We start from the raw sequence: 72089 nt of genomic DNA, 5'->3' as shown, positions 1-72089 counted from the left end.
CTTATTTTGGAAACAGAGGTCTCTGACACATGTGAGGAAATACTGTATTTGTAACAGAGAACTTTCATAAATGCATTTATGTTGGAATTTCAATTCGTGCTGATGAATATATGTACAATTTGGTTACTCCTTGCTGGTAATTAGCGGCAGTGTCTGTAGTTTAGTGGTTATCACGTTGGCCTTACATGAAATTCTGTTTTCATTATTACCTTCTTTTGGAATCAAAAGATTCCATAGCGTAGTGGTTATCAAGTTCATGGGCAGCAAAATTTGCTTTTCGTGCTCGGGCGGAAACAGAGGTCTCTGACACATGTGAAATACTGTATTTGTAACAGAATTTTCCATACGGCCATTATGTTGGAATTTGGATTAGTCGATGAATATATGTACAATTTGGTTTACTCCACAGTAATAATTCTAGCAGTTTCTCTAGTTTAGTTTATTATCAAGTTTTTCTTTACTATCGAATGGTCCCCGGTTCGAGGCAGGGCGGAAACAGTTCTCATGACAAATCCAGTAAGTACTGTATTTGTAACAGAGAATAGTTATTCCTAATAAATGCCTTATTTTGGAAATTGAATACATGCAATGAATATCTGTAAAACTCGAGTTACTCCTTGCTGTTGATACTATCATGACAGTTTCCATATGTGAAGTGGTTATCACGTTCGCTTTACGTGAAAGGTCCTGGTTGAGAAACCCGGTGAACAGTCCTTTGACACATGCAGTAATGCATTGTGTTATAAAGAGATGAGTTGCTTTCATAAATACCTTATTTTGGAAATTCAAATCATGCACTGACTATAAAGGAAAATACTGTATTTGTAACAGGAATTTTCATAAATGCATTATGTTAAGCTGTTATCACGTGCATTAATAAATCAATTGGTTTGAACCTCTTGTGTAATTAATGCAGCAGTGTCTGATACATTTAAAGTGGTTATCGTTGAAACTGAAAATTCAATTTTTCATTAATGCCCTCTTTGGGAATCAAAGATTCCATAGCGTAGTGGTTATCAAGTTCACTTAAGACGCCAAAATGTATACTTTTCGATGCTGGCGGAAGCAGAGGTCTCTGACACATGTGAGAAGTACTGTATTTATAACAGAGAATTTTCATAAATGCATAAATGTTGGAATTTCCCGAAATTCGTGCGATGAATAAATGTAACATTTGGTTAACTCCACAGTGATAATTCTAACAAGGTTTCTCTAGTTTAGTAGTTATCAAGTTTGCTTTACACACAAATGGTCCCCGGTTCGAAGCTGGGCGGAAACAGTTCTCTATGACAGTAATCCAGTAAGTACTGTATTTGTAACAGAGAATAGTTGTTCTAATAAATGCCTTATTTTGGAAATTCGAATACGTGCAATGAATATCTGTAAAACTCGGAGTTGCTCCTTGCTGATAATACTAGCAGCAGTTTCGGTAGTGTGGTAGTTTATCCGTTCACTTGACACGTCTCCTTCTAATACTACACTAATCAAGTCGTTCGGTTGAGTGTGATAGTTACTACAGTCCCGGTAGCCGGTGAACGTATGCTAGCTGGCTAGCTGCTAGGCAGATAGGAGGGCGACGAAATACGATAATAACATAATTATCACTCTAAGACTCCACACTCTAAGCTACACAATTATCTTGGATACGAAGACAGCAAAGACAACTATGTAGCTAGCTATGTAGCTAGCTAACACTACACTAATCAAGTCGTTCAGTTGAGTGTGATAGTTACTACAGTGCTACGGTAGCCGGTGAACGTATGCTAGCTGGCTAGCTGCTAGGCAGATAGGAGGGCGACGAAATACGATAATAACGCAATTATCACTCTAAGACTCCACACTCTAAGCTACACAATTATCTTGGATACGAAGACAGCAAAGACAACTATGTAGCTAGCTATGTAGCTAGCTAACACTACACTAATCAAGACTAATTAACCCACACCCTTACCTAATCCTAACAATAACCCATACCTTAAGAGCTACAGCAAGCTCTTTAGCCTATATGTTTTCTATATTTTCAGCACGGGACAGCTCCTGTAATTATATAGTTCAGTTTAACTTTGTAATGAGTGCACTGCGTGGTGTTTTGGGAAACGGGTGTGACATCTTCGGCCGTTATTTTAAAGATGCATCATTAAAACACTCGTATGCCTAAGTTCCATCAATATCGGGAAACCGGGCCCAGGGCAGTTTAGTTTCAGACTTTATCTTAATAAATAAATAAATAATATATATATATTTATGATTGCAGAAAAAAAGTGTAAGATAGTTTGAACGTGATATTGTTCAGTTAAAATATACTAATCCACTATTACAGTGTGTGCAGTAGTCTACATGACTGCACAATAGCCAGCTCTCTCACCCCGTTTGATGTAGTAGTTATGACTGGATTGCCCGTTCACGGTCTCTTTGGAAAAACGGTAACATTTGTCATCTGGAAAGCTCTGACCAACTGCATGGGTCAGGGAGGAAAAGAACAACAATACATAAACTCACTATGTTAAAATGCTGTTTTGACAGTTGCAGTAAAAATTTGATTTTTTTTTAAAAACATCTAAGAAGAATGACATATACAAAGGGTGGTTATGGACATTATGGTTATGGACATATAAAGTAAATAATATCTGTGTTTCCCATATTAAATACAGGAGGCCCTTTACTTAGCCTACCCTGACTACAATAAATGGCCATCTGGGGGATTTTGGTGAATAGGGAGCTGAAGGCAGAACTCTTTCCTTATTGTTCGTCATATCTGAAAGATTAGTGGAATCTGTGTGGGTAGCTGGACAGGTAGGATGACTGACAGTGAAGGTGAACAGGTGGTCACGTGTCAGGTGACAGAGGAATGTATGAGACTGAGGCAGGAATTCCTTTAACCATAAAGTGGTATATTTACTGGGTAGTCTGTGCTGCATCACAAAGGAAACAAATAACATGTATACAATCAAATATCAAATCATATCAGTCATTATTAACATAAATTAGGGAATTCAACAGTCCAGTTCATTAAGAAGTCAATAGTAATCATCCGCGAGTCATTTAGGCTCACAACTATTTATCATAAATCATGAAAGAATACAAACGGGGAATGTGGTCATTGACAATTCACATTACATAATATGTTTGAAGCTGCGCTCCAAGCCGCGCTCGCAGTGATAACTATAAACAATAACTGAATGGCCCACTCTCCCGATCGCCACAGATAATTCAGAAAGGTAACATGAACGGTAACAGAGTCGGTGGACTTACGTGGATTCATGGACGCACAGAACTTCTGAATGAGATGGAGTTAAGGAAGAGAAAGCAGCGAGATCAGGCGATGGCAATTTCCTCCTTTTATGGAGTTGAGATCTGTCGGACATTTCCACCTGACCTAATTAAAGCGCCCTGGCCCAGCTGAGTAAATGGCAATGAATTAAAGGAGTATTCCACCAACTCCATGGGCCTTTTCTACAGCCACCCGGAAATTTGTTAAATTCCACACTCTTCAAAAAAGGCTCATTGCTCCCCGTCCTCTGTCATCTCAGGGAGAGGAATCAGTCGGGCAACTGGCCGGATATATGTCCGGTTCTTCACCTGGATCTCCACTGATCTAACACGACCATCGATCCCAGGCATGGTCTTAGTTATACGGCCCACCGGCCAGGAGGCTCGAGGCAGCTGAGGGTCCACCATCATTACTACTTGGCCAGTTTCCAGGCTGGCCATTTCTCTCCGCCATTTCCTCTGTGCTGCAGACTTGGTAGGTAATCCCGAATGAATCGGGCCCAAAAATGGTCAGCTAAGATTTGGCTGTGCCGCCACCGGCGTCTGCCTACGAGGTTGGTATCAGCATACATGGCTTGAGGAAGTGACGCATCTCGTCGTCCCATCAAGAGCATATTCGGTGTAACCGGATCGGGTCAGCGATGTCTGCAGAGAGATATCCCAAGGGTTTGGAGTTCAGAATTCCTTCCACCTCTATCAGGACGGTCCTCAAGACAGTTTCAGTGACAGTTTGGTCCCCTAGTACGACTCGTAAGGCCGTCTTTACAGATTTGATCTCTCGCTCCCATGTTCCTCCAAAATGAGGAGCGCCTGGAGGGTTAAATTTGAATGAGATTTGTTGGTCCATCAGCTGATCCTGGAGGCTGGGTTCCATGGCTTGAAGGCTTCCTCCAACCTGGCTTCTCCTGCCTTGAAGTTCGTACCTCTGTCAGCCAGAATCTCGCAGGGTTTCCCTCGTCGGGAGATAAACCGCCGTAGGGCCATGAGGAAGGCTTCAGTATCCAAACTTTCCAGTAGGTCCAGGTGGACACATCTGGTTGTCAAACACTTGAATAGAATGCCCCAGCGCTTTTCCACACGACGACCTAACTTGATCATCAAGGGGCCAAAGCAATCTACTCCTGTTGACCAGAAGGGTGGTTTAAGGAGGCGCAAGCGAGCAGGGGGTAAATCTGCCATTTTGGGCACCGTAGCTCCGGCCCGCCATCTCTGACATTCTACGCAGGCGTATTGGTGCTTACGAATGGCTCCTCGTCCTCCAATTATCCAGTACTTCCGCCTCATCTCCCCATAGACCCTCTCTGGCCCTGGGTGGAGAAGCTGCTCATCATAACTCTTGATGAGGAGCCTGGTAAGAGGGTGTCTGGAGTCAGGATAATTGGGTGGATAGCATCTGGGTCCAAAACCTCTGCTTGGCGCAGCCTCCTCCGACTCTGATCACTCCAAGGATTGGATCATATTCTGGGGCAAGAGAGAAGACTGCTGCCCTTAGCCACTTCCCTACCTGCTTTCAGAGCTTTCAACTCCTCAGGAAGCTAACCGCTTGTGCTTGCTGGAGGAGTAGTGTCTCTGCCGCGAGGAGGTAGGTATAGAAGCCACCCCATCTGAGGTCTGGTCTGTGGCTGTGATCAGATCCGGCAGTGTGTGGGATTGTGTTAGGTCAGGGAGAGCCGTTGTTGGTTCCGTAGAAATGCTGTAGCATTGGGCGGACTTCCTTAACTCATGAGCTTCAGTTGGTTGCGGAGGGCCGCACGCCTGGGGGCTGTCGGCCACTCTTTCTCTGGTTGGGACAAGAATGGTGGTCCCAAGCTCCAGCGATGGGGTTTAGCCAATTCCTTAAGGGTTTTACCTCTAGTAATGTCATCAGCAGGATTGTTTATGCTATCAACATACCTCCAGTCCTGGACTTCTGTTAGTTCTTGGATTTCCGCAATGCGAGTTCCGACAAACACCTTATACCTGCAGGACTCCGACTTGAGCCAGGTCAATACAGTGGTTGAATCACTCCAGTAGATGACCCGTTGGATTGGCAAGGTGAGCTCGGCTCGCAAGGTAGAGGCCAACTGGGCTCCGGAAAGGGCAGCACTGAGTTCCAGCCTAGGCATTGACAACTGCTTCTTGGGTGCGACCCTGGACCTGGCCATGACAAAGGAGACATGGGTGTGGCCTGCCTTATCCTCCACTCTAAGATAGGAAACCGCCCCATAGGCTCGCTCCGAAGCGTCACAGAACACATGCAGTTCCAGGCATGATCCCAGTTGGTCAGCACAGGATGGTACATAACATCTTGGCATTTGGACATCAGAGAGCTCCGTTAACTCAGTTTCCCAACAGATCCATCGTTCCACTAAGTCAGCCGGGTGGATTGGTTCATCCCAGTCCCTCTTGGTCTGCCACAGGTCCTGGACTAAGACTTTGGCCCGTGTTGTGTATGGCAGGATATACCCAAGGGGATCGTATTGACTGGCAAGGGTCCGATAGATGGTGCGCAGAGTGGGGGTTTCGGTACTCGGGGATGAGCGGTGCTTATACCCCAGGGTATCCGGTATGCAGCTCCACCTCAGTCCTAGAGTGGGCTCTTCTGGGTTTGCACCAGACTGCGTTAGCCATAGTTCACTGCTACTGGACCTAGCTTGTGGCGGGAGGTGCTGGATAACCTCTGCTCTGTTACTAGCCCACTGTCGGACCTCAAATCCCCCTTTGGACAGGAGATTCCGCACTTTATCTAGGAGTGATTTCGCTTCAGCCGTAGATGGGATGCTCTGTAAGCAGTTATCCACATAGAATGCATTTTCCACTGAATCCAATACTTCTGGGTCACTGTCTGGATGCTCCCGTGCGTGTCTCTGCAGAGCGTATATGGCACAGCAAGGACTGCAGGTGGTGCCAAATGGGAGTACCTGCCATTCATAGATTGTGGGCTCTGCATCTCGTTCCATATCTCGCCATATGAACCGGAGCAGTGTGGTGTCGGAAGGCAATAAACGAATCTGATGAAACATGGCTTTGATGTCTCCACTGATGGCTGTAGAGTGCTGCCGGAACCGGAGAAGGACACCGAGCAAGGAAGGACCTAAGGTTGGTCCGGGGAGTAGACAGTCATTCAGGCTTTGACCAGCTGCTTGGAATGAACAGTTGAAGACAAGTCTATACTTCCCACCATGTTGCTGGATAACATGGTGAGGGAGATACCAGGATTCACGGAGTGCGTTTCCTTCTTCATGAGCTGTCACTTCAGTGACATAGCCTGCCTTCACAAGGTTATGAATCTCTCGGTTATGAACTTCTGCAAGCTCAGGATTCTTCACCAGGCGTCGCTCCGTTCCACGCAGTAGTGGGAGTACAGCCCGTGTCGTGGTTGCCAGAGGAGGATGGTTGGGCACCCGTAGCAGTGGGGTTGCATACCTGCGAACGCCATCCATTTCAGTGGTGGTGGTGCTCTTCTCCAGGAGGTCTAATGCATAGGAGTCATTTTTCGAGCGAGTGACCTCCTGTAGCTTCCGGTTGGAGAAGGTGTCCATCTTCCAGAGCATCTCAACATTCCGAAGGAGGTCAGTGGCTGCATCTGGATTGCTTCTGGTGAAGAGGACTTGCTGTGACTGTACAGCTTGGGTGGAGAGAAGTAGATGGGATGGACCTTGCACAGCCCAACCCAAGGATGTATGGACAGCAATGGGTCCTCCTTCTGGTCCAGCTCGTATAGGCTCAGTCGGGGTGACGAGATGTGGGTGGTCTGACCCAATCAGGATAAGTGGTGCTACTCTGGCCAGGTTAGGAAGAGGCAATCCTCGTAGATGAGGATATTGTTTCTGTAGAACACTTACCGGGCAGGAGTGCTCTGCGAGATTCAAGCCATCTGCCGTGAAGGCATTGGTGATGTTATAGGCCACGTCCCTGTTTCCTGAAGGTGAAATGCTAAAGGTTACAGCAGAGCCTTTCATTTGGATAACATCATGTCGCACCGTTCTGAGATTAAGGGTCTCGGGGGGTCCCTTCCAGGTTAAGCTGACGGGTGGCCGCTGTGAGAATGATTGTTCTTTCTGACCCATCATCTAGAACGGCGAATGTATCAATGCTTCTCCCTTCACTTTGCAGAGTGACCTTGACCACCTTCAACATGACCCTTGGAGACCGGTTCTGCTGGTCGAGATACAGCTCCTTTGCAGCTCCTACCATGAGCATACTCTGCTCCTTCTTTGCTTGGGGAATTAGATCATGCAACACGGTGAGATGGATTTCTTTACAGCGGTTGCAGGGTTTCCTCAATGTGCAGGTCTCCACCTTATGGCTACGGGCACACTTGTAGCATCGCTCGCCTGAAGTGATCCAGGCCTTCAATTGAGTTTGAGTGAGCTTTTTTACTCTGGGGCATGAGCCAAGGAAGTGCCCCTTACTATTGCAATATGGGCAGTAAGGCTGGAATTTGATGTTCTTGCTCTTGAGAGGGGTCTTCCTCCCGGGTTCCTCCCCCGGCCTCACTATTTAAGTACATGGTAGTGGGATTTGGCCTTTTCTGTCCCTGCTGGCGTTCAAACTCCTTCCTTCCCCCTGTGGCTATGGCGGAGATTGTGGCCTGGTGAGCGATGCTCTTCGCCTTTGCCTTCACCTCCAACCATGCGGCCAGGTCTCTGAGAGCATAGGTGCTTCTCGAGCCCTCTTTCAGGATGCCCTTATTCAAACAATGTTCAATGAAACTGTCTCTGAGGTACACTGGAAGTTTGCTAAGAAGCCTGTCCACGTGGGAGCCACATTTAAGCTCGTTCCCGTCTTCTCCTTCAACGGATTGGAGCATCGAGGTCAGGGATTGGACAGCCAGGGAGAATTCTTGGAAGGCAGCATGGTCTCCCATTTTAATTGGAGACGTGTTCAGGATGTTGTTTAGTTCATTCTGGACCAGCTGGCGTGGCTCACCATATCTCGCCTTCAGGGCCTGGAGAGCTGCAGTGTATGGTGTTGCGGAGTGCATAAAGGATTGGGCCAGCCTGTATGCACTGGGAAACCGCAAATGATCCATTAGTACTTGGTATTTGTAGCGTTCTGACAGATGACTGTGAATACCCAGTAGGCTCTCCAATGCCATTTCCAAAAGGACAAATTCACTCTCCTTTCCCTTTTCAAAGTATGGCAGTTTGGGTCTGGGAATTCCATAGGCTGAGGCTACTAGAAGTTGCATAATGTTGGCTCCCTCTTCTGGTTGCGTGAAGGATAAACCCGGGACTTCTGATGAGCCCACTGTGGCCTCATTGGGCCGGTCCCCTACTGTCCCAGACCCTCCATTTGTGGCAGCCGGAATTGGGCGAGAGCCCTCTGACCTGTTGTTTGAGGACTGGCCTGGCCCTGGACGAAAGGAACGATTTGCCTTGGTTGGTAATTGGCGGAAAGGCGAAGGAGTGATGCTTTGTCCAGATGGAGGAATGCTAACTTGTGTCACTGGCGGAGCGGCCTGTCTCCGTGCTCCGTGTTGGCTGTTGACCCCGGAGCCTCCGAGGACTGTGTGCCATGCTGTACCAGAGGGCAGATTGGGAAAGAAAGGCAGACAGTTCAGGTCCATGTGGAGGGTGGTCAGGTCAACTCCCTGTTCGTTCCTCTCCAGGAAGGATGTGACCATCCGTGCCTCCTCCAATTCCCTTCTGGCTTGACGGTGCCGTCGCTGCTGTGCCAGGTCCTTGGCAATGAATTCCCTTTCCTGTAGAGCTCTACGGGCCTGCACATCCAATTGGTGACATCGTTCGTCAGCCTGTCGTTCCTCCTCAATCTGTCGCTCAATTTCTTCCAAAGCTAATAGTTTCATCCTCTCTTGTAGGACAGCGGTCTGTGAATCGCTGAGGGCTAGTGAATGGCGGCTGCCATGGCCACTTCCAAAGGGGTATCCACTGGTCGAACTCCCACTCCGTCTAGAGTGCTTCGACGATTTCCCATTAGTTAAGGGGTGACCGGAGCCTGCCTCTGGAAGCTGGTCGACCTGTGCAGTGGGAGTTACCTCCTCCATAGGTTCTTCACGTAGACCACTTTCCTGCCCCAAAGCAGTTTCCGGTCCTTGGCTCAGAGGGGATGGTTGATGGCTGAAATGTATAGTTGATCCATCAACACCTTGAGCTCTGGTGGGCTTGCCCTTTGATGTCGGAACCTCGACCACATAATCCTTAAGATAACCAGGGGCTTGCCTGGTTCTTCTGGTGCTGCTGGTAGTTGAGGATGAAGCCTTTGTTGCTTTAGGCTTAGCTCCTGGATATTTCCTTTGTTCCAAGACCTTTCCCTCAGCTCCTCTCTCCTCCTCTCTTCTTCCTTCCAGTGGAGACAATTCTTCCCTCTCCGCCTCCATTTCCTTTTCACCTGTCTTTGGTTCAGTCATCATCCCGCTCGAAGGACCATTGAAAGATTAGTGGAATCTGTGTGGGTAGCTGGACAGGTAGGATGACTGACAGTGAAGGTGAACAGGTGGTCACGTGTCAGGTGACAGAGGAATGTATGAGACTGAGGCAGGAATTCCTTTAACCATAAAGTGGTATATTTACTGGGTAGTCTGTGCTGCATCACAAAGGAAACAAATAACATGTATACAATCAAATATCAAATCATATCAGTCATTATTAACATAAATTAGGGAATTCAACAGTCCAGTTCATTAAGAAGTCAATAGTAATCATCCGCGAGTCATTTAGGCTCACAACTATTTATCATAAATCATGAAAGAATACAAACGGGGAATGTGGTCATTGACAATTCACATTACATAATATGTTTGAAGCTGCGCTCCAAGCCGCGCTCCGCGGTGATAACTATAAACAATAACTGAATGGCCCACTCTCCCGATCGCCACAGATAATTCAGAAAGGTAACATGAACGGTAACAGAGTCGGTGGACTTACGTGGATTCATGGACGCACAGAACTTCTGAATGAGATGGAGTTAAGGAAGAGAAAGCAGCGAGATCAGGCGATGGCAATTTCCTCCTTTTATGGAGTTGAGATCTGTCGGACATTTCCACCTGACCTAATTAAAGCGCCCCTGGCCCAGCTGAGTAAATGGCAATGAATTAAAGGAGTATTCCACCAACTCCATGGGCCTTTTCTACATATCAGTCCTCCCATTTTGTTTGCTTTTGATTGTGAAGAAAATAGTATCCCTCTCACTGGTTAAGGTAGTGTTCTGATCAGTGACATTGCTGAGGTCCAGTAGAAGTTGGTCCCTATGCTTAGTCACATTATCAAGTGTCATTCAGATCTTTCAACCTCCTTTTCTTCAGTCACCTTATAGGCATAAGACGAACTCTCTCGCTTCTCAGTTGGGTATGTTCTTCTATTTTCTCATCTTTGTCTTTACATAACTGAGGTTTTTCATTGCATCAAATTCTGTCTGAAGAGTGTATGTTTCCCTTACCAACTTCTCCTTTTCATTGGTTAAATGTTCAATGTGTTTTTGAAGCTGTTCCATCTCTTTGCTCAAAACAACACAACAGTCAATACCAGTGAACTGGTGAGGACTTTCTTGAGTTTGTTCGTCTCACTGCTTAGCTTCGTCTTATCTTAGTCTGGACTAAGTATTTTCCTTAATCAGTATAGTTTTTCTTCGGGAAGTGTGGGCCTTTTCTTTTTCAACTGAATGTGTTGATTGATCAGAGTGCTAATACTATTCCATAGCTTGGCTAATTGAGCATCGGTACACTTTGGTTCACCTATCGCTATAAGTAAAACCATTTAAAAAGTAACACATGACTTGACTAGAAACATGACCAGAAACATGACTAGAAACACATACAGTACCAGTCAAAATTTTGGACACCTACTCATTCAAGGTTTTTCTTTGTTTTTACTATTTTCTACCTTATAGAATAACAATGAATATATCAAAACTATGAAACAACACATGTAGTAACCAAAAAGATGTTAAATATATTTTAGATTCTTCAAAGTAGCCACCCGTTGCTTTGACAGCTTTTCACACTCTTGGCATTCTCTCAACCAGCTTCATGAGGAATCCTTTCCCAACAGTCTTGAAGCAGGTCCCACATATGCTGAGCACTTGTTGGCTGCTTTTCTGCAGTCCATTTCATCCCAAACCATCTCAAATTGGGTTGAGGTCAGGTGATTGTGGAGGCCAGGTCCTCATGAGAGCCAGTTTCATTATAGCGCTTAATGGTTTTTGCAATTGCACATGAAGAAACTTTCAAAAGGTCTTGACATTTTCCGTATTGACCTTCATGTCTTAAAGTAATGATGGACTGTCATTTCTCTTTGCTTATTTGACCTGTTCTTGCCATAATATGGACTTGGTATTTTACCAAATATGGCTCTCTCTGTAAACCCCCCCTACCTTGTCACAACACAACTGATTGGCTCAAACGCATTAAGGAAGGAAATTTCACAAATTCACTTTTAACAAGGCACACCTGTTAATTGAAATGCATTCCAGGTGACTACCTCATGAAGCTGGTTGAGAGAATGCCAAGAGTGTGCAAAGCTGTCATCAAGGCAAAGAGTAGCTACTTTGAAGAATCTAAAACATATTTTGATCTGTTTAACACTTTTTTGGTTACTACATGATTCCATGTGTTATTTCATAGTTTTGATATCTTCATTATCATTCTACAATGTAGAAAATAGTTTTTTTTTAAATAAAGAAAAACCCTTGAATGAGTATAGGTGTGTCCAAACTTTTGACTGATACTGTATGTGTAGGCCTATGTGTGAATGTAGTAAGTATGGGTATGGGTAAGTATGGGTACGTATGGGTTGCAATACTAAATAAGTACATACAGCTGGCACCAAAGACAGATAGGCCCAACAATAGGAGTCCACACTGCAAACCAAGAAAGAGCAATATGTTTAGAAGGATCTATATCTGAAAGAACCAAAAACATGTAAAAATAAATAAATAAATAAAACAATACAAGCAAGCAGTGGAGATTATGTTTGGCTCACATTGTTGATTAAAAAAAACATGAGCTGGCGCACACCCAGAATAATAGTTTATGTGGAGGTGCTGACTAGCGGGGAATAAACTATAAACTATCAAAATGAAGAAAGTCGCAAACTAATTTAATGGGTATTTACCAACATTTCGGCATCATTGTGCCTTCCTCAGGGTAATGTCATGAATACTTGAACCAGGTTATGCAGACACACAGTGCAATTAGTGTAACCAATGACAATAGTGAGGGGTGTGTCATAATGATTAAGTCAATTCAAATTAATTAGTGAAACTGGTAAAAGAATAGTATATGGCATATTAAATATATTACGCTATTGTTATCATATAGAAACATAATGGAATATTGTACATCATATTAGCATCAACATACATTATTGTTTCATTCAATTTCACATAATAATTTCGTATTTCATTTTTGTTACATGTTATCTTTTGGTTCAACCTTAATATGTAATGAGCATCATCAACAGTTGATGAAATACAACATTATTATGTGAAATTGAATGAAACAATAATGTATGTTGATGCTAATATGATGTACAATATTCCATTATGTTTCTATATGATAACAATAGCGTAATATATTCAAATTAATATGTCAAAGGTTCTTCTATCGTTTTCAAAAATGTATAAAAACCTGTTTTTGCTTTGACATAATGGGGTATTGTGTGTTGATTGATGAGGCAAAACATTTTGAATAAGGCTGTAACGTAACAAAATGTGGAAAAAGTCAAGGGGTCTGAATACTTTCCGAATTCACTGTATATCTTGATTATATAAAAGTATTCACCTACCCTTGAGACAATACATGTTAAAAACATCCTTTGGCGACGATTACAGCTGTGAGTCATGTTGGGTAAGTCTCTAAGAGCTTTGCACACCAAGATTGTACAATATTTGACCATTCTTTTTTAAATTCTTCAAGCTCTGTTGATTGTTGGTCATTGCTAGAAACCCATTTTCAAGTTTTGCAATAGATTTTCTAACCGACCTAAGCCAAAACTGTAACTGGGCTACTCAGTTAACATTCAATGCAGTCTTGGTAAGCAGCTCCAGCATAAATTTGGCCTTGTGTTTTAGGCTATTGTCCTGCTGAAAAGTGAATTTGGAAAGCACACTGAACAAGGCTTTACTCTAGAATTTTGCCTGTCCTTAGCTGTATCATGTTTATTTTTCATCCTAAAAAACTCCCTAGTCCTTGCCAATGGCAAGCATTCCCATAACATGATGCAGCCACCAACATGCTTAAAAATATTAACGAGTGGTACTCAGTGACGTGTTGGCTCCAAACAGAACTCTTTGTATTCAGGACAAAAAGTTAATTTCTTTGCCACATTTTTTTGCAGTATTACTCAAGTGCCTCGTTGCAAACAGGATGCATGTTTTGGAATATTTCGATTCTGTACAGGGTTCCTTTTCATTCTGTCATTTAGGTTAGTATTGTGGAGTAACTACAATGTTGTTGATTCATCCTCAGTTTTATCCTATCACAACCATTAAACTCTGTAACTGTTTTGGTATTTTATTAGGATCCCCATGAGCTGTTGCAAAAGCAGCAACTACTCTTCCTGGGGTCCAACACAAAACATGAAACATAATACAGAATGACATAATACAGAAAATCATTAGACAAGAACAGCTCAAGAACAGAACGACATACAGTTGAAGTCATAAGTTTACATACACTTAGGTTGGAGTCATTGAAACTCATTTTTCAACCACTCCACACATTTCTTGTTAACAAATTATAGTCTTGGCAAGTTGGTTAGGACATCTACTTTGTGCATGACACAAGTCATTTTTACATCTATTGTTTACAGACAAAATATTTTACTGTATCACAATTCCAGTGGGTCAGAAGTTTACATACACTAAGTTGACTGTGCCTTTATACAGCTTGGAAAATTCCAGAAAATGATGTCATGGCTTTAGAAGCTTCTGATAGTCTAATTGAGGGACCTTGTGAAGATGCTGGAGGAAACAGGTACAAAAGGATCTATATCCACAGTAAAACGAGTCCTATATCGACCTAACCTGAAAGGCCGCTCAGCAAGGAAGAAGTCATTGCTCCAAAACCGCCATAAAAAAGCCAGAATACGGTTTGCAACTGCACATGGGGACAAAGATCATACTTTTTGGAGAAAAAGTAAAACGAGTCCTATATCGACCTAACCTGAAAGGCCGCTCAGCAAGGAAGAAGTCATTGCTCCAAAACCGCCATAAAAAAGCCAGAATACGGTTTGCAACTGCACATGGGGACAAAGATCATACTTTTTGGAGAAATAGAACTGTTTGGCCATAATGACCATCATTATGTTTGGAGGAAAAAGGGGGATGTTTGCAAGCCGAAGAACACCATCCCAACCGTGAAGCACGGGGGTGGCAGCATCATGTTGTGGGGGTGCTTTGCTGCAGGAGGGACTGGTGCACTTCCAAAATAGAAGGCATGATGAAGAATGAAAATGATGTGGATATATTGAAGCAGCATCTCAAGACATCAGTCCTGAAGTTAAAGCTTGGTGGACAATGGACAATGACCTCAAGCATACTTCCAAAGTTGTGGGAAAATGGCTTAAGGATAACAAAGTCAAGGTATTGGAGTGACCATCACAAAGCCCTTTGTTGGCAGAACTGAATAAGCGTGTGCGAGCAAGGAGGCCTACAAACCTGTTACACCAGCTCTGTCAGGAGGAATGGGCCAAAATTCACCCAACTTATTGTGGGAAGCTTGCGGAAGGCTACCTGACATGTTTGACCCAAGTTAAACAATTTAAAGGCAATGCTACCAAATACTAATTCAGTGTATGTAAACTTCTGACCCACTGGGAATGTGATGAAAGAAATAAAATATGAAATAAATCACTCTATTATTCTGACATTTCACATTCTTATAATAAAGTGGTGATCCTAACTGACCTAAGATAGACAATTTTTACTAGGATTAAATGTCAGGAATTGTGAAAAACTGAGTTTAAATGTATTTGGCTAACACAGAACCCAAACCGGCTGTGTGCGTGCGCCATCGTGCATACATTTATTTTGTCTCCCTACACCAAACGCGATCACGAAACGCAGGTTAAAATATAAAAACAAACTCTGAACCAATTCTATTAATTTGGGGACAGGTCGAAAAGCATTAAACATTTATGGCAATTTAGCTAGTTAGCTTGCACTTCCTAGTTAATTTGTCCATTTTTGCTAGCTTGCTGTAGCTAATTTGTCCTGGGATATAAACATTGAGTTGTTATTTTACCTGAAATGCACAAGGTCCTCTAATCCACACATAAAACGGTCAACCGAATCGTTACTAGTCATCTCTCTTCCTTCCAGGCCTTTTCTTCTCTTGACTTTATATTGCGATTCGCAACTTTCATAAATTAGGTGCATTACCGCCACTGACCTCGTTCGTCTTTCAGTCACCCACGTGGGTATAACCAATGAGGAGCTGGCACGTGGGTACCTGCATCTATAAACCAATGAGGAGATGGGAGAGGCAGGACTTGCAGCGCGATCTTCGTCAGAAATAGAACTGATTTCTATTTTAGCCCATGGCAACTCAGATGCTCGTTGGTGCGCACGAGCAGTATGGGTGCAATAATTGAATAACATAGATTTCCACATTTATTTTTCAGCACACGCGACGCGAGCGATGTGATCAGCCTGTAAGGTGTATGTAAACTTCCAACTTAAACTGTACATTTTTAAAAAGGCACACATAGCCTACATATCAATGCATATACACAAACTATCTAGGTCAAATAGGGGTGAGGCATTGTACCGGGAGGTGTTGCTTTATCTGTTTTTTTAAACCAGGTTTGCTATTTATTTGAGCAATATGAGATGGAAGGAAGTTCCATGCAATAAGGGCTCTATATAATACTTACGTTTTCTTGAATTTGTTCTGGATATGGGGACTATGAAAAGACCCCTGATGGCATGTCTGGTGGGATACGTGTGTGTGCGTCAGAGCTGTGTGTAAGTTGAGTATGCAAACAATTTGGGATTTTCAACACATTAATGTTTCTTATAAAAAGAAGTGATGCAGTCAGTCTTTCCTCTCTTAGCCAAGAGAGACTGGCATGAATAGTATTAATATCAGCCCTCTGATTACAATTAAGAGCAAAACGTGCAGCGCTGTTCTGGGCCAGCTGCAGCTTAACTAAGTCTTTCCTTTCAGCATTATACCACACAACTGGACAATAATAAAGATTAGACAAAACTAGAGCCTGCAGAACTTGCTTTTTGGAGTGTGGTGTCCAAAAAATAATAATTATCACCATTGGCCTCATGGTAAAATCCTTGAGCAGTTTTCCTTCCTCTACGGGCAACTGAGTTAGGAAGGACACCTGTATATGTGTAGTGACTGGGTGTATTGATATACTGTACCATCTCAAGCCTAATTAATAACTTCACCATGCTCAAAGGGTGATTCAGCATCTGCTTTTTTAATTTGTATACATCTACCAATCTGTGCCCTTTGTGAGTTATCAGAAAACCTCCCTTGTCATTGTGGTTAAATCTGTCCCTGAAAATCTCTACTTGATTGAGGGACCTTACAGATAATTGTATGTATGGGGTACAGAGATGAGGTAGTCATTCAAAAAATCATGTTAAACACAATTATTGAACACAGAATGAGTCCATGCAACTTATTATGTGATTTTTTAGCACATTTTTACTCCTGAATTTATTTACACTTACATAACAAATGGGTAGATTGGTACCCAGACTATAAGTGGTAAACAGTCTGTTTATCATTCCACTTCTTGCCTCTCCTGTCATTTGCCAAAGAGAATGGTTTTTGGCAATCTCAACGTTCAATATGAAGTTGCTCATTGGTTGTTGGAAATAACATTAGTATTTTCCGGCACAATACAAATAGTCCAGGTAGCCATTTTATTACCTGTTCAGGAGTCTTGTGGTTTGGGGGTAAAAACTGTTAAGAAGCCTTTTTGTCTTAGACTTTGCACTCCAGAACCGCTTGACAGCGCTCTGACTTTACAAACGCGCTGAGCGCACTCTAGCACTCCAGATTTAATTTACAAACGCGCTGAGCGCACTCTGGCACTCCAGATTTAATTTACAAACGCTGAGCGCACTCTGGCACTCCAGATTTAATTTACAAACGCGCTGGGCGCACTCTGGCACTCCAGATTTAATTTACAAACGCGCTGAGCGCACTCTGGCACTCCAGATTTAATTTACAAACGCGCTGAGCGCACTCTGGCACTCCAGATTTAATTTACAAATGTGCTGAGCGCACTCTGGCACTCCAGATTTAATTTAGAAACGCGCTGAGCGCACTCTGGCACTCCAGATTTAATTTACAAACGCGCTGAGGCACTCTGGCACTCCAGATTTAATTTACAAACGCGCTGAGGCACTCTGGCACTCCAGATTTAATTTACAAACGCGCTGGGCGCACTCTGGCACTCCAGATTTAATTTACAAACGCGCTGAGCGCACTCTGGCACTCCAGATTTAATTTACAAACGCACTGAGCGCACTCTGGCACTCCAGATTTAATTTACAAATGTGCTGAGCGCACTCTGGCACTCCAGATTTAATTTACAAATGTGCTGAGCGCACTCTGGCACTCCAGATTTAATTTACAAACGCGCTGAGCGCACTCTGGCACTCCAGATTTAATTTACAAACACACCCCAAATGTACATTTAAAATGATTAAGGTAAAGGTTAGGTTATGGTTAAGGTAGGAGTTAAGGTTTAGGGTAGGGATGTCCAAATGATTCCGGATAGCACTGAACGTTATGGAATCAGGGCCAAATCCTTATCTCCTTGAGCTCATTTATGATAGAATGTTCATATTTGAAGAAAGACAAGTCTCTTTGGCAAATGACAGCAGTGCAAGCAAGTGGAGTATTAGCTATAAACACTGGTACCCAGGCTAAACCACTTATTCTCTTCATTTGAAAGGCATTTCTCATGGTTACAGTTGCTAAGCAAATCGGTTAAAAAACAATAATATGGGCTGAATACTTTTTGTTATTTTTATTGATTTATTTTACTGTAACATGAAAATAAAGTGTAAACTATTATTATACAAAATGGCATGCCTGTACTTTGTCTGGTTCAGTCTTCTGAGCTCTGGTGCTCCAGAACTGTAAATAAAAAGATGAAAGATTTTAATTTGAAATTCTATTTTGTAATGGAAAGTTACAGTAATATAAAAGTTAAATAAACTATTATTATTATTAATGATGTGAGGCTTAGGGATACACGTTTACTTACACAAATATTACAAAACTGAAGTGAAAGTCTCATACAATTACCTTCCGAAATGTTGACTTTATTTGATAGCAGGATATCTGCTTGAATTTCATCCATCGTCATGTAGAAAGTCTCAGGTTTGTGCTAAAAAATTGTAGAGAAGCAAACAAAACATTTTTTTTAAATAAAAGTAATTTGAATGCATTGTAATCTAAAAAAAAAAAGTGAAGACTCCGACCCAAATGATTCATATACATATATACACCCTGCCACCACCTTGGCACGCCCCCACCGTTGTAAAAACAATATTTTGAAAGCTATAGAAATGTATTTATTAATGTCTACATTCGTTTTTTGCCACATTTCTATTACAGATACCTTAGTGCATACCCCAATTATTAATTTATTAATTACTATAGAATTCCATTCATTCCTATGGATGACTGTGCCTTCACTGGAATGTGCCAATATGGCCGACCCGTGGTTTCAAAGCCTCTCAATAGCCAATACATAGCATCAACAGTCCAGGGTTTAAACACATCCTTGCTCAGACCAGTTTGCCACTCTAGCCAGTGCCATTTAGTCTGGCTAACACCTAACTCAAAGTACTCCTGACTTCTGAGTCTAGAAAGGCTATTTTGATGTTGTCGAGGCTCGGCACAATGCGTCGATAATGCATGGGATGTGCTTTTTTACTGATTGGTTCTGCTCTGTGTCTTTCTCACTCAAACCAACAAGGACAACCACACACAGCCCCAGAGTGACACCCCCTTTCAATACAACTGTTGGATTTTCAAATCCAAAAAACGTGAGTCCTAATGTGAGTCCTAATCTCAACCCTCCAGGAAAGAAAAAACATTTGAGAGAATCAATCAAAACTCAGCAGAAATAAGGACAACTCTGAGCGAACACTGCATTTAAAACGGCCTTCTGTCCAGACCAGCATGTCACAGCCCTCCCTCTGCTGTGGATCAGGTGAGTCGTGTCAGTATGGAAGCATTCATTTATGGCAGGTCTGTTCGAGACAGAGGCATAACTTTCAACAGAATGGATGTCCCTGAGTCTGCTGTGTGTCAGGTGTGCACCCACTGGGCAAAACTGGTTGAATCAGCATTATTTCCACATAATTTAAACCCCCCCAAAAGATCAAAGTGATGACATTGGATCAACGTGGGAAACTGATTGGATTTGCAAAAAGTCATCAACATAAGAGCATTGTCTTTTTTTCACCAAACTTCTAACCTTAATCAAATGACATTGTGACATTTTTTGTTGATTTCATGTCGAATTCCCATTAGTTGACAACCAATTAAATGTAAATCAAAACTAGACAGGTAAACCATGTGTAACCACACCAGCCCAGGACTTCCACATCCGGCTTCTTTACCTGCGAGATCGTCTGAGACCAGCCACCCGGACAGCTGATGAAACTGTGGGTTTCTGTCTCAGGGAAGCTCATTTGCGTGCTCGTCGTCCTCACCAGGGTCTTGACTGCAGTTAGGCGTCGTAAACGAATTCAGTGGGAAAATACTCATTCAATGGCCAATGGCATGCTGGAGAAGAATGCTGTTCACGGATGGGCCTATACAGCTGCATTGGGGAATTTCTGGTTCTACCTGGATTTTGTTGGAGAGGCTTCCATTAAAGAACACCCTCTGTGTTCTGTTAGACAGGTAACTCTTTATCCACATTATAGCAGGGAGTCTGAAGCCATAACACATGAAGTTTTTTTTCCAGCAACAGACTATGATCGATAATGTCAAAAGCCGCACTGAAGTCTAACAAAACAGCCCCCACAATCTTTTTATCACCAATTTCTCTCAGCCAATCATTTGTCATTGAGCATGTTTGGAATGCTCTGGATCAATGTGTACGACAGCGTGTTCCAGTCTTAACGCCAATATCAAGCAACTTCACACAGCCATTGAAGAGGAGTAGGACAACATTCCACAGGTCACAATCAACACCCTGGTCAACTCTGTGAAGTAGATGTGTCGCGCTGCATGAAGCAAATGGTGGTCCCACCAGATACTGACTGGTTTTCTGATCAACGCCCCTACCTTTTTTTAAGGTATCTGTGACCAACAGATGAATATCTGTATTCCCACTCATGTGAAATCCATAGATTAGGGCCTAATGAATTTATTTCAATTGAATGGTGTCCTTATATGAACTGTAACTCAGTAAAATCTTTGAAATTGTAGCATGTTGTGTTTATATTTTGGTTCAGTGTAGATGCATACTCTTACATACAAAATAGATTTCAGCTCACCATGAAGGCTGCAAACAGATTGATACCCATGGTTCTGCGTACATGCTCCTCCACCACTGGGTATGTACGGACAAAATGCTAAAGACAAAGGCAGAGATAAGACTTGGCTTGAGTGATTACATTCTACTCTGTACCGCTACACAGGGTAGTATCTACTCTGTACCGCTATACAGGGTGGTATCTACTCTGTACCGCTATACAGGGTGGCATCTACTCTGTACCGATATACAGGGTAGTATCTACTCTGTACCACTGTACAGGGTGGCATCTACTCTGTACCGATATACAGGGTGGCATCTACTCTGTACCGCTATACAGGGTGGCATCTACTCTGTACCGCTGTACAGGGTGGCATCTACTCTGTACCGCTGTACAGGGTGGCATCTACTCTGTACCGCTGTACAGGGTGGCATCTACTCTGTACCGCTGTACAGGGTGGCATCTACTCTGTACCGCTGTACAGGTTGGCATCTACTCTGTACCGCTGTACAGGTTGGCATCTACTCTGTACCGCTATACAGGTTGGCATCTACTCTGTACCGCTATACAGGGTGGTATCTACTCTGTACCGCTATACAGGGTGGTATCTACTCTGTACCGCTATACAGGGTGGCATCTACTCTGTACCGCTGTACAGGGTGGCATCTACTCTGTACCGCTGTACAGGGTGGCATCTACTCTGTACCGCTGTACAGGGTGGCATCTACTCTGTACCGCTGTACAGGTTGGCATCTACTCTGTACCGCTGTACAGGTTGGCATCTACTCTGTACCGCTATACAGGTTGGCATCTACTCTGTACCGCTATACAGGGTGGCATCTACTCTGTACCGCTATACAGGGTGGCATCTACTCTGTACCGCTATACAGGGTGGCATCTACTCTGTACCGCTATACAGGGTGGCATCTACTCTGTACCGCTATACAGGGTGGCATCTACTCTGTACCGCTATACAGGTTGGCATCTACTCTGTACCGCTGTACAGGGTGGCATCTACTCTGTACCGCTGTACAGGGTGGCATCTACTCTGTACCGCTGTACAGGGTGGCATCTACTCTGTACCGCTGTACAGGGTGGCATCTACTCTGTACCGCTGTACAGGGTGGCATCTACTCTGTACCGCTGTACAGGGTGGCATCTACTCTGTACCGCTGTACAGGTTGGCATCTACTCTGTACCGCTATACAGGTTGGCATCTACTCTGTACCGCTATACAGGGTGGCATCTACTCTGTACCGCTATACAGGGTGGCATCTACTCTGTACCGCTATACAGGGTGGCATCTACTCTGTACCGCTATACAGGGTGGCATCTACTCTGTACCGCTATACAGGGTGGCATCTACTCTGTACCGCTATACAGGGTGGCATCTACTCTGTACCGCTATACAGGGTGGCATCTACTCTGTACCGCTATACAGGGTGGCATCTACTCTGTACCGCTATACAGGGTGGCATCTACTCTGTACCGCTATACAGGTTGGCATCTACTCTGTACCGCTATACAGGGTGGCATCTACTCTGTACCGCTATACAGGGTGGCATCTACTCTGTACCGCTATACAGGGTGGCATCTACTCTGTACCGCTATACAGGGTGGCATCTACTCTGTACCGCTATACAGGGTGGCATCTACTCTGTACCGCTATACAGGGTGGTATCTACTCTGTACCGCTATACAGGGTGGCATCTACTCTGTACCGCTATACAGGGTGGTATCTACTCTGTACCGCTATACAGGGTGGTATCTACTCTGTACCGCTATACAGGGTGGTATCTACTCTGTACCGCTATACAGGGTGGTATCTACTCTGTACCGCTATACAGGGTGGTATCTACTCTGTACCGCTATACAGGGTGGTATCTACTCTGTACCGCTATACAGGGTGGTATCTACTCTGTACCGCTATACAGGGTGGTATCTACTCTGTACCGCTATACAGGGTGGTATCTACTCTGTACCGCTATACAGGGTGGTATCTACTCTGTACCGCTATACAGGGTGGTATCTACTCTGTACCGCTATACAGGGTGGTATCTACTCTGTACCGCTATACAGGGTGGTATCTACTCTGTACCGCTATACAGGGTGGTATCTACTCTGTACCGCTATACAGGGTGGTATCTACTCTGTACCGCTATACAGGGTGGTATCTACTCTGTACCGCTATACAGGGTGGTATCTACTCTGTACCGATATACAGGGTAGTATCTACTCTGTACCGATATACAGGGTAGTATCTACTCTGTACCGATATACAGGGTAGTATCTACTCTGTACCGATATACAGGGTAGTATCTACTCTGTACCGATATACAGGGTAGTATCTACTCTGTACCGATATACAGGGTAGTATCTACTCTGTACCGATATACAGGGTAGTATCTACTCTGTACTGATATACAGGGTAGTATCTACTCTGTACTGATATACAGGGTAGTATCTACTCTGTACTGATATACAGGGTAGTATACAGAATGTCTGTGTGAGAGATTTTGTTGTCTTTGGAATCTACAAAATTAAAAACTATCACAACTGTGATAGTTGTGCAAATGCATTCTAGATGAATGCATTTCTTTTCTACTGTGTGTGTGTGTGTGTCTCAGGGTTTGGGTCAATTCAGGAAGTAAACTGAAATTCCAACTTTTTTCAATGACTTCTTAATAAACTGAAAAGTAGAATAGATTTATTTCAAAAGCTGTTCCATGTTTTATTCAAATCACTTCCTGAATTGACTACCATCAATTCCCCAACTCTGGTGTGTACTTATTTGATTCGATTTGATTTACCTCCAGCGCCAGGCTGGCTTGTCTCTGGGCGTCAGCATGCTCCTGGTTTCCCATAGCATAGATCAAGTGGTGCACCACTCTGAGAGGAAGCAGTTCCTGGGACAGCTCCTGACTCCCCTGAGCAAGCAACCTTCAGCACGTAGTCAAAACAGTCAGCATTGGTATATGATGATCATGAACATTACTGTTACAGGCTAATACACATTTCATAAAAATAAAAATATATATTTTTAAACCAGGCAAGTCAGGTAAGAACAAATTCTTATTTACAATGACGGGCTACACCGGCCAAACTCTGCCGACGCTGGGCCAGTTGTGCGCAGCCCTATGGGACTCCCAATCACGGCCGGTTGTGATACAGCCTGGATTGTACTAATTGTACTGATCTGTATGTCATTACATTTAAAGTACTAAATATGGGCTGAGTGGCAATATAAAATAACAAGCAAATCACTTCTAAGTTAACAAGTGAGTGACAAATAAATCAGATTAGCCGCTGATACTACTAATATACAGCATTTAACTTCAGTTTTCAGTTTCAGACAGTTTGTGGCAAATTCACAGACCATGTCAGAATGACATTTCTAAGGGATACCCATACATGAGGGTTCTGACTTCACCTTAAAGCTTTGGCTGCCGCAGCTTGTTGGACATACACTGGCAGGGATTCAGTCATCTTGGTCATTTCTGGGTCTGATGGAATGGACATCAACACATCAATAACAGTTCCAAGTGTTTTATTGAGATAAAAACTCTATGCTGAAAGGGGATCTACATTGCTTCAGGCATGATGACTATGTTAAAAGACGTATGCAATATCACATCTTGTGTGTGAAAAATGTTTACTGTTAGAACTGTAGCAAGAAGCGTCCTATAGGGTTGCTCTTAGTGGGTTGCAATGAGAACTACACAATGACTAGATGCACAATGACTGCCTCTCATTTACTGGGGAACCAATAAGGAGAAGATGTGAGACCTTCCAGGATCTTGTATGTCTGCACTCCCTCCATTGCCGGTTTGAGCAGATCTACGAGACCTGTGAGCAGCGCCGGTCTGACCTCATACTGCCTGAGATCTGTGATCAGCTCGATAGCTGGGAGAGAGAGAGGGGGAGATAGACAACACAATAATTACAAAAGAGATTATAAAATAATACTGCATACTATAGGAATCAGATACTACAGCGTGAAGTACAAGCGGATGTTGAAGATGTCAATGGAAGAGATCTGTATTTGAAATACATGTAGAACAGGCTGTCTGGATAGCTGAGAGTTGACACGCACACCTTGCTATTACTTACCCTCATATTGCACCTCCAAATGCAGGGACCTCAACAAATTCAACAGAGGTCCCACGATGCTGGGGTGGGCTTCCTTCACTATGTCCTGTTAGGGGTCAGAATTATATCCAATCATTTACCTTCATAAATACACTCAAGACACAGCAGTCAGGTGTGTATGACAAGGTCACACACAGCTGGATTTTCAGCTGTTATGTCCCATGGTAGTTGAACCCATGTGTGTGTGTGTGTGTGTGTGTGTGTGTGTGTGTTAGTAAGCGCACTTGAATGCATGCCTGTGTGTCAGCAAGCGTGTGTGATTGCCTGTGTGTATGTGTGTTGTTATACTTGTACTATGCGGAGGGTCTGCAAGACCAGTTGCTGGGCCTTGGGCGAGATACAGGTCAGCAGGGCAATCAGACCTCTGTACACCTGGTTCTGGTATTTGGGGTTTCCATGGGCCAGGGACTCCAACAGGGCCCGTGCTGTCTCTTGGGTCCCCTCTGTCTTGGACTTGGCCAGACACTCTGCAATGGCTCTCACACCTGCAAGCCGCGTGGACAGGAAACAGTGATATGGTCTGAGAACCAATCAAGCAACATTAACCAATCAACAACACACACCCTTCGCTCCTCTAGGTCCTTCTCCCGTCAGCAGCCCCGCAGCTGACTAAAAACTAGGGGGTGACAGGACTTTGTTGCGCGGCTCCATGGCTGTTGAACGCACTTCCAGACACTATTAGGGCTGCAGAATCTCTGTCCTCCTGTAGCCCTTTCCTGCAGTCAAATGACTACTGGACTTATGGGTGGAATGTTATTCATATTTCTCAATTTCATCATTAATAAACATCATTTTTTTAACAGCCAAAAATCTGCTGTTTCTATGTCAAACAGTTTTGTTATATTTCAGTCTTCTGTGATGTATATAAAGTGTAATATTGAGGTGCAAACTCAAAATGGTATACATTTAAACTCTATGGTACAGGTGTCTTATTTTTGTTGTTGTTGCCCATAACCATGTGTGTGAGGTGTATACTTTGGTTTCAAAGTAGATTTGTTTAAAACTACCCTGATTTAGCCCAATGCAGTATAAGGTTATTAAGGCACAGCTCAAGACCGTGCTGTTCAGAAACGCTTTCAAGGACCTCTGCTAATTCGATTCTCATGTCCTCCGGATCTGGCGACACCTATATATATATATAGCTTTGATGGATGTCTATGTTCTAAGTTCTGTGTTTTGGATTGTTTGTATTATTATTTCTTTGTATTTTTTTTGCACCGTGAGTCTGAGAAAAGCGCTTTACAAATTAAATGAATTATTATTATTATTTGCCAATCAGTCTTTAATCATAGTCTGAAAAACTCAACACATTTTGGAGTAATAACAGCGAATCATTTCTCTCTACATAGATCATTTCAATTTGAACTGTAACAGTTTAGAAATCCAACTGCATACTAAAAACACGGTATGTATCATAGAGATAGTTTGGGGAGTTGTTTACCATAGCTTTCGCAGATTAGCTCTTTGTACTTGCGTCCAGCGTTGGAGACTATCTGAAGCAGCCGAATGGCCTCTGCCTTGTCCTCCTCCTTGGTCTGTTTCTGACCTAAGATCTCCAGGAGGGTTAGGACCCCTCCAACCTCCAGGAACTCTATGAGATAACGATGACTGTGGAAAGATCAAGGGTATGTGACTAAACCTTATGGTGCAAGAGATTAATGTGTTAGCTATACAAATTCAGACAATGTTTTTCCACTCACTTGCTAGCTGCAGAGAGGAACACTCCAACTGCTTTCAGTTGAAGACCTAAGCATGTTCCGAACATGTAGCTGAATGCGCCTGAGTAAATGAAAATGACAAAATACACCACATTTGTTTTGCATCACCTTCTCCAAACATGCTGCCTTTGTATGTGGATATAAATGACACCATAGCACTGGACTGGTTATCTAACCACATCAAATGCATTATGCAAGGATACGTCAGCCTCATCCAGGCGGTGAGCCGAGCCAGAAAGAGACTGGCAACCTGTGCGAATTCCAGTTCTAACTCAGGACAAGTCTTTCCAGTGTTTTGAGTCACAAACACGGTCAGCATGCGGCTGCGCACCGTCTTGTTGCCATGATCCCACTCTTGAAGGAAACTCAGAACTTTACTGATAGCTGCTTGTTCCTTGCTTGTGGACATTACTGCTTTTGACACTGTCAAACACAGAGTACAAAGCAGAGCTTTAATGTGGAAAAAGTAGCTAGCTAGTTAGCTGGATGACCTAACTAGCCTTTTAATAACAATACCTAACTATTCTAGCTACTGTACAGTAGCTAGCTAAAAGCCTGCTTTTAGACGTTTGAACCAAATGCATAACTAGCAAGGCATGCTATCGAGTGAGTCGCAACATAAGTACGCCTACATTGAAACGCGAATTGCTTTGTTGAAAATCATCGATTACCTGCTGTTAGTATACTGCCAAAACGACAAGCTGGAAATCACAGCTGTCTCGAGTTGTGTGTTGCTTAGCAGCGTTGCCTCCTCCCACCTGGTACAGTGTACCATAGAACTAGAAAAAGTTAGCCTTTTTAGGAAGGGAATTGGTCAACTGTGGTTTGCTAGTACTGTCAGAAGATGTCCTGTAAAACAATTAATTTGAATATTATCTGCACTGTATGTTTGTTAGCTAAGCTAGCCAGACAGTTTTAGACGAGTGATTCCAAACATTTTTATAATTAACTGCCAACATTCCATTCCAACAATGCATTCATTCCACAGCCACTGAGGTTTTAACTAGATGGTATACAGTTTTTGTCAGATTTTACTTTTTGTAAAAGGTTAGGAAAGGTTATTTAGTAGGTTAGAATAACTAACATAACAGGTTAGGAAAATGAGGTTAAGGTTGGGAAAAAGGTTAGCTAAAATTTTAACTTTTGGCATTAATTTGACAAAAGCTATATGTTTTCTAGCCATGACCATACACTGACTGAAATCAGCTGATGTTTTATTTCTTTTTATTTTAATCTTTATTTAACTAGGCAAGTCCGTTAAGAACAAATTCTTATTTACAATGACGGCCTATACCGGCCAAACCCGGTCGATACTGGGCAAATTCTGCGCCGCCCAATGGAACTCCCAATCACGTCTGGGTGTGATACAGCCTGGAATCAAACCAGGGTGTCTGTAGTGACACCTCTAGCACTCAGATGCAGTGCCTTAGACCGCTACGCCACTTGGGAGCCATGATAGGTGATAGGGCCAAGATAAATTGGCCCTATAGTTGGTCCATGTACAGTTTAGACTTAGCTTTGAAGTTTAGAGTAGACAATTGGATGCTTGTTTATTATTATCCTTCTAACTTATTGATCATTTTGTTATTTGTACCCTTTTGTGATCTGTACCCTTTCGGCCAAGATCATGCGATCCTGAAGGACTGTTTAGTTGGTTAACTGGTACTGGGGGACTGATTTATCACTGCTTTTGGGGAACTATAGAGCTCGCCAGCTTGCAGTCCTAAAAAACGGAATTGAGTTTCCTCTGGTTCGTTCAGCCATTCCTTTGGGGAAAATGAATGGGGAAAGAATAGGGTTTGGGGATAAATGCTGAAAATAAGGTCTGAGGTTAACACAGACTTAGCATTATACATGTTGTTATATGAGATAATATCAGTCAGTTAACATGACCTTGATGAATTATGAAGCCTTTTTTAAATTACATAAATGCTTAACAAATCACAAAAAGTGACGTCAGCTGATGAAGATTATCTCATAGAACAACCATGGCGGAGTTAGTGCCTACAAAAAGACACCATTACTATTTCTCACTATTTGACTAACTGACTGTACTCTAATACCTCCATTCAGGGTTACAGAATGGGGCCATGAGGCTGGTGGAGGGTAAGCTGTCCTCTGAGGGCTGTGTGGAGTTCTACTATAATGGACAGTGGGGGACCGTGTGTGAAGACAACTCGGACATTATTGAGGAACCGGTGGTGTGTTGCCATCTCAACTAACCTGGTGCTCTTACTTCCGTGGTGGCTGGAATATACGGACAAGTTAGGTTGGATCTGTATAAACTCTCTTGTATCCACTCATCGCAGTTTTGATTCAATGAAGGCTTGATCTGTGTCCGGGAAACTAGCCCCTTATGGATCTTTGCATAGGTACAGAATATCACACCTTCCCTGTTTGTTTTTATTGACCCATGACCCATCTGTAATCTGGACACAGGCTGGACACAGGCTCTAAACTGTGATGGGACAGGGCAAGACCTGTCCCACGGTCTCTTCAAAGGCTGGGGGGAGTCACTGACTGCCAACAGACTGAGGATGCTGGTGTGGTCTGTGAGAGAGGTAAGACTGACCAATGACCACAACGACTCATCCACAAAGACCTAAAGACCAGACACAGTATCATTGAAATGCACTTAATGAAAATTGAAACAGCAGAAATGTTTGGTCCATGGCTCATTTTGGGATGCTAGTGTAGACGACTGTTACAGTACATGCTCAAGGAGGTGCTCAGTTTACAACAGTGGAGGCTGCTGAGGGGAGGACAGCTCGTAATAATGGCTGGAATGGAGTGAGTGAATGGAGTGGTATCAAACACATTAAAACCATGTTTGATACCATTCCATTCCGGTCACTATTATGAGCTGTCCTCCCCTAAGCAGCCTCCACCAGTTTACAATGAATCGTTCTTTTAGATTGGAAGAAAATGTATGATCAATTTCTGATATTTTGTTTATATACTGTTTGTGCTTTTCAAAATATGATGTGCTTGATCAATATATGATGTGATTGACCAATATTTTTTTATTTGATCAGAATCTGCTCAGAATATCAGCCGTGTCTACACCCTGGACCACAACACAGGCCTTGCTAACCACATGGGGGGGCTGTTTGAAAGTGGACGCGACTGTGACTTTGACATCATGGTGCGGGTCGGGCCGCAAACAGCACTGTGGAAAACATCTGTGTTCACAAGCTGATCGTCACTCTCGATCCAGAGGCGTCCATCTTAAACGTCACAAAGGAGGAGAACTTCATTAACTTCAACCTAGACGTTAGACTCAACTGCCGCCCTCATTTCACCAACTTCCTAAGGTAAGGTGAGACCAACATGCTTTACTTTACAAACGTTATCCTAGTTAGCCTGCTATTACATCCACCCTTTCTTCGTCAAAACCGTGTCATGGCAGAGAATCCATGTATCTTGTGTCTCCTTCTTCCCCAGGTATCTTTGTACACAAGGCAAATCAACATCACCTCGTCCTCTGCCCAGTGCATCCACAAGATGGTGTCCCACTGGAGTCTGACTCAGCTCCAGGAGGCGGCAGGGAGGCTCTTCACCTCACTGCTCCCAGAGGATTCCTCCTTCCAGACCTCTCTGTACGAGCACTCCGTCTGTACAGGCGACCCAGTTCTGCAGGAAACCTGTCTGCGCTACCTTGCCTGGAGCTGTAAGTCACTGAGCCATTCCCCAGCCTGGACTTGTCTTGGCCTGGGCACAGTAAAGGCCCTTCTGGCCCGTTCATACGTGGTAGTGCCAGAGGAGGCCTTCTTGCTAAAAGGTTTGGAGGACTGGGTGTTGGATCAGGGTAACTCATCCACCCACGAAGCCCAGGTGGCCCTTTTGGAATGCATCCCTTTTCCCATGATCGCTGCTTAAAATGTTTTCAACTTCAAAGCTAAGTCTAAACTGTACATGGACCAACTAGAGTTGTATGATGCCGGCATGTTGCAGGCTGTTCAGTTCAATGCGCTGCCCTTCCGGATGCTGCTTGGGAACCTCCTCCATAAAAAAGTGGAATACACACCCAGGATCTACACTGGCAAGCCATGAATCAGTGCCTCCTTCAACACCCCTGTGCACAACAGTGCTTATTTTGCCCTGTTTAAAAAGCTAAACTGGCATACCAGCGTGTATATCCACAACCATGAATGCTCAAACAACTATTTCCACTGTGCAACGCTGCCAATGGTCTCGCAAACTGCCCAGAATAACAGGAAGCTGCCCAAAGAATACCAGGATGGCATCCGTTACCTCAACAAGGTTGTCCTGATGTGTGAAGGGGAGTATAGATTCCATGTCTAGGATTTCACTGTTGGCTGAGTCAAAATCCCAGTCAATAGTAGTGTGGTCCAGGCCTACCCGTGCTACTCAGACCAGTTCTCTTACCGCGTGGTGGTTCAGTCTGAGTACACCTCTGAGATCAAGCAGAATGAACAGGAAGTAGAGGATGAGGAAGATGAGAAAATAGAGTGGACAGGTTACAATTTTTTTTGTTTTTTTTGTGTGTTGAATTCCTCTGTAATTCAAGTATAAGAAAGCAATTCCCTTAAAATGTTAATTGTATGTAATCTTTGTTGTTAACCCATCCAATCATTTTCTGAATGTATCTTCCAGGAGACACAGTATCATTCCAATTTCAGTGTACTTTGGAAAATGTGGGGCATGTTCAGAACAATAATAAACTTGTTTTTAATAATGATATTTTTATATATAGATTTTTTTTTACCCCCTTTTTCTCCCCAATTTTGTGGTATCCAATTGTTAGTAGTTACTGTCTTGTCTCATCGCTGCAACTCCCGTACGGACTCGGGAGAGGCGAAGTTCGAGAGCCATATGCGTCATCCGAAACAACTTCTTAACACAGCGCGCATCCAACCAGGAAGCACCGTACACCTAGCGACCTGGTCATCGCGCACTGCGCCCGGCCCGCCACATGAGTTGCAAGTGCGCGATGAGACGAGGATATCCCTTCCGGTAAAACCCTCCCTAACCCAGACGACGCTGGGCCAATTGTGCGCCGCCCCATGGGCCTCCCGGTCCCGGCCGGCTGCAACAGAGTCTGGGCTCAAACTCAGAGTCTCTGGTGGCACAGCTAGCACTGTAATAATGATTTTAAGGAAACAGTCAACATGTTTCTTCTGTACATGTATTCATGTCTTATATATGACAACATATGGCACAAGTTGTGTCATATCATTTATCAATTATTTATCTCCAGTGTTTATTTGGTAAATTGTAATTATTTTGCCACTACGGCCTATTTATTACCCTACCTCCCTAATCTTACTTCATTTGCACACACTGCATATATACTTTTATATTGTGTTATTGACTGTACGTTCATTTATTCCATGTGTAACTCTGTGTTGTTGTTTGTGTTGCACTGCTTTGCTTTATCTTGGCTTGGTCGCAGTTGTAAATAAGAACTTGTTCTCAACTGGCTTACCTGGTTAAACAAAGGTGAAATAAATAAATACGTTTTTTTTTAATGTGGGTAAATAATTGAGTTCCAAGTTCACCCCCTCCGCATCAGTAAGTGGCGACAAACTTATTACAGAAGGGGCTTTACTGGCGAAGAACAATTACTTCCTGTTTCCGCTGAACGCAAGCTTGTTGATTATAGCTTGTTGTTAGCCGGTTAGCTAGCTAGCCAATTTTTATACTTTCACAGAATATTTGCTTTAAAAGGACAAAAACAGACGCGTGGATTCACCAAAAAGGTAAACGGTAAAACGTTACGTTGAAAATGAACTATTTCATAACTAGCTATGTCCCTGCTGGGCTTTAGCGCGGCAACGTTTGCCAAAGCCGGCTAGCTGAACATATTTGCTTGAAAGCTAACGTTAATTAGTCAACGTGAGCGACGCATTAATTAACTAGCTAAATTATCGACACTAAATGCAGGTATCCTCTTTGAATACACTTAATACATATGTTAACTTAATTATTAATCCATAAAGTATAGACTGCTAACGTTGGTTTCCTGCAAAGACCGAGTAGTAGCCTCTGCAAAGAGATTAGCTAACTACATTGCTTGCTAGCTCCGCTTGCCATGTCTAGCCAATAACGTTTGGTAAGTAACTTGATAGTTAGATGAGCTATCAGGTGATGACATATACATTTGACACACAATGACAGAATACAAATAAAGAGTAACTATTCTTTACAGCACACGTCATCATGGCAGCTGGTGCCGATGTGAGAGATATTCTGGAGTTGGCCGGAGGGGACAATGATGGGCCGATCAGTAAGAAGGATTTCATCAACTCCGAGAAGGTAAGAATGATGTCCTCTGGTCACAACCTGCCGAGGACCTGTCTTTTGATGGTGTGTGAGAGTGGCTTGTGTGGAACAACTTACTGTGTTCCAACTGTCCATTGTTGAGTTTCATTAGCACAAGTCTATCAACTGACAGTCTATCGTTTACATCTAAATTGCACAGTTGACGATCTGCACTCAACCTTAATCCCCCCCATTACAGAAAAAGGCCAAGAAAACAACTGAAACGTTGACCTTCAAGAGACCAGAGGGGATGCACAGAGAGGTGTACGCCTTGCTCTACTCAGACAAGAAGTAGGAACCCTGTTTGACCCAAACTCCCTCTGTCTGGCTGCCCTGCCTCTTGGGCTGAACATACTCCATTCTTTTACTTTTGAGTTGTTAGATACTTCTGCGCTGTTGGAGCTAGGAATACAAGCATTTCGTTACATCCGCAATAACATCTACTAAATATGTGTATGTGACCAATACAATTAGATTTACGTGAACACTGATCTCTCATAAAATGCTATTTACTTGTGATTAATTTCTGTATTGTTGTGTTTAATAGGGTGTGTCACTGAATTAGTATTCTGACCACCACTTGTCTCTCAGCAGAGATGCTCCCCCCCTGCTGCCCAGTGACACTACTCAGGGCTACCGGACAGTGAAGGCCAAGTTGGGCTGTAAGCGGGTGCGACCCTGGAAATGGATGCCCTTCACCAACCCAGCCCGCCGAGACGGAGCCGTCTTCCACCACTGGAGACGCATGGCAGAGGAAGGCAAGGACTACCCCTTCGCCCGCTTCAACAAGGTAAGGAGAGGGGTTTCTCTCCACTGTCTCTCATTGTTTTTATCTCTTTATTGTTCACTTCATCACTGTCGGTCTCACACATCTCTCCCCCTCCACCTCCCTCGCTCTCCATCTCTCTCCATCTCTCTACCTCCCTCACTCCATACCCCTTCCCTCTCTCCATCTCTCTCCCTCCCTGTGACCACCCGTCTCCCTCTCTTTCAATTCAAAGGGGCTTTATTGCCAAAGCAAATGCAAAAATCTCTCTCCGTCTCCTCCTCCCTAGGCAGTGCAGGTGCCAGTGTACTCGGAGCAAGAGTACCAGATGTATCTCCATGATGACGGCTGGACCAAGGCGGAGACGGACCACCTGTTTGACCTGTGCAAGCGCTTTGACCTGCGCTTCATCGTCGTCCACGACCGCTACGACCATCAGCAATACAGAGTGAGGAGGCTATCTATGACTGACATTACACACACACACATTTTAAATACAGAATTTGAATCCACAAATCACAATACAGAAAAGAAGGATTCAAGTATTTCAAAACATTTAGAATATTTGATTTTTTTTAGGTAAATATTTGAATGTGTTGCATCGTGAAATATAATGTCTTCCCATGATAATTGTACCTGCCGGTAACATTTATGTATTTTTACTTTCAGAAACGGTCAACGGAGGACCTGAAGGAACGTTACTACAACATTTGCGGTAAGCTGACCAAGGTCCGCGCTGCAACAGGGACAGAGCCCAAGATGTACGTATTTGACGCGGGTCACGAGAGGCGCAGGAAAGAGCAGCTAGAGAGATTATTCAACCGCACGCCTGATCAGGTTAGCAGCACTTCCCCAAAGACAATTCCACTGTTAGTGTTGAAGGTTGAAATGGTAGTCCAAGATAATAGTTGTCTTAATCCCCTGCTCATGTTGCACTTACCCGTTTTGCCCTGAAGGTGGCAGAAGAGGAGTATCTGATGCAGGAGCTAAGGAAGATGGAGAGCAGGAAGAAGGATCGTGAGAAGAAGGCCCAGGACCTGCAGAAGCTCATCACAGCAGCAGACACCAACACAGAGATGAGACGTGCCGAGCGCAAGGCTACCAAGAAGAAGCTCCCGCTGAAACGAGAGATGGAGAAACCGGTATACAAACACTCCCATTCGCCCAATCGCTTAATAAGGAACCTGATGCCACCCTGCTTGTGTGTTTTGTCTCTGTGCTCACCTCTCTACTGTCTTCCTGTCTGTCCACAACAGACTGTTCCTGAGACGGCAGGCATCAAATTCCCCGACTTCAAATCAGCTGGAGTCACGCTGCGCAGCCAGAGGGTAAGCATGGCCATGCACTAAAATGATCAGTCACGCATGATCTGTATAGGAATAGTATATTGATTTGCTTAGATTGTTCCCCCTCCAAATATCACCATAGGACCTTAGCTTCCCTCTCAAAGACCAATATAAAGCATTTTCATTGAAACTCCATAAACACCATAAAGAACTCTCATTAAAACACCATAAAGAACTCTCATTAAAACACCATAAAGAACTCATTAAAACACCATAAAGAACTCTCATTAAAACACCATAAAGAACTCTCATTAAAACACCATAAAGAACTCCCATTAAAACACCATTAAAACACCATAAAGAACTCCCATTAAAACACCATAAAGAACTCCCATTAAAACACCATAAAGAACTCTCATTAAAACGCCATAAAGAACTCCCATTAAAACACCGTAAAGAACTCCCATTAAAACACCGTAAAGAACTCCCATTAAAACACCGTAAAGAACTCCCATTAAAACACTGTAAAGAACTCTCATTTGAAACACCGTAAAGAACTCTCATTTGAAACACCGTAAAGAACTCTCATTTGAAACACCGTAAAGAACTCTCATTTGAAACACCGTAAAGAACTCTCATTTGAAACACCGTAAAGAACTCTCATTTGAAACACCGTAAAGAACTCTCATTTGAAACACCGTAAAGAACTCTCATTTGAAACACCGTAAGGAACTCTCATTTGAAACACCGTAAAGAACTCTCATTTGAAACACCGTAAAGAACTCTCATTTGAAACACCGTAAAGAACTCTCATTTGAAACACCGTAAGGAACTCTCATTTGAAGCACCGTAAGGAACTCTCATTTGAAGCACCATTTGAGTTTTTTGGAAACTCCACTAACGCTCTATTTTAAAAGGATAATTTACTTGTCTAGTATGGTATCATACTGCAGCATGTGATGTATGCTCATAGTGGATGGAGCATGTTAGACCTGGCTCTATGTCCCAAATGGCACCCTATTCCCTGTGTAGTGCACTACTAAAACGTAATATCGCAATATTATTTTAGGATAATATAAATATGTTTTAGATTTTTTGATAGGTAGTGTTAGCTAGCATGAGTCGGCTGTACCTGCACCAAAACTTCATCCTATAGTTTGTTCTCATCTTCTTTTTAAATAGTGAGCCAACATGTTTTCAGCACTTTTATTTCCATGACTGATAAACACATTTTCTCATGCTCTTTCTTATCTCTCTGCAGCAGACATATAGAGAGCAATATGTTTGGAACCTCGAATCACAATAAAATCACGTTATCGAATCGCAATACATACCGTATCAGCACCTAAGTACCGTGATAATATCGTATTGTGAAGTCCGTGGCAATTCCCAGCCCTAGTGAATAGGGGGCCATTTGGGACCTTTCCCTTGCTCTCATCAGCAAAACCATGATTTATGCCATTAGCGGCACGCTAATATCTGTAGGATGTAGCAGAGGGGGCTTATTCATCTCCATGACTAATGGAGAGATGCTGCTCTCTATGTAAAATGCATTGTGGGTAAAGGAGTGGAGTGTAGTGCTCCACAGGTAATCTGTCAAACTGGGGCAGATAAAAGCATTTTGATCAGCCACGCTGAAGTGCATTTCAGGCTAATTAACCGCCAGAGGTGAAGATGTTTATCCCCATACACCCCAACATATTATTTTCTGTGTGTCTTACAGATGAAGCTGCCGAGCTCGGTAGGCCAGAAGAAGATCAAGGCCATTGACCAGATCCTGACAGAGAGGGAAGTGGGTGAGTTCAGTTAGGCATAATACCTACCATAATCTCCTCAGCATAAATGTTAAACAGCAAACCAAGGCACTGTCTGACTCGCACAAACAACCAGACCTGGGTTCAAATATGTGTATTATTTGTTATTGAAATACTTATTTTCTGTGTATTAGAGTATTTAAAAAATATATATATTTTTTTAAATGTAACCTTTTATTTAACTAGGCAAGTCAGTTTTAAGAACAAATTCTTATTTACAATGACGACCTACCGGGGAACAGTGAGTTAACTGCCTTGTTCAGGGGCAGATATTATTATTATTTTTTCCTTTATTTAACTAGGCAAGTCAGTTAAGAACAAATTCTTATTTTCAATGACGGCCTAGGAACAGTGGGTTAACTGCCTGTTCAGGGGCAGAACGATAGATTTGTACCTTGTCAGCTCGGGGGTTTGAACTTGCAACCTTCCGGTTACTAGTCCAACGCTCTAACCACTAGGCTACCCTGAATGACAGATTTTTACCTTGTTAGCTCGGGGATTCGATCCAGCAACCTTTCGATTACTGGCCCAAAGCTCTAACCACAACGCCTGATGTTGGAGGCGGCTTATGGTAGAGAAATGCAACATTTAAATTCTCTGGCACAGAGAATTCTCTGGTGGACATTCCTAAAGTCAGCATGCCAATTGCACACTCCTTCAACTAGTGGCCTTTTATAGTGTCCAGTGCAAGGTACACCTGTGTAATGATCATGCTGTTTAATCAGCTTCTTGATATGCCACACCTTTAAGGTGGATGGATTATCTTGTCAAAGAAAAATGCTCACTAACAGGGATATAAACAAATTTGTGCATATAAAACATTTCTGCAGTCTTATTTATTTTATGAAACGTGGGACCAAAACTTTACATGTTGCATTTATATTTTTGTTCCGTGTAACATTTAAACCCAGGTCTGGTAATAACATCTACCATTCCAATATAAATATCTCCCTCCCCACCAGCTGTCAGAGCAGCTCACAGATCACTGCACCTGTACATAGCCCATCTGTAAATAGCCCATCTGTAAATAGCCCATCCAACTACCTCAGCCCCATACTGTTATTCTTTTTTTTTTGCTCCTTTGCACCCCAGTATGTCTACTTGCACATTCATCTTCTGCACATCTATCACTCCAGTGTTTAATTAATAAATTGTAATTATTTTGCCACTATGACCTATTTATTGCCTTACCTCATCTTATCTCATTTGCACACACTGTATATAGACTTTTCTATTGTGTTATTGACTGCATGTTTGTTTATTCCATGTGTAACTCTCTGTTTTGGTGTTTGTGTCGCACTGCTTTGCTTTATCTTGGCCAGGTCACAATTGTAAATGAGAACTTGTTCTCAACTGGCCTACCTGGTTAAATAAAGGTGGGAAAAAAATAGAGCAAACACAGACCAGGGCACTCTGACTAGATAGTTGGACTTAAATATCCTTTGAGTTGATTTGTCCATGTAGGTCAAGTAAAACAAGGCGAACCGTTTGGTTACTGCCAATGCATTGTGGGCCTCGTACAATGGTTAGTGGGATATTTCCTATCTGTGTGTGTTTCATCTTTCCCTACACTGCTCTCTGTGTAGACCTGAACCCCATGCCCACAGAGGAGATAGTCCAGATGTTCAACGAGCTGCGCAGTGACCTGGTGCTGGTCTATGAGCTGAAGCAGGCCCACGGTAACTGTGAGTACGAACAACAGATGCTACGCCACCGCTACGAGGCCCTGCTGAAGGCTGGAGGAGGAGGGGGGGTCCCCGTCGGGCCCCCAGGAGGAGGACTAGAGGCCCCTGGAGGCCCCGAGGTCCCTGCCTGGCCCGGCCCAGACGACATCAAGGGCGAGGCCAAGGAGCAGATCATCGATGTGGTGGGAGCTCCGCTCACCCCCAACTCAGTAAGTCTCTCAACCCACCCCGCTCACAAAAACCATTAGGCACCAAAGTAAGCATTTCACGGTAAGGTTGTATTCGGCAGGTGTATATGTGACAAATAAAATTTGATATGATTTGAAATGGAATTAAACAGACCGACACGTGAGGGACTACCTGAACCAGGGATGCAAACTGGTTACCTTTTTTTGCGAAATTTTCCATTTTGAATCCAAAATAGGTGACCAGTGTGATTCGTGTAGATCCGATGACAAAAGTTTGGGAGGGGAGAGGGGGGTTGGATCACTACTGGTTGGATTCTACTTTATTTTACTCAGTGAACGTTATTCTTGCACACATGTAGCTTTGTGTGCTCTTGATCGATATCTATAGTGGCCACTATAATACAGCTAAAATAGAATGCCTGTTTGTTTCATTCTATTGCTACTTTAAGATGTTTTTTTCCCAAGTGCAATATTTAGATGTGTGTGTGGTCACAAGCGTTCTATTATAAAGGCCTTCATGGCTAACTGCAATATTAGTGTATTGTTTCTTTCTCAAGACTCGTTTTCAGTAAAGTCTAGGCAACAAATAACATTGGATTGCTTACTTTCCATTTTTTTAGCTGTGAGTTGGGTTCATATTAACCACTTTTTATTTTACACACCGAGACTGATCATGTAGATCATATTCTTTGTTGTTTAATTAGTTCCAACCTGCATTTCTCCATAGCAGAGATGTTTTGCATGTTTGTGTCATCTTTTTGAGCCCTCACCAGTTTGCGTCCCTGCTAAAGTTGTCCAGTAAGAAATGCCTATTTCCGTTGTCCGTTGCAATAGGTTTTGATAGTGTATAGTAGTATCCTAATGAATCCGACCCTGTTGTTTTAACCGTTGTCCGTTGCAATCCGTTTTGATAGTGTATAGTAGTATCCTAATGAATCCGACCCTGTTGTTTTAACCGTTGTCCGTTGCAATAGGTTTTGATAGTGTATAGTAGTATCCTAATGAATCCAACCCTGTTGTTTTAACCGTTGTCCGTTGCAATCCGTTTTGATAGTGTATAGTAGTATCCTAATGAATCCGACCCTGTTGTTTTGTCCGTTGCAATAGGTTTTGATAGTGTATAGTAGTATCCTAATGAATCCGACCCTGTTGTTTTAACCGTTGTCCGTTGCAATCCGTTTTGATAGTGTATAGTAGTATCCTAATGAATCCGACCCTGTTGTTTTAACCGTTGTCCGTTGCAATAGGTTTTGATAGTGTATAGTAGTATCCTAATGAATCCGACCCTGTTGTTTTAACCGTTGTCCGTTGCAATAGGTTTTGATAGTGTATAGTAGTATCCTAATGAATCCGACCCTGTTGTTTTAACCGTTGTCCGTTGCAATAGGTTTTGATAGTGTATAGTAGTATCCTAATGAATCCGACCCTGTTGTTTTAACCGGAGGTAGCTGAATACAACTTGTCAAAGAGAATACATTTAGAAAATGTTCCAATGTGCACGGTTCTTAATATTCTCATAGTTTAGTGTGAAATTATGCAGGTTTAAACATGTTCTGGACCAACGGCTGATGGCGTTTGGTGCATTTCTTTTGTGTCTTTCCAGCGTAAACGCAGAGAATCCGCATCCAGCTCCTCGTCCATCAAGAAGGTGAAGAAGCCGTAACGTCAAGCCCTGGTGTTTTATGGGACTGTGGAGGAGAGTGGATGAGGTCACAGCCACCCTGGCCTCGGTTGAGCGGCCCACAGAACAGAATGCTGGAGATGGGGGGGGGGGGGTCATCCACCCCTCTGACAAATAACAAACAACCAAGCCTTGTCCCCCCCCCCCCCCCCCCCCCCATCACACACACCCATGAATATGACTGATACACAGGAATAATAACCCCCACCAACACCAACACATCCCCTTTAGAGCCAATGGACCCCCCCCCCAGCCTATCATGACAGCGACAACGACTGACATCCCATTTCATTACTCTTCGCCCAGGCCGAGATGAGGCCAGATAAACTGTAAATAGCCAGAGTGAGCTAATTGAGCCATGGGGAGAGGAACGTCTATTTGAGATTGGGGCAGGGGGGTGGGACCTCTGGCCACTGTCTTTTTGTTTCTCATCATGCTGTTTTATTACCTGGGCTGTAGTTTTGTCTTACCTCTTAGTTGGCGGCTCGCCCTGTCATTGCGGTCAAAGTGACACTTCCTTACTCAGATGAGTCAAAAGATTTAGCTTGTGGGAGAGTTTGAACTGGCTCAGATGGACTGTTGTCCCCACTGTCTGAAAAGAGAGGAAAGCAATCTGCTCCATTACCCATTCAATAAACATCTTTGTTTTTTCAAATGGTCTTGTGTGCTAATATCTCACGGTTAGCATAGTACCTGTATGTAACTCATGCTAGAATCAGTCTGACCCCTCCAAAATCACCAGGCAAACTACCCTGAAAGGTAGGACTGTAGTGGGCAGTAATATTTAACATGTGGGGGTATATACTCCACATGCAACTCGTAATAAGACAAAGTAATTAGCCTTTTCAAATGTTTGACTCCATAAAGATCATTAAAATAAGCAAGCGTTAGGCAATGAGTTGACACAGACACGTAAGAATTGGTCTGACAATTGTTGAGATCAAAGGCACATATTTTAACAATGAATGTGTTCACATACAAGGTAGGAAGCTTCAGTTACATAGCATTAACAAGCATTCCAAGAATATAGATCCTAAGGTTAAGCATGAAAAAGGAGATGCTTACTAGGCTTGAGGCCTAAAAGTCTAGGAAATTCAAATGAGTCAAACAACCTTCCTCCATGGGCAGGATACAGGGTAAGAGAGAGAACAAAAGGCATTTAATTCCATTTATAACATCTGAAGGTGTAACCTTTCAACCCAAAACCAACCACCTTTGACCAATCAAACAATACCAAGTTTACAGAATAACCTGACCAAGGCCCAATCTCCACAGGGTGTCAGTGAATAACCTGACCACCAAGGCCCAGTCTCCACAGGGTGTCAGTGAATAACCTGACCACCAAGGCCCAGTCTCCACAGGGTGTCAGTGAATAACCTGACCACCAAGGCCCAGTCTCCACAGGGTGTCAGTGAATAACCTGACCACCAAGGCCCAGTCTCCGCAGGGTGTCAGTGAATAACCTGACCACCAAGGCCCAGTCTCCGCAGGGTGTCAGTGAATAACCTGACCACCAAGGCCCAGTCTCCACAGGGTGTCAGTGAATAACCTGACCACCAAGGCCCAGTCTCCACAGGGTGTCAGTGAATAACCTGACCACCAAGAGTCTCCACAGGTTGTCACCACCAAGGCCCAGTCTCCACAGGGTGTCAGTGAATAACCTGACCACCAAGGCCCAGTCTCCACAGGGTGTCAGAGAATAACCTGACCACCAAGGCCCAGTCTCCACAGGTTGTCAGTGAATAACCTGACCAGTCTCCCAGGGTGTCAGGCCCAGTCTCCACAGGTTGTCAGTGAATAACCTGACCACCAAGGCCCAGTCTCCACAGGGTGTCAGTGAATAACCTGACCACCAAGGCCCAGTCTCCACAGGTTGTCAGTGAATAACCTGACCACCAAGGCCCAGTCTCCACAGGGTGTCAGAGAATAACCTGACCACCAAGGCCCAGTCTCCACAGGTTGTCAGTGAATAACCTGACCACCAAGGCCCAGTCTCCACAGGGTGTCAGTGAATAACCTGACCACCAAGGCCCAGTCTCCACAGGGTGTCAGTGAATAACCTGACCACCAAGGCCCAGTCTCCACAGGGTGTCAGAGAATAACCTGACCACCAAGGCCCAGTCTCCACAGGTTGTCAGTGAATAACCTGACCACCAAGGCCCAGTCTCCACAGGGTGTCAGTGAATAACCTGACCACCAAGGCCCAGTCTCCACAGGGTGTCAGTGAATAACCTGACCACCAAGGCCCAGTCTCCACAGGGGTGTCAGCCCAGAATAACCTGACCACCAAGGCCCAGTCTCCACAGGGTGTCAGTGAATAACCTGACCACCAAGGCCCAGTCTCCACAGGGTGTCAGTGAATAACCTGACCACCAAGGCCCAGTCTCCACAGGGTGTCAGTCTCCACAGGGTGTCAGTGAATAACCTGACCACCAAGGCCCAGTCTCCACAGGGTGTCAGTGAATAACCTGACCACCAAGGCCCAGTCTCCACAGGGTGTCAGCGCATAACCTGACCACCAAGGCCCAGTCTCCACAGGGTGTCAGTGAATAACCTGACCACCAAGGCCCAGTCTCCACAGGGTGTCAGTGAATAACCTGACCACCAAGGCCCAGTCTCCACAGGGTGTCAGTGAATAACCTGACCACCAAGGCCCAGTCTCCACAGGGTGTCAGCGCATAACCTGACCACCAAGGCCCAGTCTCCACAGGGTGTCAGCGCATAACCTGACCACCAAGGCCCAGTCTCCACAGGGTGTCAGCGCATAACCTGACCACCAAGGCCCAGTCTCCACAGGGTGTCAGCGAATAACCTGTGAATAACCTGACCACCAAGGCCCAGTCTCCACAGGGTGTCAGCATAACCTGAATAACCTGACCACCAAGGCCCAGTCTCCACAGGGTGTCAGAATGAATACAGGGTGTCAGCGCATAACCTGACCACCAGTCTCCACAGGGTGTCAGCGCATAACCTGACCACCAAGGCCCAGTCTCCTGACCACCAAGGCCCAGTCTCCACAGGGTGTCAGTGAATAACCTGACCACCAAGGCCCAGTCTCCAGGGTGTCAGCGAATAACCTGGTGTCAGCGCATAACCTGACCACCAAGGCCCAGTCTCCACAGGGTGTCAGCGCATAACCTGACCACCAAGGCCCAGTCTCCACAGGGTGTCAGCGCAGTCTCCAACCTGACCACCAAGGCCCAGTCTCCACAGGGTGTCAGTGAATAACCTGACCACCAAGGCCCAGTCTCCACAGTGTCAGTGAATAACCTGACCACCAAGGCCCAGTCTCCACAGGAGAATAACCTGTGTCAGTGAATAACCTGACCACCAAGGCCCAGTCTCCACAGGGTGTCAGTGTCATAACCTGACCACCAAGGCCCAGTCTCCACAGGGTGTCAGTGAATAACCTGACCACCAAGGCCCAGTCTCCACAGGGTGTCAGTGAATAACCTGACCACCAAGGCCCAACCTGACCACCAAGGCCCAGTCTCCACAGGGTGTCAGTGAATAACCTGACCACCAAGGCCCAGTCTCCACAGGGTGTCAGCGCATAACCTGCATAAGGCCCAGTCTCTGCATAACCTGACCACCAAGGGTCTCCACAGGGTGTCAGCGCATAACCTGACCACCAAGGCCCACAGGGTGTCAGCGCATAACCTGACCACCAAGGCCCAGTCTCCACAGGGTGTCAGCGCATAACCTGACCACCAAGGCCCAGTCTCCACAGGGTGTCAGTGAATAACCTGACCACCAAGGCCCAGTCTCCACAGGGTGTCAGTGAATAACCTGACCACCAAGGCCCAGTCTCCACAGGGTGTCAGCGCATAACCTAACCTGACCACCAAGGCCCAGTCTCCACAGGGTGTCAGCGCATAACCTGACCACCAAGGCCCAGTCTCCACAGGGTGTCAGTGAATAACCTGACCACCAAGGCCCAGTCTCCACAGGGTGTCAGTGAATAACCTGACCACCAAGGCCCAGTCTCCACAGGGTGTCAGCGCATAACCTGACCACCAAGGCCCAGTCTCCACAGGGTGTCAGCGCATAACCTGACCACCAAGGCCCAGTCTCCACAGGGTGTCAGCGCATAACCTGACCACCAAGGCCCAGTCTCCACAGGGTGTCAGTGAATAACCTGACCACCAAGGCCCAGTCTCCACAGGGTGTCAGCGAATAACCTGACCACCAAGGCCCAGTCTCCACAGGGTGTCAGCGCATAACCTGACCACCAAGGCCCAGTCTCCACAGGGTGTCAGCGCATAACCTGACCACCAAGGCCCAGTCTCCACAGGGTGTCAGTGAATAACCTGACCACCAAGGCCCAGTCTCCACAGGGTGTCAGTGAATAACCTGACCACCAAGGCCCAGTCTCCACAGGGTGTCAGCGCATAACCTGACCACCAAGGCCCAGTCTCCACAGGGTGTCAGCGCATAACCTGACCACCAAGGCCCAGTCTCCATAGGGTGTCAGAGCATAACCTGACCACCAAGGCCCAGTCTCCATAGGGTGTCAGCGCATCTAAGAGCTTGTGTGGGGGATGAGGCCAAATTAAATAAGACAGAATTCCTAAGAAGATAACAAAACAGTAATTGAGTTCACCCAGTCCAGATATAAGCTACCACAGAGATCATACATCCATGTAGATAACATCAGTTATCCTCAGTGAACAGTAACCACAGAGATAAACTCCGTAAAAAATTAAATGTCCCTTTTTCAGGACCCTGTCTTTCAAAGATAATTCGTAAAAATCCAAATCTTCATTGTAAATGGTTTTAACACTGTTTCCCATGCTTGAACCATAAACAATTAATGAACATGCACCTGTGAAATGGTCATTAAGACACTAACAGCTTAAAGACGGTAGGCAATTAGGTCACAGTTATGAAAACTTAGGACACTAAAGAGGCCTTTCTACTGACGCTGAAAAACACCAAAAGAAAGATGCCCAAGGTCCCTGCTCATCTGCGTGAACGTGCCTTAGGCATGTTGCAAGGAGGCATGAGGACTGCAGATGTGGCCGGGGAAATAAATTGCAATGTCCGTACTGTGAGACGCCTAAGACAGCGCTACAGACAGACACGACGGACAGCTAATCGTCCTCGCAGCGGCAGACCACGTGTAACAACACCTGCACTGGATCGGTACATTCGAACATCACACCTCCGGGACTGGTACAGGATGGCAACAACAACTGCCCGAGATGTACCAGGAATGCACGATCCCTCCATCAGTACTCAGACTGTCCGCAATAGGCTGAGAGAGGCTGGACTGAGGGCTTGTATGCCTGTTGTAAGGCAGGTCCTCACCAGACATCACCGGCAACAACGTCACCTATGGGCACAAACCCACCGTCGCTGGACCAGAAAGGACTGGCAAAAAGTGTTCTTCACTGACGAGGCCCACTGGAGACAATTCTTCTTGTTTTTAGATGATAGGAATTGAACAAGGTGTGGTTGTGACAAGGACCGACGAGTTTTGCGTTCCGAGATGCCGTTCTGCACACCACTGTTGTACTGCATCATTATTTGCCTGTTTGTGGCCCACCTGTTAGCTTGCCCGATTCTTGCCATTCTTCTTCCACCTCTCATCAACGAGCTGTTTTCACCTACAGGGCTGCCGCTGACTGGATGTTTTTTTTGTTTGTCGCACCATTCTTAATAAACCCTAAACACTGTCGTGCGTGAAAGCACAGGAGGCCGGCCGTTTCTGAGATACTGGAACCAATGATCATACCACGCTCAAAGTAATTTAGGTCACTTGTTTTGACCATTCCAGCGTTCAATCGAACAGTAACTGAATGCCTCGATGCCTGTCTGACTGTTATATAGCAAGTCACAGCCATGTGACTCACTGTCTGTATGAACAAACCATTTTCGTGAATGGGGTGGTGTACATAATTAACTGGCCACTGAGTGTATATTAATTAATGTTCATCACACATTTGTTAAAGTGATAGTTCACTAAAATGATAAATACACTAAATCACATGGAGAACTAGCAACATTGCTAAAGCTTAGTTCTGGATGAGTAAACCAATATATCTTTCTGGTCTCTGACACCCAAAGTCAGTAAACTACAAGCTAACTATCAATAAAATGTGTTAAGTTTGTAATTTTAGTGAAACACCCCTTCCATGGAGGTTTTCGTATTGATATAGAAAAATACAAAAACAGCAAAGCCTATCCACTGGGCCTTATTAAGCAAGCTCTAAAGGGCCATCCACACCAAGGATGATAACTATAACAATAATTATAACGGTAACTATAACGATAATTCAAATGATGAGGAGCATTCACACTACAACGATAACTGCAAAAAGAGTGGAGAACAATAACGAGAGCTATTGTTTGGATCACTTTCAGAGTGATTCCATGCTTGCTAGCTAGCCTAGCTTCCTTCTACATCTAACTTCCATCCTCTCAGTCCAGGGGCACAATGTATGAATTTATGTTTGGATCAGAATCGCTGTTATAATCATTGGCCAGTACGGAGAATTAAGTAAAACCACAAGTCCAAATCCCTATCTCCATCCATGGCTAATTTAAGAAAGAGAAAATGTTTGCTAGCTAGCTAGCCACACAAGCTGCAACAATTCCCATTTTTTCTGCCAATGTCGTTGTGCACTCAATGTGATATCATTGGTGAGAAGCCAAATCCCAATTGGCTTCCATTGACACTTTTTCTTGGTGAGCCAGGACCATTCACAGTTGAGCTCATTCAGTTTAGCTCAACGCTGAGTGGCTATTATTTTATACTTTTCTTATCAAGGGAGGTCAAATGCTCGCTGGCTTCCCTTGAGTTCAATGCTTACGGGCGGTAACAATGTCATACTATTTTTGACCAGACAGCATCAGATAGATGGGCTACACATACAGAGACAGAGAGGCGCTGTTTCGCCCACTCAGATGCTTACTCCAGTGAGATATATTCAGCCTCTTGTGAATTGAAGGAGAATTATGAAACACAGAGAGACTAAATATGAATTATTGTATATGTTTTTGTATTTTTTTATTCATACATTTTTGGGGGAAATCTAACTTCCCTTGGCATCCATGAATACTGTACATTCAAAACATAGGGCTTCATAGCGGTTGTTGAATACGAATATTCACTTCAGTTTACAGCCTATATAGAAACCTATATTTTCTAGAAAAAAATATATAAAATGTATTATTGTGTTGTTATAGCTTATGGATAATAATTTTCTTGTCTCTAGAAAGTTAATCAATTGGGGAGATTTTCGAGCTGTGTGCCTGCGGGGACTGGAGTGCAACCTGGGGAGCACACTATAGCAGTGGTTTTTGGCTACTCTACTGCTCTACCAACGGTTTTGCTCTGTCCAAAGTACATGAGGGGGTACCCTCATGAGGGGGTATCCACTGACACCGTCTTCTCATGTAGCCCCTGTGGATAGGCCAAGTACCCCCAGGTGTCCCGGGAACCACTGCACTATAGGCTACCTGTAATTTCATGATCTGGCACCTGTATATATTTGTTTTTACCATAAATAACTTAAGTTATGGCCATTATTCTGAAAAAGTGGATAAAAAAATATGAAAGTAATTGCAAAAGAGGACCAGAACCTATGATATGAATATTCAAAGACTTATGCTATGCTTTTGCTTTTGAGATGGAGTATTTTTCAAGTCCCAGATCTCAGCACTGTTTTGTGATCTTCCTCTTTCATGACTCAATAAGTACATCACCTTACATACAGTTATTTGTTTATTGACAACTCAGCATTGTGTGATTGGATTGCAGATACCACCTTAAAGCACCATGTTCAAAGGTGTTTGCGTAGAAATTACTTTCTGAATATTATAATTTTTTGTCGTATATTTACTTTTTCACAAATCTGACTTATCTCACCTAAAGAGCAACAAATGTTACACCAAAATGTTAGATAGAACCTTATAGTCCCAAGATCTCGATTTGTTGATGTAATGACCTGATTAGAATCGAATAGATTTGGATCACCCTTGAAAGCTACCAACAAGGTAGTCTGTTTCCATACTGTAGTGTTTAATGATAGAAGAGTAGTGTACAGCACATACAGTATGGAACCAGGCCAGGAACAGCGTGTTATGTCATACTGTAGTGTTTAATGATAGAAGAGTAGTGTACAGCACATACAGTATGGAACCAGGCCAGGAACAGCGTGTTATGTCATACTGTAGTGTTTAATGATAGAAGAGTAGTGTACAGCACATACAGTATGGAACCAGGCCAGGAACAGCGTGTTATGTCATACTGTAGTGTTTAATGATAGAAGAGTAGTGTACAGCACATACCGTATGGAACCAGGCCAGGAACAGCGTGTTATGTCATACTGTAGTGTTTAATGATAGAAGAGTAGTGTACAGCACATACAGTATGGAACCAGGCCAGGAACAGCGTGTTATGTCATACTGTAGTGTTTAATGATAGAAGAGTAGTGTACAGCACATACAGTATGGAACCAGGCCAGGAACAGCGTGTTATGTCATACTGTAGTGTTTAATGATATAAGAGTAGTGTAAGGCACATACAGTATGGAACCAGGCCAGGAACAGCGTGTTATGTCATACTGTAGTGTTTAATGATAGAAGAGTAGTGTACAGCACATACAGTATGGAACCAGGCCAGGAACAGCGTGTTATGTCATACTGTAGTGTTTAATGATAGAAGAGTAGTGTACAGCACATACAGTATGGAACCAGGCAAGGAACAGTGTGTTATGTCATACTGTAGTGTACTGTAGTGTTTAATGATATAAGAGTAGTGTACAGCACATACAGTATGGAACCAGGCCAGGAACAGCGTGTTATGTCATACTGTAGTGTTTAATGATAGAAGAGTAGTGTACAGCACATACAGTATGGAACCAGGCCAGGAACAGCGTGTTATGTCATACTGTAGTGTTTAATGATAGAAGAGTAGTGTACAGCACATACAGTATGGAACCAGGCCAGGAACAGCGTGTTATGTCATACTGTAGTGTTTAATGATAGAAGAGTAGTGTACAGCACATACAGTATGGAACCAGGCCAGGAACAGCGTGTTATGTCATACTGTAGTGTTTAATGATAGAAGAGTAGTGTACAGCACATACAGTATGGAACCAGGCCAGGAACAGCGTGTTATGTCATACTGTAGTGTTTAATGATAGAAGAGTAGTGTACAGCACATACAGTATGGAACCAGGCCAGGAACAGCGTGTTATGTCATACTGTAGTGTTTAATGATAGAAGAGTAGTGTACAGCACATACAGTATGGAACCAGGCCAGGAACAGCGTGTTATGTCATACTGTAGTGTTTAATGATAGAAGAGTAGTGTACAGCACATACAGTATGGAACCAGGCCAGGAACAGCGTGTTATGTCATACTGTAGTGTTTAATGATAGAAGAGTAGTGTACAGCACATACAGTATGGAACCAGGCCAGGAACAGCGTGTTATGTCATACTGTAGTGTTTAATGATAGAAGAGTAGTGTACAGCACATACAGTATGGAACCAGGCCAGGAACAGCGTGTTATGTCATACTGTAGTGTTTAATGATAGAAGAGTAGTGTACAGCACATACAGTATGGAACCAGGCCAGGTCAACAGCGTGTAATATGTCATACTACAGTATGGAACCAGGCCAGGAACAGCGTGTTTAATGATAGAAGAGTAGTGTACAGCACATACAGTATGGAACCAGGCCAGGAACAGCGTGTTATGTCATACTGTAGTGTTTAATGATAGAAGAGTAGCAGCACATACAGTATGGAACCAGGCCAGGAACAGCGTGTTATGTCATACTGTAGTGTTTAATGATAGAAGAGTAGTGTACAGCACATACAGTATGGAACCAGGCCAGGAACAGCGTGTTATGTCATACTGTAGTGTTTAATGATAGAAGAGTAGTGTACAGCACATACAGTATGGAACCAGGCCAGGAACAGCGTGTTATGTCATACTGTAGTGTTTAATGATAGAAGAGTAGTGTACAGCACATACAGTATGGAACCAGGCCAGGAACAGCGTGTTATGTCATACTGTAGTGTTTAATTAGAAATGCACATACAGTATGGAACCAGGCCAGGAACAGCGTGTTATGTCATACTGTAGTGTTTAATGATAGAAGAGCAGCACATACAGTATGGAACCAGGCCAGGAACAGCGTGTTATGTCATACTGTAGTGTTTAATGATAGAAGAGTAGTGTACAGCACATACAGTATGGAACCAGGCCAGGAACAGCGTGTTATGTCATACTGTAGTGTTTAATGATAGAAGAGTAGTGTACAGCACATACAGTATGGAACCAGGCCAGGAACAGCGTGTTATGTCATACTGTAGTGTTTAATGATAGAAGAGTAGTGTACAGCACATACAGTACGGAACCAGGCCAGGAACAGCGTGTTATGTCATACTGTAGTGTTTAATGATAGAAGAGTAGTTACAGCACATACAGTATGGAACCAGGCCAGGAACAGCGTGTTATGTCATACTGTAGTGTTTAATGATAGAAGAGTAGTGTACAGCACATACAGTATGGAACCAGGCCAGGAACAGCGTGTTATGTCATACTGTAGTGTTTAATGATAGAAGAGTAGTGTACAGCACATACAGTATGGAACCAGGCCAGGAACAGCGTGTTATGTCATACTGTAGTGTTTAATGATAGAAGAGTAGTGTACAGCACATACAGTATGGAACCAGGCCAGGAACAGCGTGTTATGTCATACTGTAGTGTTTAATGATAGAAGAGTAGTGTACAGCACATACAGTATGGAACCAGGCCAGGAACAGCGTGTTATGTCATACTGTAGTGTTTAATGATAGAAGAGTAGTGTACAGCACATACAGTACGGAACCAGGCCAGGAACACGTGTTATGTCATACTGTAGTGTTTAATGATAGAAGAGTAGTGTACAGCACATACAGTATGGAACCAGGCCAGGAACAGCGTGTTATGTCATACTGTAGTTTAATGATAGTATGGAACCAGGCCAGAACAGAGTAGTTTAATGATACAGCACATACAGTATGGAACCAGGCCAGGAACAGCGTGTTATGTCATACTGTAGTGTTTAATGATAGAAGAGTAGTGTACAGCACATACAGTATGGAACCAGGCCAGGAACAGCGTGTTATGTCATACTGTAGTGTTTAATGATAGAAGAGTAGTGTACAGCACATACAGTATGGAACCAGGCCAGGAACAGCGTGTTATGTCATACTGTAGTGTTTAATGATAGAAGAGTAGTGTACAGCACATACAGTATGGAACCAGGCCAGGAACAGCGTGTTATGTCATACTGTAGTGTTTAATGATAGAAGAGAGTGTACAGCACATACAGTATGGAACCAGGCCAGCGTGTTATGTCATACTGTAGTGTTTAATGATAGAAGTATAAGACATACAGGAACCAGGCCAGGAACAGCGTGTTATGTCATACTGTAGTGTTTAATGATAGAAAGAGAGTACAGTGGAACCAGGCCAGGAACAGCATGTCATACTAGTGTTTAATGACGGAACATACAGGCCAGGAACAGCGTGTTATGTCATACTGTAGTGTTTAATGATAGAAGAGTAGTGTACAGCACATACAGTACGGAACCAGGCCAGGAACAGCGTGTTATGTCATACTGTAGTGTTTAATGATAGAAGAGTAGTGTACAGCACATACAGTATGGAACCAGGCCAGGAACAGCGTGTTATGTCATACTGTAGTGTTTAATGATAGAAGAGTAGTGTACAGCACATACAGTATGGAACCAGGCCAGGAACAGCGTGTTATGTCATACTGTAGTGTTTAATGATAGAAGAGTAGTGTACAGCACATACAGTATGGAACCAGGCCAGGAACAGCGTGTTATGTCATACTGTAGTGTTTAATGATAGAAGAGTAGTGTACAGCACATACAGTATGGAACCAGGCCAGGAACAGCGTGTTATGTCATACTGTAGGAAACATTAATAACACCTTCCTTAATATTGAGTTTCACCTTCTTTTGCCCTCAGAACTGCCTCAATTTGTTGGGGAATTTACTACAAGGTGTCGAAAGCAATTCACAGGGATGCTGGCCCATGTTGACTCCAATGCTTCCCACAGTTGTGTCAAGTTGGCTGGATGTCCTTTGGGTGGTGGACTATTCTTGATACACACGGGAAACTGTTCAGCGTGAAAAACCCAGCAACGTTGCAGTTCTTGACAAACTCCAACCAGGCGCCTGGCACCTACTATCATACCCCATTCAAAGGGGCTTAAATCTTTTGTCTTGACCATTCACCCTCTGAATGGCACACATACACAATCCATGTCTCAAGGCTTAAAATCCTTCTTTAATAACCCGTCTCCTCCCCTTCAACTACACTGATTGAAGTTGATTTAACAGGTGACATCAATAAGGGATCAAAGCTTTTACCTGGATTCACCTGGTCAGTCTATGTCATGGAAAGAGCAGGTGTTCATCATGTTTTGTACTCAGTGTATATGCTATATCCACAAAGCCAAGTGGCAATTCTCTGGAGAGCACTTGGTGCTGGTCGATGGCACCTGGATCCAAAACTGGTGATTGGAGACTTGAGCTCTCCCAAACGAAAAGTATCTCCCTCAGCCAGAAAGAGGAGGGAGTTTAGCCACGGATATTCACTCAATTCCATTTAAATTCAGTCAATTTAGGAAGTAAAGGAGGATTTTACTTCTAGTTCCATTTTTTTTTCAAAGCAGACATTGAGGAAAATGGATGCAAAAAAAAGAAATGCCCGCGCTGAAGATGTCTACTGGTAATTTGAGGAATCTAAAATATATTTACATTTGTTAACATTTTTTTGGTTACTACATGATTCCATGTGCTATTTCATAGTTTTGATGTCTTCACTATTATTCTACAATGTAAAAAGAAAAACCCTTGAATGAGTAGGTGTGTCCAAACTTTTGACTGGTACTGCATAAATATAACATTTTGTTTTTGTAATTATTTTTCTGGGGTTCTGCAGCATCTTCAGCACCCCTACGTCCCAGGGCTATGTGTAGGCCTACTGTATCTGTGCATTTTAACAGTCAAAATCCTCATGAACTGGTGGTGGCACAGGTGGGATCGGAAACCTGCTGTGTAAGAAACCATTGTCAAATTAGTATGTTAGAGTGTCAAAATATTGTTTGTTTCATTATCCAACATGTTTCATTCGGTGTCCATCGGCTTAATTTTCACTCATCCATCTAGAATATATTATTTTGAATATATCATTTTGAATGACAGGGAGAGAGAGAGAGAGAGCAAGAGAGAAAGAGAGAGAGAGAGAGCAAGAGAGAAATAGAGAGATAGCGAGAGAGAGAGAGAGAGAGAGAGAGAAAGAGAGGGAGGGAGGGAGGGAGAGAGAGAAAAAGAGAGGGAGAGAGTGAGGCAAAACCATAACTTATGTGGCTATGTGCTATTCATTTGGAGGAACCTGCTATAGTCGGACAGGGAGCATATCTGAGGGACTCACAAGCTCTTTTCGGTGGGAGGAGGTGTAAATTGCCCCTAATCTGGGGCCAGTTTAACTTTTTCCCCACTAATGAGGTGGCAGGCAGCCTAGTGGTTAGAGCGTTGGACTAGTAACTGAAAGGTTGCCAGATCAAATCTCTGAGCTGACAAGGTAAAAATCTGTCATTCTGCCCCTGAACAAGGCAGTTAACCCACTGTTCCTAGGCTGTCATTGAAAATAAGAATTTGTTCTTAACTGACTAGCCTAGTTAAATAAAGGTCAAATAAAAATAAAGGTTAAATTTAGGATTGGGGGAGGGAAAGCTGATTCTAGATCTGTACCCATGGGAAACTTCACCCCAGAGCATGGAAGGCGGAGAGAGGCTGGTAAACACAGTTAAATGGATTCCTGGTGTCTATATATCATGTTGAAAATTGGCTTGGAAATCCACTGGTTTGATCCATGGAACCCATCGCTGCTTGAAAAAAACTCAGTAAATGTGTAATTTCTCCCTTGACGGAGCACAGACGAGAGGTGATCATTCTTGTTCTCTCTCTCTCCCACCCTCTCCATCCCCCTGTATTCAGTGGAGCACTAGGCTTGTATTGGATTAATGCTTTCCTCTCCTCCTCTTCTCTCCTTCTCTACTCCTCTCATTCTCTCCTCCTCTCCTCCTCTTCTCATACTCTCCTTCTCTCCTCTTCTCCTCCTCTCCTCTTCTCCACCTCCTCCTCCCCTTCTCTCCTCCTCCTCTCCTCCTCTCCTTCTCTCTTCTCTTTTCTCCTCCTCTCATTCTCTTCTCCTCTTCTCCTCCTCTCCTCTTCTCCTCTTCTCCTCCTCTCCTCTTCTCCTCTTCTCCTCTTCTCCTCTTCTCCTCTTCTCCTCCTATCCTCCTCCTCACCTCTTCTCCTCTTCTCCTCTTCTCCTCTTCTCCTCCTCTCCTCTTCTCCTCTTCTCCTCCTATCCTCCTCCTCACCTCTTCTCCTCTTCTCCTCATATCCTCCTCCTCACCTCTTCTCCTCCTCTCCTCTTCTCCTCTTCTCCTCTTCTCCTCCTCTCCACTTCTCCTCTTCTCCTCACCTCTTCTCCTCTTCTCCTCTTCTCCTCCTCTCCCCTTCTCCTCCTCCTCTTTCTCCTCCTATCCTCTTTCTCTTTCTCCTCCATCTCTCCTCTTCTCCTCCTCTCTCTCGTTTAATGCTTATTTGATATCTTATTTTCATCCATTCATAAAACCTGCTACTATGAGAGTGTGCTTCTGTGATCGTAGAGGTGGTGTGTGTGAGCGCGTTTGTGTGTGCATGCCCGAGTGTGTGTGTGTGTTTTCATTATTAACACCAGGTCCAAAATGGGTTGAAGGTGGGATGCCTCTGCCTCTCCCAAGAACATCCATCTGGATCAGCTGTAAGCTACACCACACGCTCCTCTGCTCCAGTGTGTGTGTGTGTGTGTGTGTGTGTGTGTGTGTGTGTGTGTGTGTGTGTGTGTGTGTGTGTGTGTGTGTGTGTGTGTGTGTGTGTGTGTGTGTGTGTGTGTGTCTGTGTGCCTGTGTGTCTGTGTGTGTGTGTGTCTGTGTCTGTGTCTATGTGTGCTCGTCTGCATGTGTGGTGGTGATGTGAAAGCATGAGGCAAAACACCAACTGAACAGCAATGGCTGTTAGGTGATGGGAGGCAGATGGGATCTCTTTATCAACCATTGGACTGTGCCTTTAATCAGGGCCTAAGCGGTGGGAGGGGTTTTATCATAATTGAGCTATGTCCTAACTAATGGTAGCTATATGTCACTGTGGCATGACTGCGCCGGTAGACAGGGTAAGACTGGCGACAGACGTCTGATAAAAGACAGAGATTGGGACCGATAGAGACGGGTGCATCCCCGATAGAGACGGGTGCATAGGGCTCTATTCCCTTTATAGTGCATCGCTTTTGATCAAGGCCCATAGGGCTCTATTCCCTTTATAGTGCATCGCTTTTGATCAAGGCCCATAGGGCTCTATTCCCTTTATAGTGCATCGCTTTTGATCAAGGCCCATAGGGCTCTATTCCCTTCATAGTGCATCGCTTTTGATCAAGGCCCATAGGGCTCTATTCCCTTCATAGTGCATCGCTTTTGATCAAGGCCCATAGGGCTCTATTCCCTTCATAGTGCATCGCTTTTGATCAAGGCCCATAGGGCTCTATTCCCTTTATAGTGCATCGCTTTTGATCAAGGCCCATAGGGCTCTATTCCCTTCATAGTGCATCGCTTTTGATCAAGGCCCATAGGGCTCTATTCCCGTTATAGTACACCGCTTTTGATCAAGGCCCATAGGGCTCTATTCCCGTTATAGTACACCGCTTTTGATCAAGGCCCATAGGGCTCTATTCCCGTTATAGTACACCGTTTTTGATCAAGGCCTTAGGGCTCTATTCCCTTTATAGTGCATCACTTTTGATCAAGGCCCATAGGGCTCTATTCCCTTCATAGTGCATCGCTTTTGACCAAGGCCCATATGGCTCTATTCCCGTTATAGTACACCGCTTTTAATCAAGGCCCATAGGGCTCTATTCCTGTTATAGTACACCACTTTTGATCAAGGCCCATAGGGCTCTATTCCCTTTATAGTGCATCGCTTTTGATCAAGGCCCATAGGGCTCTATTCCCGTTATAGTACACCGCTTTTGATCAAGGCCCCTAGGGCTCTATTCCCGTTATAGTACACCGCTTTTGATCAAGGCCCATAGGGCTCTATTCCCTTTATAGTGCATCACTTTTGATCAAGGCCCATAGGGCTCTATTCCCTTCATAGTGCATCGTTTTTGATCAAGGCCCATAGGGCTCTATTCCCGTTATAGTACACCGCTTTTGATCAAGGCCCATAGGGCTCTATTCCCGTTATAGTACACCGCTTTTGATCAAGGCCCATAGGGCTCTATTCCCTTTATAGTGCATCGCTTTTGATCAAGGCCCATAGGGCTCTGGTCAAAAGTAGAGCATTATAAAGGAAATAAGGTTACATCTGGGAAGCAGACAGCTATTACAGGAAGTGACATAGAAAGGGCTGCTCTTGTCTGAAAATGGTGGATTCCGCTGTCATCTTTGATAGAAATACATATGTCATGTCTCCCAACATAAAACTCTGTGGTCAAACTATGGTGATATAACCCCATTAACTGTGTCCATATAATGACATGTCTAACACATGATGTATTCCACATCTCTGTTTGATAAGCACATTGAATGACATCAGATTTGATATCTTCATGCAGTAGGGAGACTACATTACCAACCTGTCTATCTCTTTATCAATTCTCCACGTCTCTGTCCAATGTCATTCTGACTTCCAACCTTCCTAGCTGTATATGTGGGTCACCTATGAGGGAAAAACTTTGAATTGTACAAGTTTATCTAATTTTATGAGATATTGTACAACAACGTAGAGAAGGTCGGTTGAATTCTTAGATTGGTATGAACGCAAGAATCGCCCAAAGGCGGACAGTTGGAAGGAAATGTAATTTCCACTGGTTTTAGCTCATGTATAAGGCACAGCATACAGTACACAATACATTCACAATCCCCAGTGAGTACTGCTTACAGCCAAGTATTAACCCCTATGTCCACTTTCAACAGTCTCCCTACATTCATGCCCTAAAGACCTGGTAGGACAAAAATAGAGTGTAGAGAGGAAGGAGAGACTCTAGAAGTAGACTTCTCATCCCTGGAACTGTCTGCCTCTAGGGAGGCTGTGACTGAAGGACAGTTTGATAGGGTCACCTTCTCATCCCTGGAACAGTCTACCTCTGTCTACCATTTTGACAAGATGGCGCCGATAGAGATGGCAACTTTGCTTCAAGTCCTTAGGAAACTGTGCAGTATATTATTTCTTACATTGTTAGCCCAGAAAACCTTAAGTGTTATTATATACAGCCGGAAAGAACTATTGGATACAAGAGACGCAATTTACCAGCACAACCAGCACTACGACCAGGAATACCACTTTCCCAAAGTGGATCCTTTGTCTGCGCCTCCCAGGGCATTTGAACTGATTCCAGAGGCCGACCCAAAACAACCCCCGCCGGAGGAGAGGGTGCCGGAGCGGTCTTCTAGTGAGGCTTCGGATGCACACACACCACCCACCGCTTCCGAGTATATTACTCGCTCTTGTCCAGTTCCTAGTTAATTAACAACGTTGACGAAATTAGGGCAAGAGTTGCTTTCGAAGAGATATCCAGGATTGTAACATACTCTGTTTCACGAAGACATGGCTGGCTGGAGACATGCTGTTGGAGTCCATGCTGCCAATGGGATTTTCAGTGCATCGCTCCGACAGGAACAAACATCTCTTTGGTAAGAAGAAGGGCGAGGGTGTATGTTTCATGATTAATGACCCATGGTGTAATAGTAACAACATATAAGAACTCAAGTCCTTTTGTTCACCTGACCTAGAATTCCTCACAAGAAAATGCTGACCGTATTATCTCTTAAGAGAACTCTCCTCGGTTATCGTCACAGCTGTGTATACCCCCCCCCCCCCCAAGCGGATGCCAAGACGGCAATCAAGGAACTTCACTGGACTTCATGCAAACTGAAAACCATATATCCTGAGGCTGCATTTATTGTAGCTGGGGATTTTAACAAAGCTAATCAGAGTACAAGGCTACCTAAATTTAATCAGCATATCAATTGCAGTACACGAGCGAGTAACACACTCGACCACTGCTACTCTAACTTCCGCGATGCATACAAGGCCCTTCCCCTCCCTCCTTTTGGCAAATCTGACCATGACTCCATCTTGTTTCTCCCCTTCTATAACAGGATTGCCCGTGCTTAGGTCACTGGTCTGACAAATTGAATTCCAAGCTTCAAGATTGCTTCGTTCACATGGACTGGGATATGTTCCGGGTAGCCTCAGACAATAACAGTGTATAGGAGATGTTGTACCCACTGTGACTATTACAACCTGCCCTAACCAGAAACCGTGGATTGATGCATTTAATCATGGTAAGGCGACTGGAAACATGACCGAATACAAAGAGTGCAATTATTTCCTCCGTAAGGCAATCAAACAAGCAAAGAGTCATTATACAGACAAAGTGAAGTCGCAATTCAACAGCTCAAACATGTATGTGGCAGGGTCTACAGACAATCACAGATTACAAAAAGAAAATCAGCCCTGTTGCGGATATCGCGTCTTGCTCCCAGACAAATTAAACAACTTCTTTGCTCGCTTTGAGGACAATACAGTGCCAACAACACGGCCCGCTACCAAAGACTGTGGGCTGTCATTCTCCGTGGCTGACGTGAGTAAAACATTTAAATGTGTTAACCCTCGCAAGGCTGCTGGACCAGGCGGCATCCCTAGCCGCATCCTCAGAGCATGCACAGACCAGCTGGCTGCTGTGTTTACGGACATATTCAATCAATTCCTATCCCAGTCTGCTGTCCCCACATGCTTCAAGATGGCAACCATTATTCCTGTTCCCAAGAAAGCTAGGGTAACTGAACTAATTTACTATCACCCTGTAGCACTCACTACTGTCATCATGAAGTGCTTTGAAAAACTAGTAAAGGATCATATCATCTCCACCCTACCTGTTACCCTAGACCCACTCCAATTTGCTTACCACCGCAATAGGTCCACAGACGATGCAATCGCCATCACACTGCCCTATCCCATCTGAACAAGAGGAACACCGACAGTTGAAGTCGGAAGTTTACATACACCTTAGCCAACTACATTTAAACTCAGTTTTTCACAATTCCTGACATTTAATCCTAGCAAAAATGCCCTGTCTTAGGTCAGTTAGGATCACCGTTTTAGTTTAAGAATGTGAAATGTCAGAATAATAGTAGAGAGAATGATTTATTTCAGCTTTTATTTCTTTCATCACATTCCCTGTGGGTCAGAAGTTTACATACACTCAATTAGTATTTGGTAGCATTGCCTTTAAACTTTTTAAACTTGGGTCAAACAATTCAGGTAGCCTTCCACAAGCTTCCCACAATAAGTTGGGTGAATTTTTGCCCATTCCTCCTGACAGAGCTTGTGTAACTGAGTCAGGTTTGTAAGGCCTCCTCGCTCGCACACCCTTTTCCAGTTCTGCCCACAAATTTGATATGGGATTGAGGTCAGGGCTTTGTGACGGCCACTCCAATACCTTGACTTTGTTGTCCTTAAGTCATTTTGCCACTACTTTGGAAGTATGCTTGGGGTCATTGTCCATTTGGAAGACCCATTTGCGACCAAGCTTTAAGTTCCTGACTGATGTCTTGAGATGTTGCTTCAATATATCCACATAATTTTCCACCCTCATGATGCCATCTATATTGTGAAGTGTACCAGTCCCTCCTGCAGCAAAGCACCCCCACAACATGATGCTGCCACCCCCGTGCTTCAAGGTTGGAATGGTGTTCTTCGGCTTGCAAGCCTCCCCCTTTTTACTCCAAACATAACGATGGTCATTATGGCCAAACAGTTCTATTTTTGTTTCATCAGACCAGAGGACATTTATCCAAAAATTATCATTTTTGTCCCCATGTGCAGTTGCATGTTGGTTTTGGAGCAGTGGCTTCTTTCTGGCTGAGCGGCCTTTCAGGTTAGGTTGATATAGGACTCGTTATACTGTGTATATAGATACTTCTGTACCTGTTTCCTCCAGAATCTTCACAAGGTCCTTCGCTGTTGTTCTGGGATTGATTTGCACTTTTCACACCAAAGTACGTTCATCTCTAGGAGACAGAAAGAATCTCCGTCCTGAGCGGTATGATGGCTGCGTGGTCCCATGGTGTTTATACTTGCGTACTATTGTTTGTACAGATGAACGTGGTACCTTCAGGCATTTGGAAATTGCTCCCAAGGATGAACCAGACTTGTGGAGGTCTACAAAAAAAAATCTGAGGTCTTGGCTGAGTTCTTTCCCATGATGTCAAGCAAAGAATCGCTGAGTTTGAAGGTAGGCCTTGAAATACATCCACAGGTACACCTCCAACTGACTCAATTATGTCAATTAGCCTATCAGAAGCTTCTAAAGCCATGACATAATTTTCTGGAATTTTCCAAGCTGAATAAAGGCACAGTCAATTTAGTGTATGTACACTTCTAACCCACTGGAATAATCTGTCTGTAAACAATTGTTGAAATAATTACTTGTGTCATGCACAAAGTGAATGTCCTAACCGACTTGCCAAAACTATAGTTTGTTAACAGGAAATTTGTGGAGTGGTTGAAAAACGAGTTTTAATGACTCCAACCTAAGTGTATGTAAACTTCCGGCTTCAACTATATGTAAGAATACTGTTCATTGACTACAGCTCAGCATTTAACACCATTGTACCCTTCAAACTCACCGTTAAGCTTGAAACCCCGCTCTGTGCAACTGGGTCCTGGACTTCCTGACGGGCCGTCCTTAGGTGGTGAAGGTAGGAAACAACATCTCCACCCCGCTGATCCTCAACACTGGGGCCCCACAAGGGTGTGTTCTCAGCCCTCTACGTAATGTCTATAATGTCTGCTTGCAACTCACACTCTCAAACACGTAGATCCCCTGAACGCAGCTCACTATCCAGCCCACTTTCCAGCTCTCACACTCTCAAACACATAGATCCACTAAACGCAGCTCTCTCCAGATCCCAATCACCTGAATTCTGATCACCTGTTCACACACCTGTATGTCATTATCACACACTATTTCGTTCAGTTATTTGCACCCCATCATTGTGATGTATTGTTTGTTTTGTGACACACGTCTAGTCGGAGCTCTGGTTTTCCTGTAATTTAATCCTCCCGTGTATGACAGTTTTCCCTGCCTCACTAACGACACCTATTTCCTGCCTGTACCTTAGCCTATTGGATTTCCTGTTATCAACTTATTGCCTGATCTCCTGGATGATGTTACTAACCTTTTCCCTGCCTGTACTGTTGCCTTGATGGACCCCCTGTGTATGACCTTCTGCCTGGCCCTGAAACCAGCTACCTGCCTCCTCCTGTGGTCCTTTACAACAAACACCTGCTGCGCCTTGAGCTTGAAACCAGCTCTCTGTCTCCAATCGTGTTCATTACAGATGTCATTGGCCACTTTAATAAATGAAACACTAGTCACTTTAATAATATTTACATATCTCGCATTACTCATCTCATATGTATATAATGTATACTGTATCCTTCACTATCTATTCTTTACTATCTATTGCATCTTAGCCACTCTGTCGCTGCTCATCCATATATTTTCTACGTATATATTCTCATCCCATTCCTATAGTAGATTGTGTGTATTAGGTTTAGTTGTGGAATTTGTTAGATATTAGGTTTTATTGTGAAATTATTAGATATTACCTGTTAGATAATGCTGCACTATCGGATAAGCATAAGCATTTCGCTACACTCACAATAACATCTGCTAACCATGTGTATGTGACCAATAAAATGTGATTTGATTTGATTCTAGGGAAGCTGTGACTGAATAGAGCATAGGACAGTTTGATAGGGTCACCTTTGGAGTGTCATGATACGATAGACTTTCTCAGACAGGAGTCCAGATATCAAGCCAAACTTAGATACTCATTGAAAGTGAAAGGCATTCGTGTGTTGATGATTGCATGCATGTGTATGCATACTTCTGTGTGCAACGAGGGGCATTCCAGTCTGACCCTTTAAGGTAGTGCCCTGATTGCAGCTTGACCATAGATGAGATTAGTTTAGATTGCTACTTCCCTGTCCCATCAACAGCCCATACAGCGAGGGAGAGAGAGAGAGAGAGAGAGAGAGAGAGAGAGAGAGACAATACCAATACCTGACAGAGGGGAGGCAGCAAGGACTGTCTCCCTTAACTGCTTCAGTGCAATTCCAAAAAATCCAATTTACGACGTGGCTCTGTGTCTGTCATGGAAGGGAATTAAATATTACCCATAATTCACTCTGAGCTCTCCTCGGGTCAGCGCCTCTGGCAGAGCCATGGCAGGCATAGTGACATCACTCCAGGGTGCAATAATAGTGTGACACTGAGGATGTTAACCTTTAACTCTGTCTGTTTCATCCTTTCCTATCTGCGGTGTCCATATTAGGACAGACTCAGTCTCATCAGGATTTTACCTGTCAAGTTATTTCACTGCTGGTGGGTTAAGAACCGCTGCAGTGGACAATTCAACAAATTCACCTGAATTACCTGTCAGTCACATTTCTAATGAACACAGGCAAGGGAACTCTTTTAAAATGGCATCTGCTCAAACTAAATGCAATGTTTTCCACAGTACAGAGTCACCTGTGACTTGGTGGTACACCTAAGCTCTGGGAGTTGCTACTGTTGAGCTAGTGTCTGTTTAGCTTTGCTAGCCCTATTCGCTATGTAGTGCACTACATTGGACTAGAACCCTATGGACCCTGATCAAAAGTAGTGCACTACATAGGGAATAGGCTGCCGTGTGGGACACCTGCTCTGTCAAGTCGCCCGGCCGCCACCAGAGCCTCAATTACCTGACTGACGTTTCATTAGTGGCTGCTGCTGATCATATGCCTAAGAGTCAGGGAGGTGCACAACGGTGTTGAGAGGAGATGAGGGAGGAGCGGAGAGAGGGAGGAGAAGAGAGGGAGAAGAGGAGAGAGGGTGGAAAGGAGAGAGGGAGGAGAGGAGAGAGGGAGGAGTGAGGTAGAAAAAAGGGAGGCGAGGAGTGTTTAGGAGAGGAGAGAGGAAGGAAGCAGATAGGGAGGAAAAAGGGAGGAGCGGGAGGAGAGGAGGGGGGAGATGAGAGAGGGAGGAAAGGACAGGGGAGAGGGAAAGGGAGATGGAGGAGAAAGGATATGAGAGAGGGAGGAAAGGAGAGGAGAGAGGGAGAGGGAGAGGGAGGAGAAAGGATATGAGAGAGGGAGGATAAATGAGATGAGAGAGGAAGGAAAACGGGAGGAGGGGAGTGTTTAGGAGAGGAGAGAGGAAGGAAGGAGATAGGGAGGAAAAAGGGAGGAGCGGGAGGAGAGGAGAGAGGGAGGAGAAAGGAGATGAGAGAGGGAGGAGAGGAGAGAGAGAAAGGGAGCAGAGGGGAGGGGTAGGCTTCACTTCTTACTGCCTTACAACCTCATCTGCTGTCAGTGTCAGACACACATTACATTACAGTCATTTAACAAATGAATGAACCCGCATGCGCTTGTGTGTGAGGTCTTGACAGGGTTGGGATGAGGTCTGTGTGGGGGGCTTAATGAGACCCCCAGACTGAGCTGTTCCTCCACAGACATTATGGTTGACAGACTTCTACTTCACACAGTGTGTGTGTGTGTGTGTGTGTGTGTGTGTGTGTGTGTTTGTGTGTGTGTGTGTGTGTGTGCTCCCCAGACAGACAGCATGGTTAACTGCCAGACACCCCCAGAGATTAAGGCCGAGGAGAGAGACCTCCGGAAGAGAGAGACCGGAGGAGAGAGACCAGAGGAGAGAGACCAGAGGAGAGAGACCGGAGGAGAGAGACCAGAGGAGAGAGACCGGAGGAGAGAGACCGGAGGAGAGAGACCAGAGGAGAGAGACCGGAGGAGAGAGACCGGAGGAGAGAGACCAGAGGAGAGAGACCGGAGGAGGAGAGAGACCAGAGGAGAGAGACCGGAGGAGAGAGACCGGAGGAGAGAGATAGAGGAGAGAGACCGGAGGAGAGAGACCAGAGGAGAGAGACCGGAGGAGAGAGACCAGAGGAGAGAGACCTCCGGAGGAGAGAGACCGGAGGAGAGAGACCAGAGGAGAGAGACCGGAGGAGAGAGACCGGAGGAGAGAGACCAGAGGAGAGAGACCGGAGGAGAGAGACCGGAGGAGAGAGACCAGAGGAGAGAGACCAGAGGAGAGAGACCGGAGGAGAGAGACCAGAGGAGAGAGACCAGAGGAGAGAGACCAGAGGAGGAGAGAGACCAGAGGAGAGAGACCGGAGGAGAGAGATAGAGGAGAGAGACCGGAGGAGAGAGACCGGAGGAGAGAGACCAGAGGAGAGAGACCGGAGGAGAGAGACCGGAGGAGAGAGACCAGAGGAGGAGAGACCGGAGGAGAGAGACCGGAGGAGGAGACCGGAGGAGAGAGACCAGAGGAGAGAGACCAGAGGAGAGAGACCAGAGGAGGAGAGAGGAGAGAGAGACCAGAGGAGGAGAGAGACCAGAGGAGGAGAGAGACCAGAGGGAGAGACCGGAGGAGGAGAGAGACCAGAGGAGAGAGACCGGAGGAGAGACCGGAGGAGGAGAGAGACCGGAGGAGAGAGACCAGAGGAGAGAGACCGGAGGAGGAGAGAGACCGGAGGAGAGAGACCAGAGGAGAGAGACCAGAGGAGAGAGACCGGAGGAGAGAGACCGGAGGAGAGAGACCGGAGGAGAGAGACCGGAGGAGAGAGACCAGAGGAGAGAGACCAGAGGAGAGAGACCGGAGGAGAGAGACCAGAGGAGAGAGACCAGAGGAGAGAGACCAGAGGAGGAGAGAGACCAGAGGAGAGAGACCGGAGGAGAGAGATACAGGAGAGAGACCGGAGGAGAGAGACCGGAGGAGAGAGACCAGAGGAGAGAGACCTCCGGAGGAGAGAGACCGGAGGAGAGAGACCAGAGGAGAGAGACCGGAGGAGAGAGACCGGAGGAGAGAGACCGGAGGAGAGAGACCGGAGAGGAGGAGAGAGACCGGAGGAGAGAAACCGGAGAGAGAGACCAGAGGGAGAGACCAGAGGAGAGACCAGAGAGGAGAGAGACCGGAGGAGAGAGACCGGAGGAGAGACCGGAGGAGAGGAGGAGAGACCGGAGGAGAGAGACCAGAGAGAGAGACCAGAGGAGAGAGACCGGAGGAGAGAGACCAGAGGAGAGAGACCGGAGGAGAGAGACCAGAGGAGAGAGACCGGAGGAGAGAGACTGGAGGAGAGAGACCAGAGGAGAGAGACCAGAGGAGAGAGACCGGAGGAGAGAGACCAGAGGAGAGAGACCAGAGGAGAGAGACCGGAGGAGAGAGACCGGAGGAGAGAGACCAGAGGAGAGAGACCTCCGGAGGAGAGAGACCGGAGGAGAGAGACCAGAGGAGAGAGACCGGAGGAGAGAGACCGGAGGAGAGAGACCAGAGGAGAGAGACCGGAGGAGAGAGACCGGAGGAGAGAGACCGGAGGAGAGAGACCAGAGGAGAGAGACCAGAGGAGGAGAGAGACCGGATGAGAGAGACCGGAGGACAGAGACCGGAGGAGAGAGACCAGAGGAGAGAGACCAGAGGAGAGAGACCGGAAAGTTTTTGTCTTTCCTTACTTTGGTACAACTCTATTAACGACCAGTTGGTTTACATCTTGTTCCAGTCCAGTGTTTCCAGTCCAGTGTTTATAATAAGAAATACACAGGTATTGGTCAAATGAATAACTGTGAGAATAACTACTATAAGGAAGTTTGTAGTGAGGTGCTGTGGTTAGAGTCCCCCACCATGTCTGTCTGTCTGTCTGTCTGTCTGTCTGTCTGTCTGTCTGTCTGTCTGTCTGTCTGTCTGTCTGTCTGTCTGTCTGTCTGTCTGTCTGTCTGTCTGTCTGTCTGTCTGTCTGTCTGTCGGTCTGTCTGTCTGTCTGTCTGTCTTTTCAGTCTGCCTGCCTGCCTGCCTATATGCAGCTCAGTTTCCACCTCATTTTGTGGGCAGTGTGCACATAGCCTGTCTTCTCTTGAGAGCCATGTCTGCCTACGGCGGCCATTCTCAATAGCAGGGCTATGCTCACTGACTCTGTATATAGTCAAAGGCTTTAAGGCTTTAAGGCTTTCCTTAAGTTTGGGTCAGTCACAGTGGTCAGGTATTCTGCCACTGTGTACTCTCTGTTTAGGGTCAAATAGCATTCTAGTTTGCTCTGTTTTTTTGTTAATGCTTTCCAATGTGTCAAGTAATTATCTTTTTGTTTTCTCATGATTTGGCTGGGTCTAATTGTGCTGCTGTCCTGGGGCTCTGTGGGGTCTGTTTGTGTTTGTGAACAGAACCCCAGGACCAGCTTGGTTAGGGGACTCTTCTACAGGTTCATCTCTCTGTAGGTGATGGCTTTGTTATGGAAGGTTGGGGAATCGCTTCCTTTTAGGTGGTTGTAGAATTTAACGGCTCTTTTCTGGATTTTGATAATTAGTGGGTATCAGACTAATTCTGCTCTGCATGCATTATTGGGTGTTCTACGTTGTACACGGAGGATATTTTTGCAGAATTATGCATGCAGAGTCTCAATTTGGTGTTTGTCCCATTTTGTGAAATCTTGGTTGGTGAGCGGGACCCCAGACCTCACAACCATAAAGGGCAATGGGCTCTATGACTGATTCAATTTTTTTTGCCAGATCCTAATTGGTATGTTGAATTTGATGTTCCTTTTGATGGCATAGAATGCCCTGCTTGCCTTGTCTCTCAGATCGTTCACAGCTTTGTGGAAGTTACCTGTGGCGCTGATGTTTAGGCCAAGACATGTATAGCTTTTTGTGTGCTCTAGGACAATGGTGTCTAGATGGAATTTGTATTTGTGGTCCTGGCGACTGGACCTTTTTTGAAACACCATTATTTTGGTCTTACTGAGATTTACTGTCAGGGCCCAGGTCTGGCAGAATCTGTGCAGAATATGTAGGTGCTGCTTAGGCCCTCCTTGGTTGGTGACAGGAGCACCAGATCATCAGCAAACAGTAGACATTTGACTTCAGATTATAGCAGTGTGGGGCCGGGTGCTGCAGACCTTTCTAGTGCCCGCGCCAATTCGTTGATATATATGTTGAAGAGGGTGGGGCTTAAGCTGCATCCCTGTCTCACCCCACAGCCCTGTGGGAAGAAATGTGTGTGTTTTTTGCCAATTTTAACCGCACACTTGTTTGTGTACATGGATTTTATGTCATATGTTTTACCCCCAACACCACTTTCCATCAATTTGTATAGCAGACCCTCATGCCAAATTGAGTCGAAGGCTTTTTTGAAATCAACAAAGCATGAGAAGAGTTTGCCTTTGTTTTGGTTTGTTTGCTTGTCAATTAGGGTGTGCAGGGTGAATACATGGTCTGTTGTATGGTAATTTGGTAAAATGCCAATTTGACATTTGCTCAGTACATTGTTTTCATTGAGGAAATGTACGAGTCTGCTGTTAATGATAATGCAGAGGATTTTCCCAAGGTTGCTGTTGACGGTAGTTATTGGGGTCAAATTTGTCTCCACTTTTGTGGATTGGGGTGATCAGTCCTTGGTTCCAAATATTGGGGAAGATGCCAGAGCTAAGGATGCTCTGAGAGACTCTGGGTTGAGGTCAGTGATAAAGTAGTCTACAGTACTACTGCCAAGAGATGAGCTATAGGTGTACCTACCATAGGAGTCCCCTTGAAGCCTAAAATTGACTATGTACATACCCAGCTTGCGACAGAGCTGCAGGGGTTGTGACCCATTTTTGTTGGTTATGTTGTCATAGTTGTGCCTAGGGGGGCATATGGGGGAGGGAATGCTGTCACCTGCAGGCAGGTGTTTGTCCCCCTGTGTGCTGAGGGTGTCAGGTTCTTGTCCGGTTCTGGCATTTAGGTCGCCACAGACTAGTACATGTCCCTGGGCCTGGAAATGATTGATTTCCCCCTCCAGGATGGAGAAGCTGTCTTCATTAAAGTATGGGGATGCCCCGCCCCCCTTTTGGAAAAGCTGACCACGACTCCATTTTGTTGATCCCTGCCTACAGACAGAAACTAAAAAAATAAGCTCCCACGCTGAGGTCTGTCCAACGCTGGTCCGACCAAGCTGACTCCACACTCCAAGACTGCTTCCATCACGTGAACTGGGATATGTTTCGTATTGCGTCAGATAACAATATTGACGAATACGCTGATTCGGTGTGCGAGTTCATTAGAACGTGCGTTGAAGATATCGTTCCCATAGCAACGATTAAAACATTCCCTAACCAGAAACCGTGGATTGACGGCAGCATTCGCGTGAAACTGAAAGCGCGAACCACTGCTTTTAATCAGGGCAAGGTGACTGGTAACATGACCGAATACAAACAGTGCAGCTATTCCCTCCGCAAGGCTATCAAACAAGCTAAGCGTCAGTACAGAGACAAAGTAGAATCTCAATTCAACGGCTCAGACACAAGAGGCATGTGGCAGGGTCTACAGTCAATCACGGACTACAAGAAGAAAACCAGCCCAGTCACGGACCAGGATGTCTTGCTCCCAGGCAGACTAAATAACTTTTTTGCCCGCTTTGAGGACAATACAGTGCCACTGACACGGCCTGCAACGAAAACATGCGGACTCTCCTTCACTGCAGCCGAGGTGAGTAAGACATTTAAACGTGTTAACCCTCGCAAGGCTGCAGGCCCAGACGGCACCCCCAGCCGCGCCCTCAGAGCATGCGCAGACCAGCTGGCCGGTGTGTTTACGGACATATTCAATCAATCCCTATACCAGTCTGCTGTTCCCACATGCTTCAAGAGGGCCACCATTGTTCCTGTTCCCAAGAAAGCTAAGGTAACTGAGCTAAACGACTACCGCCCCGTAGCACTCACTTCCGTCATCATGAAGTGCTTTGAGAGACTAGTCAAGGACCATATCACCTCCACCCTACCTGACAACCTAGACCCACTCCAATTTGCCCAAATAGGTCCACAGACGATGCAATCTCAACCACACTGCACACTGCCCTAACCCATCTGGACAAGAGGAATACCTATGTGAGAATGCTGTTCATCGACTACAGCTCGGCATTCAACACCATAGTACCCTCCAAGCTCGTCATCAAGCTTGAGACCCTGGGTCTCGACCACGCCCTGTGCAACTGGGTACTGGACTTCCTGACGGGCCGCCCCCAGGTGGTGAGGGTAGGCAACAACATCTCCTCCCCGCTGATCCTCAACACGGGGGCCCCACAAGGGTGCGTTCTGAGCCCTCTCCTGTACTCCCTGTTCACCCACGACTGCGTGGCCACGCAGGCCTCCAACTCAATCATCAAGTTTCCGGACGACACAACAGTGGTAGGCTTGATTACCAACAATGACGAGACGGCCTACAGGGAGGAGGTGAGGGTCCTCGGAGTGTGGTGTCAGGAAAATAACCTCACACTCAACGTCAACAAAACTAAGGAGATGATTGTGGACTTCAAGAAACAGCAGAGGGAACACCCCCCTATCCACATCGATGGAACAGTAGTGGAGAGGGTAGCAAGTTTTAAGTTCCTCGGCATACACATCACAGACAAACTGAATTGGTCTACTCACACAGACAGCATCGTGAAGAAGGCGCAGCAGCGCCTCTTCAACCTCAGGAGGCTGAAGAAATTCGGCTTGTCACCAAAAGCACTCACAAACTTCTACAGATGCACAATCGAGAGCATCCTGGCGGGCTGTATCACCGCCTGGTACGGCAACTGCTCCGCCCACAACCGTAAGGCTCTCCAGAGGGTAGTGAGGTCTGCACAACGCATCACCAGGGGCAAACTACCTGCCCTCCAGGACACCTACACCACCCGATGTTACAGGAAGGCCATAAAGATCATCAAGGACAACAACCACCCGAGCCACTGCCTGTTCACCCCGCTATCATCCAGAAGGTGAGGTCAGTACAGGTGCATCAAAGCTGGGACCGAGAGACTGAAAAACAGCTTCTATCTCAAGGCCATCAGACTGTTAAACAGCCACCACTAACATTGAGTGGCTGCTGCCAACACACTGACACTGACACTGACTCAACTCCAGCCACTTTAATAATGGGAATTGATGGGAAATGATGTAAAATATATCACTAGCCACTTTAAACAATGCTACCTTATATAATGTTACATACCCTACATTATTCATCTCATATGCATACGTATATACTGTACTCTATATCATCTACTGCATCCTTATGTAATACATGTATCACTAGCCACTTTAACTATGCCACTTTGTTTACATACTCATCTCATATGTATATACTGTACTCGATACCATCTACTGTATCTTGCCTATGCTGCTCTGTACCATCACTCATTCATATATCTTTATGTACATATTCTTTATCCCCTTACACTGTGTATAAGACAGTAGTTTTGGAATTGTTAGTTAGATTACTTGTTGGTTATTACTGCATTGTCGGAACTAGAAGCACAAGCATTTCGCTACACTCGCATTAACATCTGCTAACCATGTGTATGTGACAAATAACATTTGATTTGATTTGATTTGATTTACTGGGGGAATATAGGTAGCACACAGGAGGACATTTTTCTCTGTTAAGATAATTTGTAAAAAATGTAAAATGTTCCTGTTTTGATTAATTTAATGGAGTGAGTTAGGTCTGCTCTATACCAAATTAGCATACCCCCTGAGTCCCTTCCCTGTTTCACACCTGGTAGTTTGGTGGATGGGACTACCAGCTGTCTGTAACCTAGAGGGCTACCAGTGGGTCCATCTCTCTATACCAGGTTTCTTGCAGGATGACAATGTCTGTATTACTGATTTCTTTGGTGAAGTCCGGGTTCCTGCTCTTTAGGCCAAAGGCAGATGACCTCAGGCCTTGGATATTCCAGGATGATATAGCTTTGTGTTCCATAAAGTGTCCAATGTTGTTGGTCGTGTGGTTTGGCCTCAGGCCAGTAAGTGTGAGCAGAGCCTGCTGAGCATCTGGTACATGCCATTGGCTTGGGCTAGTGTAAGAGTGGGAGTTGGGCCTGTTTGCCCGCTCACTACCTGGGCGTATGTGTGACTTCCATGTTGAGACCCTCTTTGCGGGGGAGGGGTGCATGGGGTGGGCAGGAGAGGCATAGTTCTGATCTGAGGGGGCATAAATGGGGTGTGGGCATGGTTGACGTGGGGTGGTGTTGATTGGTTGGGGTGGGGGTGTGGATGTGGCTGGGGATGCTGTGGTCTGGATGCAAGTCCTCTTGGCGTGGGTCCTCTATGTGTAGGTCCAGGGGGGGGGGTCTGGGTCTGTGCTGACTGGAGGGTAATCACCTGCTGTTCCAGCTCCACCTTCCTTATCTCCAGCTGGGTAAATGTATCCTTCATTTCAATGAGAGGGTAGTACTCTGTGCTGGGAGGTTGACTTTCCGCTGGGGGTGGCTCGTCTGTGGGGTTATACAATGAAGAGGCCTGGGCTGACCCGCTCAGGATGGGGGTATCTTTCTCAAGGGAGAGCTTCTCCTGCTGGGCTAATTTTTTGATTAGGTGAAAGTCCAGCTGAAACTGTTTGGGGTTACCCTGTACCATTACTGTTCCAGACTTATATACATTTATATTAGCTGACTCAGAGTCCTCGTTGTCATGTATCCTGAGTTTTCACCCCTCGTTAACACCCCCTCTCTTAACAAAGGGGTAGTGTGCTAATATAGCACTGTGCCATGCCAGGGGATGGTTTGTGTGCTGTATAGAATAATAATATTTGGTAGTTGTAAACCTTCCAGGTGATTCTGTAATTCCATCCAAAATCAGCTTGTAGGTTTTGAGTTTTGATTTGAAGTGAGGGTTATGTTGTAGAGG

At 44.7% G+C, this 72089-nt stretch overlaps 3 protein-coding genes and 1 pseudogene across 5 annotated transcripts in view; 2 read left to right on the top strand and 2 right to left on the bottom strand.

Moving 5' to 3' along the window:
- The window catches only part of LOC135564565 (neurofibromin-like), an 8372-nt gene extending 4694 nt beyond the window's left edge, over positions 1-3678 (bottom strand). Inside the window, exon 1 of the mRNA XM_065009919.1 lies at positions 3580-3678. Coding sequence (XP_064865991.1) covers positions 3580-3678 — 99 coding nt within the window. The remainder of the gene's footprint in view (positions 1-3579) is intronic.
- Positions 3679-18197: 14519 nt separating this feature from the next.
- Positions 18198-27492, bottom strand: armh1 (armadillo like helical domain containing 1). 2 transcript variants are annotated; one of them, XM_029633628.2, is made up of 12 exons: positions 27221-27492; positions 26753-26972; positions 26532-26600; positions 26273-26439; positions 25120-25316; positions 24793-24877; positions 24469-24585; positions 24113-24185; positions 23493-23622; positions 20704-20781; positions 18494-18575; positions 18198-18322 (listed from the first exon to the last, which is right to left on the bottom strand). In XM_029633628.2, the coding sequence occupies exons 2-12, from the start codon at positions 26956-26958 to the stop codon at positions 18294-18296; spliced, it is 1233 nt and encodes a 410-aa protein (XP_029489488.1). In that variant the 5' UTR covers positions 26959-26972; positions 27221-27492; the 3' UTR covers positions 18198-18293. The 2 variants fall into 2 exon arrangements, with proteins under 2 accessions (XP_029489488.1, XP_029489489.1); XM_029633629.2 differs by lacking the exon at positions 26753-26972 and having other exon boundaries at positions 26532-26610; positions 27221-27485.
- A 2459-nt stretch (positions 27493-29951) lies between these two features.
- LOC115109759 (galectin-3-binding protein A-like) lies at positions 29952-31206 on the top strand (annotated as a pseudogene).
- Positions 31207-32136: 930 nt separating this feature from the next.
- dmap1 (DNA methyltransferase 1 associated protein 1) lies at positions 32137-40909 on the top strand. Of its 2 annotated transcripts, none has more exons than XM_029633627.2 (11): positions 32137-32272; positions 32722-32828; positions 33034-33125; positions 33429-33624; positions 33890-34048; positions 34270-34437; positions 34557-34742; positions 34857-34928; positions 36610-36682; positions 38287-38594; positions 40177-40909. In XM_029633627.2, the coding sequence occupies exons 2-11, from the start codon at positions 32733-32735 to the stop codon at positions 40234-40236; spliced, it is 1410 nt and encodes a 469-aa protein (XP_029489487.1). In that variant the 5' UTR covers positions 32137-32272; positions 32722-32732; the 3' UTR covers positions 40237-40909. The 2 variants fall into 2 exon arrangements, with proteins under 2 accessions (XP_029489487.1, XP_029489486.1); XM_029633626.2 differs by having other exon boundaries at positions 33426-33624.
- Positions 40910-72089: the final 31180 nt, after the last annotated feature.

The sequence above is a fragment of the Oncorhynchus nerka genome, linkage group LG25, assembly GCF_034236695.1.
Source record: "Oncorhynchus nerka isolate Pitt River linkage group LG25, Oner_Uvic_2.0, whole genome shotgun sequence".
NCBI classification, from domain to species: domain Eukaryota; kingdom Metazoa; phylum Chordata; class Actinopteri; order Salmoniformes; family Salmonidae; genus Oncorhynchus; species Oncorhynchus nerka.
This window is presented reverse-complemented; position numbering and strand designations above follow the sequence as displayed.

Bases quoted from the DNA above. Each gene is read 5' to 3' on its own strand.
- armh1 (XM_029633628.2), bottom strand. From the start codon at position 26,958: ATGTCCACAAGCAAGGAACAAGCAGCTATCAGTAAAGTTCTGAGTTTC. The intron at 26,440-26,531 runs GTGAGTGGAAAA...ATCTTTCCACAG, and splicing joins TTCCTCTCTGCAGCTAGCAA to TCATCGTTATCTCATAGAGT. The intron at 20,782-23,492 runs GTAAATCAAATC...CTTTGTCTTTAG, and splicing joins AAGCCAGCCTGGCGCTGGAG to CATTTTGTCCGTACATACCC.
- dmap1 (XM_029633626.2), top strand. From the start codon at position 32,733: ATGGCAGCTGGTGCCGATGTGAGAGATATTCTGGAGTTGGCCGGAGGG. The intron at 32,829-33,033 runs GTAAGAATGATG...CCCCCATTACAG, and splicing joins ATTTCATCAACTCCGAGAAG to AAAAAGGCCAAGAAAACAAC. The intron at 34,438-34,556 runs GTTAGCAGCACT...TTTGCCCTGAAG, and splicing joins TCAACCGCACGCCTGATCAG to GTGGCAGAAGAGGAGTATCT.